Below are 60,948 nucleotides of genomic sequence, written 5' to 3' on the forward strand. Positions count from 1 at the left end.
CTCTAGAAGCTGTGACCAAGCAGTGCAGTACTCTAGTATCTGGGTCCAGGGGCTGTTTACTGGCTAGGGCTGGGTATGTCCATGTGCAGCTCCAGAGGTTGGGGCCACGGCTGCAGATTGCATGGGTATGTCATGCAGCAGGGTGCACCAGTGGCCACTATGAGGAGCAGGAAGAACTTCCGCAGGGGAAGATGGACCCCAGCCCTGGTGCCAGACAATGGTGCTGGTTACCTCAGCAAGAATAAGGTGAGCGGGAGCAGGAAAAATATAGGGGTTTACCTGAAAGTGCACATGGCTGAGTAGACTCTTCTTATCACAAGGGACATGGAATTCCTCCTGTGCTGATCCCAGCTGTCCTCACCTTCCTCTAGGCCCCTTCTGTGGGGGGATTGTGTGCTGGGCACCTATAGTCTGCCATCTTAAATGGAGCTCTCATCTGAATTTTTTTGTTTGTTTATCCCAAATCTTTCTCTGCCTTTCTCTTCTTAAATATTTTTCTTTGTTATTCACTTTCTCACAATTTTGATTTGCACCCTTTTCCTCCATTGTCTTGCCCATGTCAGTTTTCTGTTGTTCATAGCAATGCCCCTAACTAGGTATTTTACGAAGAAACAAAGTATATTTATTTTGGTTCTGGAGGCTGTGAGAAGGCCACAGTGAAGGGGTTGCATCTTTCAAGGCCTTCTGCCTGGTGGGGAGTCTTGGCAAAGTCCCACAGTGGTTCAGGGTATCACATGATTAGAGCGGCAAAAGCAAGGCAACATGCTTTCTCTTTGCCTTTATAAAACCGTCTGTCTACTTACTGATATCTTATTAAGCCATTAACCCAGAAATCCATGAATGGATTTATTCATTCGTAAGGGAATTGTCTTTGCTATCCACTCACCTCCAAAAATTTCCACTTTTCAAATACCATAGGCAGATTTCCAAGCCTCTTAACACAGTTACGATGGGGTTAAGCATCAATATGAGTTTTATGGGGTCCTTCATACTACAGCATGATGTTTATTCATACATTTATTTATTCTTTCAATGATCTTCACCAAACAGATTTTAAGCACTGGTAATTTTGTAGTTGTATTTATGACAGCAGTAATCTAAATAATGTCTTCCTTTTATGGACTTTACCTTCTGATGAGAGAGAAACAAGAAAATAGTATATGTTAAGTAGTTGAATAAAAATTGCAAGGACTGTTTTACTAGAGAGAGAAAAAATTGGAATGTGAGAATTTAGGAAGGACGTTCAGAGAAGAAAATTTTAGGAAGTTTATTGTTTACATTGGTGCAGCTTCAGTTCAAACTAACTCTTTTTACATTTTGACCTATAATATGTACATGAATGCAAATTCTAAATTTGAGTGTGGGCATTACTATTGGATATGCAAATTTGGAAATTGGTGTCCTAAAGATGTTATTTAAAGTTGTACAGGAGGACACCTCAGAAGTTGATAAAATGAGAAAAGAGGTCCAGGACTCAGCCTGTGTACCACCACATCAGAAATTATGAAGTTGAGGAAGAGCTAAGATTGAATCCTGGAAAGAGGTGGACTTTAGAGGAGAACCTGGAGATTCTGGGTCTCAAGGCAAGTGAACCAAGAGTTTTATGTTTAGGGGCTCAGATTTCCGTTTGGCAGTGGCTTTTGAAGTCAGCATTTCCTTCTTCTCAGGAGATTCCATTTTCTATGAAACTCAAGACAGTTGAAATTTCGATGCACAAAACAAAAGCCTTCAGAAGCAGTGAATTGTCAAGCACAGGGTGTGTGTGCCAAAAATCTGGGGGAGAATACAAGTTTAATTTAGAAGGCGCCAAAAACATTTTGCAAAGTTGGTGGGCACAGCCTGGATTGCAGAACAAAATGTCTTAGACCAGCAAGGAGAGGGTGCACAAGGTTTTGGTCTGGAGCTCCCTAACATAATGGTTTGAGAAGTAAAGAAAGTTAGTTAAATGAAGGTTTTTGAGAAGGCATTCTTTATCTGCTGTTGGGAAAAGGAGATCTTATTTTTTGAAAAACTTCTAGATGCCTGTACCCATTCTTCAGGGAAGAATGAGAACTATGGAAACACAGGTACGAAGTCATTAACCTCAGCCACATTCCTGCATATGTGCTAGAAACTTTGCTTGCTCCTGCACCTGAAAGTAGCTGATCCATGCAAACCTTGCCATCTCAAAGCACAAAAATGAGGAAAAGGGCAGCATAAGACACTTATGGTTCTAGAATAAAATAGAGAAAAATAACAAGGTAAACAAACAGCAGGTGATAAGCACTTGTTGAAAACTAGGACTAGGCAGTAGATAAAACTTTTTACCAAATATACATGAATTAAAGATGAAAGAATATGAATAGAGAAGCTAAGGAAAACATGGTTTAACATTAGAAAATATATTAGTACCATTTATTGCATTAAGTCAATGTGAAGAAAACCTAGTCATAAATCCAATACCCATTATTGATTTTCATAAATTTTGATGCCATTAGTATTAGAAGAAACCTTTACCTCTCCCTTCCTTTCCCCTACATGAGCTTTCAATAAGATGTGCTTACTGTGGATCATGGATATGGTTATTTTTTTTTCTCCCATCAGATGTTCAGATAGTCGATGGCCTAACTGAGAGGTACCAGGAAAGCCACAGTAGACATTTGTGGAAAGTTGTAATCACAAACAGCAATACATTGAGGAGAGAGTTCAGTTAGGAAAACACACTTGATTTGAGCTCTAACTATATTTCAAATCTGACTATATAGAGAGAAAACTATTTAGAAATGAGGCATGGGGAGCTTAATGATTGTTAGATTGCACTTCTTTCTGGAGAGCCTGATGAGATGCATGCTGGAAGAGAAACCTGATGACCACATTGTAACTGGGAAATCTCACAGAAATCATGAGTACCTAAGTCATCATCCCAAGATTCAAACTGGACAGCAGCCTTTTGAATATAGTGGGCAAGAGAAAGCCTCCAACACAAATAGGATGGTTCATATGGAAGAGACCTGTAATTATAATGAATATGGGAAAGCCTGTGATAAATCAGCTGTCATTGCTCAAGTAATAACAGAGGTAGGGAATACTTTTCAATGTGATTTATACGTGAAAACATCCTATAAAAAGTCTAAACCCACTAAACACCAGAAAATACAACCAGGAGAGAATCCCTACAAATCTAGTGAATGGAAGAAATTCTTCATTAAGTAATCATACCTTACTGCATATCAGAACACATATAGGGAGAAGTCCTATGTGTGTAATGAATGTGAGAAGTACTTTTTTTCAGAGCTCAGAACTTACTGTGCATAAGAGAATTCACAGAAGAGAAAAACCCTGTGGATATAATGATTATGGAAAATCCTTTCACTGGAAGTCACTTCTCAACAAAGTGACTTCCAGTGAAAGGTTTTTCCACAGTTCCCACAGGTGAGAAACCATATCAATGTAAAGAATGTAGGAAAATTTTCTAAAGTAGCAAAGTATGCATCAGAGTATTGAGAAACCATATGAATGTAAAGAATATAGAAAAACTTTCCATGGTAAGTCAGACCTCAATGTACGTCAGAGAACTCACACAGGCAAGAAACCCTATGAATGCAATAAGTGTAGGAAATCTTTCTACAAGAATCAGCCTTCGTGGAACATGAGAGAGCTCACATAGGTGAGGAACCTTATGAATTTAACAAATGTGGAAAAACCTTTTAATAGAAGTAATTCTTCAGCAGGACTCAGAGAACTCACACAGGTGAGGAGCCATATGAATGTAAAGAATGTGGAAAAAGCTTTCTTGGGATTCTATCACACCTCAGCTGCTATCAAGGCACTCACACAGGTGAGAAGCCATACGAAAGGAATGAAGATAAACTTTCTACCATAAATCCCATCTCTGTGTACTTCAGAGAACTCACACAGATGAGAAATCATATTAATGTAATAACTGTGGGAAGTTGTTTTGCCAGAATTGAGCTCTCATTACCCATACACAAGGGAAAAAACGCTATGATTGGAATGAGTGTTGAAATACTTTTGCCTGAAGTCACACCTCAAGGTGCATCAGAGAACTCACATAGGATAAACCCTATTAATTTACAGTTGTCCCAAGTTTTCCGCAGGGGATTTTTTCAAGGACTGCACAAGGATACAAAAATTGGTGGATGCTGAAGTCTCTTATGTAAAGTGGTGTAGTATTTGCATAGTACCCATGCCCATTCTGATGTATATTTTACATTGTGTTTTGTTTACTTATACTACTGAATACAATGTAAGTACTATGTAAGTAGTTGCTTTTGTGTGTATTGTTGCATTATTTGCTTTTACTGCTTATCTTTCAAATAATTTCAATTTACAGTTTAATGAACCAGTGGATGTGGAACCCACAGATGTGGAAAGTGGATTGTAATGAATGTCAGAATTTGTATTGCAGGGCCGAGCCCGTGGCGAACTTGGGAGAGTGCAGTGCTGGGAGCGCAGCGATGCTCCCTCCGCGGGTTCGGATCCTATATAGGAATGGCTGGTGCACTCACTGGCTGAGTGCCGGTCACGAAAAAGAGAAAAAAAAAAAAAAAAGAATTTGTATTGCAGCCGTCATCAGAGAACTCATACAGGGGAGAAATTTATTTTTTGACAGATACTGCCTATGTATATTGTAATAAGAATTTCTTTAAATTAAACATGTAGCCTGCATTCTCAGCCTTCTATTGCAGTGTGTGGGACCATGTAACTGAGTTCTGTTCTTGGCAAATGGACACAGGTGCTGACGATTACTTCTAGGCCTGGCAACAAGACAGTGTCCATGCATTGCTCCCTGATTTAACATGTCCTCTGGGACTCAAGTGCAGAAGACCCTCAAGGTGGCCTTTGCAACCTAGAGAGAAGGTGGGAGAAGGCCAGCATGATTTAAGACAGAAGAAATTGATTAGCACAGAGATTTTCCCACCTCTATCCACAAATCTCCATTTTTATTTTATCATGAGAGAGAAATAATACTTGCTTTGTTGAGCCACTGGATGTGTGCTTTCTTTGTTTGCTTTATGACCCATACAGACCATTGTAGCTAATTAAATTTATGAACTCTCTGAGCAAAGTTGCCTGTCCTTATATATCAGAAGATTCACACAGGAAAGAAATTTGTATTATCACTTTCTATTTTCAAGTCTGTTTATGAAAAACTAAAATTATGGGGAAAAACAATGCAATAAATAGGGAAAATTTTATCAAGCATTTTATCAGGCACATGTCCTTTGGTGGTAAAAATAAAGTAAAATTTTATAAAATTTTTAATGTGTCTGAAACATTTTAAGAACATTTTGAATTATGTATTAGCAAATTTAAATTAGAGGAAATTATCATTTATGTAATAGGGATGTAAATTTTTAAATAGAAATGTTAAATATGTTTTTAAAAGTATTTTTAAAAACATTTGAATGTGGTCAGTTCAGTTGGTTAGAGTGTGGTGCTGATAACATCAACGTCCATGGTTCAATTCATATACCAGCTAGCCTCTTAAAAAAAAAAAAAGAAAGAAAAGTAACATACTTAATTGTATAAGAACTAATACTGGCATCTTCTGAGTAGAGGCCAAGTATCCTGCTGAACAGCCTACACTGCACAGAACAGTGCCCTCAAATGTTTAGCATTTATGCATATGAGGATGTTATGTTAAGAGAAATGTTACTTAATGGAACCCAGCAAAGCTGTTGGTAGGGAACATGTACATGTAGCATAATAGAGTGACTTTCAATAGGATTTCTCACACTAAATGACACTCTAGGTTTTTTCATGTCATTAAATATATTAAGTCTAAAGCGTTACATATTACACACTTTTCTTTACTCTCTTAGTGTGTGACCATTATTATTAAACCTTTTAAAGTAAATAAGATGATTAAGTTTGAAGCCAACACAGAACCAGTGAGCTGAATAAAAACGTTGCCATACAAGTGCACAACTCAGGCACATAATTGTTAACGGCTTAAGTCTGAATTAATCTAAAAAGCTGTGTACAGCAGTACTCATTGTATTCTGTTCAGTGGAAAGCAGTGTCTGGAAGAAAGATTTCTCCTCCGTTCCTATTTCTCATGTCTTTAAATGTGACTGCATCATAGATGAGTATGTACCAAGTACTGTGTAACTGAGAAATCTCTTATGTTTCTGTTTGCAGTGATTGAGTGCGTGTCTTGTGACTCATGGGGGCAACAGGATAATTCCTGGCTCCTCTGTGTATGACTTCCGATTTTAGTAGCCACTCTGTGCTTGTTTCTTCTTATTCAAAAAGAGAGTAGGAATAGAACCTGCGTCAAATGGTCATTGTGAAGAGTAAATTAAGTAAGCAAAGTGTTTTTGGTATTACCTGGCACCTGGTAAACAATGTGAGAGTATTTCAGAAAGTTTGTGGAAGAATAAGATTAAAAGATAACATGAATCTCTCCATAAGCTTTTTCTAGTACTGCAGCTGTGGTGGCAGTAGGTATCATCATACTTTATAAAATTACTGCATAATAAATTGGTAGGAGGCTCCAACAGACTGGAGAGCAAAAGGTCATCTTCAACTTGGGACAGAGTTTTGGGTTGGTTTTGTTACCCTCCTCGATACCGAGTTATTCAGGGATTTATTTTTCCTAAGCATTGTATAATTAGCTGAGACTATTCTTTTCTCGAGTGGTCCTTTTGGGCTGAGCATGTGACACAGTTCTGTCCAGTGTCTTACTAGAGGATTTTGTGACATGTCTGGGAAAGTTTCCTCCAAAAACAAGAGACTTGGAAAAGATGGTTTGTTGATGGAAGGACATTGCTATTTGTAGACATGTCCCCTGGTTGCATAATATGGTCCTTGGTTATGGGGCCTGAGGGTGGCAGGATGAACACTATAGAACCAGCATGAATGACAATGTGAAGGGTCACTGAAATAGCCAATCCGGAGCTGCTCTCTTTGGGGAAATTTATGCCTAACATTAGGTTCCTAATATTGCATAAGGAATAGCCACCAACTTAATGATTTGAAACAGTACACACTATCTCAAGTTTCTGTGGGTAAGAGGTCAAGTTTCTATAGGTAAGAGGTGGGTGACCTCCACCTCTGCCCATTGGGAACAACTTTATTGGCCATGGTCATACCCCTTGGACATCCCCCAGATGCTGATCATGAGATGCAGACCACAAATATTAGTATAAATACTGATTTGAAGAGAAATCATTTTGTGTATTGTACATAAAAAAAAAAGTAACCAAAACAAAGCCGACGTATGTATACATATTCCACAGGGAGTTGACTGTAATGCAAAATGTATTTCTAGAGATGGAGCAAAATCTATACTGATAAAACATTCTGTCAGGTTGGTGTAATATTTTTAGTGTCTGTGCACTTTACAACTGAGACTTAACATATATAAATTGAAAACTAGTCAACTTACAGAAGTGGACAAATTCATGATCATAGTTGGAGGTACAGTCAACTCTTCCATGGGTTCATAAAGGTTTAATAAATGGGGATAAGAAGGTGGTGAAACCAGATTAAAGTAACTAATGAACACACAAACCTCAGAGTCAACAGGCTAGTAGCATTCAATGCAGAATGCCCTAAATATTGACTTTCATTGATGTTTTCCATGAAGGCAAGAAAATATTGGCCAACAGCACAGCAAATATCCCACAGCCCTGGAGAACCTGAATTACAAGGTGGAGAACACATGGGAGGTCTTCAGAGCCCCAGGCTCTGCTTGAAGTCCCAGGAGGAGAGTTGCAGGACCCATGCAGCCTGCAGACCTATCAATGTCCCCAGAACCTCTTTCCACTGAAGGAGCCTCCTGTAGTCCTTGGTGATCCCCTTACTACCCCCAGAGCCCCTGTGGAGACCTAGCTCCAAAAACAGATAGGAGCTAGTGGAATGGAATGGGGTTCATGAGAGAGGGGGTCTTGCTGGAGAGGGAGGTCCCTTTCCACCTGCCACTCTTCTGTCCCCAAATCTCTGGTAACAGTGGGCATAGAGCACAGCACTGTCATTTCATTATCATTTTCCACTCTAATCTTTAATCTTTATTTTCTTCTCCTCCTCCTCCTGATGGAGGATTTGGTTTCCTTCTTTTTCTAAGTTTGGTTTTTGTTGTGTTTTTTTTTTTTTTTTTTTTTTTTTTATGGCTGGCTGGTATGGGGATCTGAGCCTTTAACCTTGGTGTTGTAACACCAAATCTCTAACCAACTGAGCTAAGTGGGTTGCCCTTTTTACTAGTTTTTAAGTTGAAAGGTTAACTCATTGATTTCAGATATTTCTTTTTTAAAAAAATCTATGTAGGTACATAAATACAGAGGTTTATGGCTATCAGTGTTCTTCTAAGTCCTTTTTTTAGTTTTGGCATATTGTGTTTTACTTTTCATTCATCTCAGTGTGTTTCTAATTTTTCTTGTGACTTTTGCTATGACTCACTGGCTATTTGGGAGCATGTTGCTTGTTTTTTACATAATTGTGAACTCCTCAAATATCCTTCAGTTACTGATTTTTAACTTAAATGTATTGTGGTCAGAGAAAATATTTTGTATTATTTCAGTCTTTAAATTTGTTGCTCTTTTGTGGCTTAGCAAATGGTCTTTTCTGGAAAATGTTCCATGTGCACTGAACAGAATGTGTATTTTGTTGTTGGGTGGTGTGAGCTTAACAAATATCTGTTAAGTCATGTTGTTTTAAAATGTCATCGAGATGTTGTTCTTGTCAGTCTTCTGCCTAGCTGTTCTATCCGTTCTTGAAGGTTGCAGTTGATGTCTCCAAATATTTATGTAGAACAGTCGACTTCTTTTTTAATTTTTCCTGTTTTCATTTAATGTTGGGCTTCTTTGTTATGTGCATGTATGTCTGTAATTGATATCTTCATGGCTTGTCCCTTTTCATTATAAAATGTCCCTTTTTATCCTCAGTAGCATTTTTTTCTTAACATTTATTTTGTCTCATGTTAGTATGGCCAGCCAGTGTAGCTGTCTTATGCTTGTTTTCATTGAATATCTTTTTCCATCTCTTAACTTTCAACCTTTTTGTATCTTTGAATTAAAAGTGTTTCTAGATAAGTATTCAAGAGATGGAGAGATGGGTAGACAAGCAGTTGGGTGGATGGAGAGATAATGGATGAATAGAGAGGATAGAGAGGTGGTTGGCTGGATGCCTAAATGAGCAGGCAGATGAGTGAATAGACAGTGATGAGCTGGGTGGCAATGAATAAAATCACAGAATTAACACTGACTGACGAAACTTAATTGATAATGCAGTAAATGAACTTTTATCACATGAGCAAGATAGTGACCCTCAACACTACTGCCAGCTGTTGGGCCAAATGGGGAAGACACCCTTTGGCTTCTCATACTCTACCAGAATGAAGGGGCAGGGCAGAGTCAGGCTGGGCTGCAAGCTCATACCTCTGTACCTCACCCTCCACCTCCTGGCAGTTCTGCAGCAGGGTCCTCAGGGTCTCTGCAGGGACAGCAAGAGGGCCCTGTGAGAACTCATCAAGCCTCAGCTTCAGGCAGGTGAGATAGGGCCACATCATGTTTGGTCTGTGGACACCTGATTGGACTTTGACACTTACTGTGATTCTAGTGGAACCACAGGAGAGATCATGTAAGGCAAGTGTATTAGTCTGTTTTTGTGTTGCTATAACAGCACATCTGAGACTGGGTAGTTTATATTTTTAAAAAGTTTATTTTGCTAATGATTCTAGGTCAGCTGCATCTGGTATGAACCTCAGGCTGCTTCTACTCATGGTGGGAAGTGGCAGAGCATGCAGCAGGTGTAAACAGATCACCTGGTGAGAAGCAAGAGAGAGGGGGAGGAGAGGTGCCAGGGTCCTTTAAATAACCATCTCTTGCAGGAACTAATAGAGCAAGAACTCACTCACCCTGAGGGCATGGATCTATTTATGAGGGATCTCCTCCCCATGACCCAAACAGCTTCCAACACTGCCACACTGGAGATCAGATTTCAACATAGACTTTAGAGGGGAAACATATCCAAACTCTATTGTTCCACCCCTTGTCCCCCAGAACTCATGTTCCTCTCAAATACATAACACAGTCATTCCATTCTTATAGTCTCAAAAGTCTTAGGTTGTTCCAGCACCAACTTCAAAGTGCAGTCTCATCTGAGACTGAAGGCAAAACTTCCAGTTGTGAACTTGTAAAAATCAAAAACAAATTTATCTACTTCCAAGATACAATGGTGGAACAGACATTGAGTATAAATTCCCATTCCAAAAGGGAGGAATAGGCCAGAAGAAAGAATAAACAGCCTTAACAACTCTGAAACCCAGCAGGGCAGACATTAAACCTTAAAGCTCCAAAATAATCTCCTTTGAGTCCAAGTTCAGTGTCCTGGGCAAAGTGGGGGATTCAGGTCTCCAAAGCATTGGGCAGACCTGCCCTTGTGGCTTTGCCAGGAGCAGCCCACTGGGCAACACTGGTGCCTGTGGCTTTTCCAGGCTGGCATTGCACATTCCTAGTGACCCTACAGTTGTTGGGTCCTGGAAGTGGTCCTGCTCCCTTGGCTCTACTAGACATTGCTCTAATGGGGGCTCTCTGTGGGGGCTCTGACCCCACATTTCTGCTCTGCATTGCCCTAGTAGATGCTCTGTGTGGTAGCTCCACCCCTGCAGCAAGTCTCTGCCTAAACTCCCAGCCCTTTCCATACAACCTCTGATATCTGATTGGAGGCTGCTGTACCTCCAGGGCTGTTGCATTCCGCATACCTTCAGCCTTAAAACAATGTGGGCATCACCAAGGTTTCCAATGTGCATTCTCCAGAGCTGCAGCATGAACCACACATGGGGCCACTTTAAGCAAGGCTGCTCCAGCCAGAGTGATTGGGTTGCCGGGAGCAGCTTCCCAAGGCTGAGCAGGGCAGCAGAACCGAGGCCTCAACCTGTGATTGTAGGGGTGTCACTGGGAGACTTCTGAAATGCCTTTAGGGCCTTTCTCTCATTGTCTTCTCTATTAGCACCTGGTTGCCTAATAGCCATGCTAATGTCTTTAGCAGTCAGTCCTTCTGCACCCTTGGATTCTTCTGAAAATGCTCTCTTGTTCTCTGCCAGATGGCCAGGCTGCAAATTTTCCAAATCCTTATGTTCTGCTTCTCTTTTAATTACAAATTCCAGCTTTATATCATGTCTTTCCTGCCATAACTGAGCATAGTTAATTTCAAATAGCCATGCAGTTGTCTGAATACTTTGCTCCTTAGTAATTTTTTCCACCAAATATGCTGGGTCCTAACTTTTAAGTCCCACCTTCCACAAAACCCTAGGGCATGGAAAGAATGCAGCCAAGTTTCTTGCTATGATGTAGAAAGGGTAGTCTCTTGTCCAGTTCCAAATAAGTTCCTCGTTTCTGTCTGAGATCTCATCATCGTGGCCTTTATTGTCCACATTTTTATCAGCATTCTGGTCACAACCATTAAAGGATCTCTAAGAAGTTCCAACCTTTCCCTTCTCTTTTTGCCTTCTTCTGAGTTCTCCAAACTCCTCCAACCATTGCCCAGTTCCAAAGCTGCTTCCATATTTTCCAGTGTCTGACTCCTTGGTACCAACTTTCTGTAATAGTTCATATCTGTGTTGCTATAAAAGAACACCTGAGACTGTGTAATTTTTTTTTTAAAAGAGGCCTATTTGACTCATAGTTCTGGGACAGCTGCCATCTGCATCTGGCACAGGTCTCAGGTTTCCTCTACTCGTGGTGGAAAGTGGAAGGAGATCACATGGTGAGAGAAAGCAAGAGAGAGGGGGGAGGTTCCAGGCTCTTAACAACCAGCTGTAATGGGAACTAATAGAGCAAGAACTCAATAACACCCCCCCAAGGGAGGGCATTAATCTATTCATGAAGGATCCACCCCTCATAACCTAAACAGTTCCCAACACTGCCACATTGGAGATCAGATTTCCACATGAGCTTTGTGGGGACAAAGGTTTGGGGGACAAACCTCCAAACTGTATAATGTTTGATCAGAATGTCTCCTGTTGCTATGGAGGTTACATGGGGGACATGTGGGGAAGGTGGGTCACACCGGAAGTTTGGGTCATGTGGGCACACCCAGATTGCAAGACAGGCCTCATTTTTCTGTTTTCTCCTCTTCAAATCCAGGTGAGCCTTCTTGGGGTCCTCTTTCTCTATTTAGCCGAATCTCATCCAAGGGACATTTTAAAATTTTTATTAATGTTTTAAAAAATTATTTCAGGGAAAGATGTGGGTCATAGTGTTGTCTTCACATATCCTTGGGACCTCCTTCAGTTCTCTCTTATTTTACCAGCTTTGAAATTTTCTTTGGATTGACACCCTCACAAACACATTATGAAAATATTTACTACATTAGGTGAAATTATCTAAATGGACTTCTAATGCCATATATAATCACATTTCTCAAATTACTAGTGTGTTTGAGAACTTTTACTTTTAGGCAACATTTGTTTCTGTTTCAAACAGTTTGTCCATTTTTGTCAATTTTGCTTTGTTGGATTATTGTTTAAAATACATTATTCTCTCATTGAATTAGTTGTAATTCATTATCTAGTCTCCAATTTATTTTGACTTTTTTCTGTTTAATGTTTTTGAACACATAACACATTCAAGTGTATTATTATTATTCTAAATGACTCTAAGTTTCTAACCTAAGTAACTTTGGAAAACAGTCTTTTGACTGGATATTGTGTGACTTGATAACTGTACACAGACACTGTGCTCTCGATGGTGACTTTTTATCTCACAAGGATATGGGTTAGGAATTGCAAAACTATATGGAAGTGAATAAATGTCAGATAATTAGTGCATAGTTTCTCACAGTAGGTTAAAAAAAAAGTTAGAAATAATCTAAGGAAAGTGCTAGAGTGAACCCTCTGGTGGTAGATTGGAGTTAGAAAGTATAATCTAGTGTGTATTTTCATCTGCCTGTCTAGATAGATAAATAAATAGATAGATATAGATATGTGTTTGTACCTGAATTTATATTCACATGTGCATTTTCAAACTTTGCTGAGAGGACCAAGAGGCAGTCACAGCCCAGTATAATTGAGAACATCTAGCACCCAGATCTTGGTTTCTAAATGCCATCTTTTAATAAAAAGAACCATGGCTTTCTGGAGAAATGGCTAACACTAGAGCTGGAAATGGAAAATACAAGATGTGCCTAGAGCATCTTGCAGAGCCGAAAAGTAGGAAAGTGCTTTAAAATTACACACACACAGAAACCAAGAATAGGGACATGTCAAAAGGAACCAACCTAATAAACCTCCCAATGTCCCAAGCTAGAATAACATGAGGAAAAAATAAATAATGATAGGATTAGATTCTAACTCAGAAATTAAAATAAATATCCATTTGTCGATACTCATACCAAAAATGGTTAAATAAGAAAGGAAGAGAGAAAGAAAGGAAGAAACAAATTAAGAGAGGGAGAGAGACAGACAAATTTTCCTTACAGAAGAATTCCAAGTAGTAAATGTAGATGGATAATGCAAAAGATAAAATCACTACTAGACATCCAGAGTAATAGGCAAGATTCACTGGTGAATGGAAAACTTGTGGGTGAAACTTTAAGGAAGAACAGTGTATTTGCAAAGTTTCAAAATATCTAGCTCCAAATATTTATTAATGCTTTTTATTCTCTTAATTTCTTTAAAAGCCTATGGCTGTTTAACTCAAACTTTATAAACACTGTATTTGGGGATTCAGAATGTGTAAATATGTAATTTATAACAGTAGCTGAAATGACAGGAGGTAAATGGAACTGTTGTGCAACAAGGCTTTTATATTTTACATTTATTAAAACAGTACAATATTGACTCTTAAGTAGATTGTGATATGTTAAAGATACATATTTTAATCCCTGGACCAACAACTATAAGTATGAAGAGATGTCATTTAATGCTAATAAAAATTAAATACAAAATGTGTTTAAAAACTTCCATAGTTTCTTTAGACATAATAGCTAAAAGCAGGAAATAATATCAAGTGCCCATCAGTAGAGAAATGGATGTACAAGTTTTGGAGCATTCATACAACAGAACACTGCTCAGCAATACAAAGGCACACACCTCGAGTGACTCTCAGACATGCTGAATGAGACAGCACTCGTACATGTTGTATGATTGCAGGGAAAATGAACCAGTGGTGAAATGTACCACGGCAGCAAATTGCCCCTGGGGAAGGAAAACATTGCCTGGTGAGGAGAGCAAGAAAATTTTCTGATGATTAAAATATTATCGGTTTAAAAAGATGAAGTTTATATGGGTGTATTTATTTGTCAAAACTGTACATTTAAGATTTGTGCCTTGCCATTGATGTACATCTGAGCCCACAGGAGGAAAAAATAAATAAAACAAAACTAAAAAACGATAATGAAGGGGGGGGGGAATTTGTTTCAGTATAGATGGAGTGAAAATGGCACATGATTGGTAGTTAAAATGAAAGAGAGAGAGAAAGAAAAAGAAAGAATGAATCACGTTGAACTTTCAGAAGGAGAGGACAAATCCAAGTTTACTAGAGGTGGGAGGGATGAGGGATACGGGGATGTTGGGGGGAGATTGGGTAAGTGGCATAAAGAATAATTACAAATATCTAATATTTACTTGATCATCACATGTTGTACACAGGAGACTGTTGTTAACACTGTACCCCCAAATATGTATAATCAATTATGCTTCAATAAAAAAAGAAAACAAAAAGAAAATTAAAATTTCAAAAAAAAAAAAATGCTGGGTGGCAATTCCATAGTACTATTTCGTTTCTTTTGTATATGATTAAAATGCTGTGTAAAAAGCACTTCTATAAAATGAGTTTGATCTACATTGTTAGCTCTTAAGATCCTGGTTCCCTTTGGAGAGAAGCGTGGGAGAAAGTGATTGTCAAGAGGCATGAGTGAGGCTGGTTCTACTTCTTGCTTACACAAGTGTATTTGCTTTGTAATAATTCATTGAGCTTTACATGAAAGTGCATATATTTTTATATGCATGTTATACATCAATACGAATTTTAATATTACATATTTGCACAAAAATTCTAACTCAGTGTCTCAAAATAACAGCAGTTTTGTTTTGTTTTAAAGTGTAACAAGTTCACTCATGGCATCATCAGATAAATATTAATGTTCTGAGGTATTTATTCTTCTACTAACACTTCGGTGATCCCGTAAGGTCAAGGCCAAATTGCGAGATAAGAAGTTTGCCTTTAATCTTTTCCCTCCAAATCCAAACTGTAGGACAAGGCAGTGGACAGTTGTTAGGACATGGTGTTCCTTCCTTCTGGGACCCTTCTTTTTCCATGGCTGTCTGATCTTTAGCAAGGGGAAATGGGCCCACACCAAGCAGCACGTGGGAATCAGTGGTCTATCTTTGGTCACTGTCCGTCTGCAGCTTCCTGCTGCCTCTCCAGGCACCAACTTGTTGCTTTGCCTCCCACAAATTTGTCGCCCCTTTTCCCCTGGGTGATGGAGCCACTGAAGATTACTCAAAGCCCATCTCTTCTGAGCAGTGAGAAGCCCCAGAAAGGGGTTAATCTCCCAGAACCCTCAAGATAGAGGCATTCCTTCCATTTGGGAAATTAACCATGAATTGGGGTTCTCTTTCTGCATTTATTTTCCACCCCAGGAAGTTACAGGAAGAGAACACAGGTGGGGTTTTTGCTAAGTACAGTTTAAGAGAACACAGGTGGGGTTTTTGCTAAGTACAGTTTAACAAGTTTAACAATAGAAGCTGGTAACATGCAGTTAAGTTGATCCACTAACAAAAGCTTGATTTTAGCAAGCATTCTCTTCTTACAGCAATTTCCCAGCATCTTTACATATCAATCAGTAGCCTGTCTTTCTTTGAGCCATCAACATTGCTGCTGTGTTACAATTCTTTATCTTACAACAGAGACTATATATCCTTGGGAAAATTTGCTGTCCTTTGCAAGGTCAATATTTGAAATTGTAAGGCTTTGGAAAACCAGGCCCTGTGAAGTACTTTTGCTTTATGCATACTCTACACCAACTCTCCCACCCTTGGGCCTGAGGAGAGTTGTTGGTGTGGAGGGGTGTTCCCTTGCTTATGACAGAGAAGGGGGATTCGGGCCCTTCACCTTCCTTATGTCAAGGACATCAGAACCCTCAGCTGCATTTGCAATGTGGCAGCCAAGGTCCATGTGTGGCCACTGAACACCTGGAATGTGGCTGGTCTGAATTAAGATGTGCTGGATGCACAAAACAGAGAATTTTGAAGATTTAGTACCAAAAAAAGGAAATACTTCTTTAATAATTTTATATTGCTCATATTAAGATGAAAATTTTTTGGATATATTGAGTTAAGTAAATTATCACCATCAATTTTACCTGTTTCTTTTTATTTTTTGTGTGTGGCTACTAGAAAATTTAAAATTATACACGTGGCTCACATTTTATTTCTACTGGACGTCACTGCTTTAGAGGACTGTCTCCCTTTTCAAAGCCTAGGCTGCCCCCACCCCTCATAACACCAGAGACCAGGAAGATTATAAAACCTTAAAATGTTAAAATAATTGTGCTTATATTGTTGTCACTTGTGAATAACATATGCACATATATATACTGATGTACATACAGTTCATAAGTGAATATAACCCTATATACAAGGTTAAACACAAATGTCTCCTGTGGCAGGGTCAGTTCCCAGAGCAAGGAAGATACCCTGCCTGAAAAGAGCTGCAGCCTAGAACTTGTCATCCTGGCCTCATTCAGCAGTGTATCTGCTCCCATCTCCTGTCACTCAACTTGAGGGGACGGGACCTGGAGCTCTGTCCAATCACAGGCACTGGGGTGGGAACTACAATCAGGCACGCAGATGGGGAGGTGGGGCCGTCCTTCCACAATCTGGCGTGATTTTTGTCTCTTGTTCCCACCAAGCTTGGTGGGCCTTCACAGCTCCGTGTCGTCTGCTATGGGAGGCCGGGGTGGCTCCACTGCAGCCTCTGTAGCCCTGTCACCCACACACACTGGGAGATCTGCAGGGAGGTCCCAGGACACCCCGGAAGCTGGGAAATGGTGAGTGTGCAGGGCCGGGGTCCCAAGATGGGGTAGGTGGCTGTGTGGAACCGGCGGGAACCCGGTTGGTGTGGGACACGGGCCTCCATGCAGTCAGCTCGGGTATCTGCATCCCCGAGCCTGCCGCTGATGCATCTCAGCCCTTTGTCCCCTCCAGATGCAGGGTGGATGCTGGGCAGTAGCTGGGACCCAAAGCGTGCTGTCCTTTCCAGTTTGGTGACTTCAGCATGGCGACTTCAGCAACCTGGAGCCCTCAATGTGCAGCTTCCCACCTGTAGCCTTGCGCCTCCCCAGATCAAGTGTGGATGGTGAGGGATCATTGGAAGAATCCTTACCCGGTGTGTGAGGTTCGTGTGTGGAAGTAGTTTCTTCTGGGGTTCTCAGTCACTTTTTTCTCCTGTTAAAAATTAAGCTGAGGCACCCTTAAAATGTTAAAAGGGTTTCTTTGAGCAAGAAGCAAATCACGCGAGAAGTCCCCAGTCATGATTTGTGGTTTGGGGTCCACTGGAAGGGCTTGAAGGAAAGACCTTTTATAAGGTACATGATGAAGCAAAGCAAATTAAATAATTGATTGGTTGCAGTTATGTAGTCACCTTATTTGGACTATCCTGGTGGTAATTTCCTGGTTGTGTAATGAGAGGTTGACGGTTTGTGCTTGCTTAAGCCTAAATTTTATTGCAGGAAATGCCTTTGAAGTAGATTTCATTTTTGTCAGGTAGGAACTCAGCACCCTGCAGCTACTTCAGCCAAATTTCCCCCTATTCCATTATTGTAACACTCCAAAGGGGACTGGTTTTCCCTTGACTTTTCCAAATATCTGTGAAGCTGGATCTCAAATCCACAACCCTGTCCCCCCAGCCCTAGTCTTCTAAGGCTTGCAGTAAAATCCTATTTTTCCAGTTCCTTCTCCACATTCCTGAGTGCCAGCTTCCCCTCTCAACAATATTGTCAACTGTTTTTCATTTATTCTACATTTCAAACACAGTATTTTAATTGTTTATCATTTTTTCACAGAGAAATTGATGGCTCTTTAAAAAATAGCTTTTGAACATTTCCCATGGGAGGAAAGCAGAGAATAATTGCCTGACACTCCTCTGTAAAGAGAATATTTGTGTCTCCCCTCCTTTTCTTTTCTCTAGGCACGACATCTTATCAAAATATTCTTGGGTTAAGCTTTCCTCTTTGGAAGCTTTACAGAGTGATGTATTCTCAACCTCCCTGCCCTCCTATCTTTTGCTAGTCCTGGGTTTCAGAACTGTCTGGGCCTGATGCAAGGTGCGCACAGCAGCCATTTTTCTTGGAGTGTCTAGTGAATGTCAGCCCCTGGGTCATCTCCCAGAGGACAGCCTGAGGGATGGGGGTGGATGGAGCCTCTCAGGGGAGCAGCTGGATGCCGTGGGCCAGGTGGAAAGTGTCATGGTAGGACCTTCATCTAAAGAGCTAACCTCTTGGGACATTAACACTTTTTCCTCCAACCCCAGTTTTCATTCCCTGGAGTCACATGGGTGCTCAGCCAATCACATGCTGGTATCTCAATGAAGGTGATCATTGAGCACTTCAGTGAGCAGGATGGGGCAGGAGGATGTCCCAAGTGATAGGATGACCTTACTTGACACTGCAGTCAGATATATACGTTGTAGTCAGCACCTGCCTTTCCCTGTGTTTGTGACCTTTAAAACATGTTCACTTAATGGAGCCTCAGATTTTCATTAATTTTAAAATACATCTCATCAGTAGAGCTTGAAAGATAAGAAAATATTTCCAAGGACTCAAGAAATGTGGGTTTAAGAAAAAACAAACAAAAAAACTAGTCTTATAGTCTCTTACTTAAAAATTCTTATTTACCTTTTTTCCCCCCTCAGAATGAGTGTAGTAAGTTTCTCAGGTCTGTTCCTTTTTGAGGGCAATTTCAAATAGAATTTGAGGGCTTAGCTTTGACAATGCTACTGGGGAAAAGAAATAGAGAAATTTTCTTTTTTATTGTGGCTGCAGAAAATGGATGTCTTTCCACAAAAATAGTGAGATAGATAAATTGTTGAATTGTAAAGATTCACCAAAACAGTTTTTTTCTTTTGCGGGCTGGCTATTTGTGATAGTGGATAACTCTGTTCTGTATCCTTTTATCTGGATTTGGCAGATTAATGCTCAATCGCATGGGACAAGCATGGCAACACCAAGAAGTAGTAAATATGAGCATTTGTATAGTGAAGGATTTATTATCATGTAAATAATTAAATTACATCTTTTCTTTTCTGAAACGGATAAATACCTGTCTCTTTTCATAAGGGTTCTAATTACATTTATAGGACTTCTTCATAATGTCATCTAACCTTATTACCTGTTATAGATGCCAGTTTCTAATACCATCACTTTGGGGCTTAGGATTTCAACACATGAATTATCAGGGGTACATAAACATTCAGTACATAGCACTCCCTAACAGTGCTCTGTACAACATCCCAGCCATTCTTAATCATTTGTCTTCATCTTCAGTTTTTAGAGGTAGTTTTGTTTGTTTGTTAAGTTCACTAATAAACAAAACAAAACTGTTTGTGAATTTTATGGAATCTAGTAAAACAAACTGTTTGGGAGAGCTTAGATCATGGTAAGGTCCAGTCTCTTTCCTAAGGACATATGCTGTCTTTCAACTAATTTTATTATGCTTTGAAGTATTTTAATGTATAATTTTCTATTATAATCATTTTATATCGTTGATTAGACATTTTAGGACCTCAAGAAAATTAATTTTAGTAGGCTATGATATTTTCTAATAATTCATTTCAACAGACTTTTGATAGCAATTCAAAATGCAATAAGATGTGTGTATATTGAGTTTGCATTCTGGAAACTTACAATAAATTTTACATATGTAGAAAAAAAAATATTGCACTGTCACCTGAAATATTGTAAAAGGTAAGTCTGTGAAATGACAACCAGGTATAGACTTGAAAGAACCCTTCACACCTCTCACCCCACTTGATATGATTTCTGAAGTCTGAGTCATCTCATATCTTTTCTGATGGAGGCAGTATTGTGAATTATATGATAATTTTCCTGCTTTCCTTTATAGTATTATAACCTGTGGATGCACCCCTCTCAGCATAATCTATTATTACATTTTTAATTAGCATAAGTGGTATTGTTTGTGTGTAATATTATTCCTTGTTTATGCAGTTGTAAATCTTTGGCAGAATGGTAGTTTATTCACTTTTTTATTTAATAGACTTTATTTTTCAGAGTAGTCTTATGTTTACAGAAAAATCAAACAGATATTACAGAGAATTTCTTCTCTCAATTCTTAGTTTCCCCTATGTTTTAATGTGTTGTGTTTGTGTAGTGCATTTGTTTCAATTGATAAACCAATATATTATATTTGGTGATGATGAGAACTCATGAAGCAATACATTAAATAAAGTCCATACTTTACATCAGGGTTCAGTCTTTGTGTTGGACAGTTGTATGGTTTTTGACAAATGCATGTATCATATATCTACCATCTCAGTATCATATTGGGAGTGTTTTATTGCCATGAAAAATCTCATACTGGAGAAAAACACTTTGAATGTAAAAATATCGTAAATTATTTGGTTTTCTCAGTTTCTTTCAAAGACATGCAATAACTATTATTGACAAAAAACTCTATGAATGTTAAAGTTGTTGTAAAAACGTTAAGTCTTTCCAGTTGCCTTTGAAAACATAAAAGAACTCATACTGACAAAAATATGTCCTCTGCATATAAAAAATGTGGTAAAAGCTTTCAGTGTTTCCATTTCCCTTTGATTACATCAAAGCACTCATGTTAGAGAAAACCCCTATGAATATAAAGGATGTAGTAAAGGCTATAGATGTTTTAGTTACGTTTGAATACATGAGAGAGCTCATACTGGAGAAAAATACTCTGTAAGAAATGTGGTAATGCCTTCATATATTTTAGTTCCTTTCAAAAACCTAATATATATATATATACACACACACACTCACATATATACACATACATATATATGTATGTGTGTGTGTATATATACATGTATATGCATATGCGTATATACATGTACACATATGTATATATGTATATATATACATATATGTATATATAAAATGTGTGAAGCCTTCAGTTTTTCCACTAATGTTTAAAAACATAAAAGCACTCATACTGAAGGTAAACTTTTTTATTTTTATACATTTGTTTAATTGCTCTTTGATTAATGTGCCATTGCAAAGTGAGTCTTTGTTAATTGTTGAAAATTTGTTGCTGGCCTTATATTGAAAGTTCTGGATATCCCTCATTATATATATTCAATCTTTTTTCTAATGGGAAAATTTATTCTTTATTGCATAAAGCAGTATCTTTTGCTTTCTTTGCTAAGAAATAATTGGTATCAATTCTTAAGTATGTAAATTTTAGTATAGATTATAGTTGCATGTGAATTATTATTTTCATTTGTTGCTCTTTACTTTATTTTAGGCTGTTTTTTTGGATAGTTCACTTTGAAATGAGAGATCCTGTGATAGGACCATTTGTTGTGTCTAATCTGAGGGAGAAAACATTCATTCACACCATCAAGCATGTTAGCTGTGGGTTTTGCATAAATGCCTTAAGGCAAGTTGAGGAAGTTCTTGTCTGTTCATTATTTACCATTCATCCTGAAGAGGTGCTAAACATTTTCTAGTATTTTTTTCTGCATGTATTGTAATGATCCTGTTGTTTTTGACATTTTTTCCTTTAATATGGTGTATTATGTCAATTGACTTTCAGATGTGAAACAGCATTGCGTTTCTAGATGAAATTTATCTTCATCATGGAGTATAAGTCTTTTTATATACAGGTTGTGCATCTCTAATCTGAAAATTTGAAATCCCAAAACTTCCAATATCTGAAACTTTTTGAACACTGACATGATATTCAAAGGAAATGCTTACTGGATCATTAAAGATTTTAGATTTTTCAGATTAGCAATATGCAACTGGTAAGTATTCTGCAAATATTCCAAAATTTGAAAAAAAAAAATCCAAAGCACTTCTGCTTGCAAGCATTTTGGATAAGGTGTACTCAACCTGTACTGGTAAGTTAAATTTTGCAGTATTTTATTAGGCTTTTTGCATCTATATTTAGATATTTGTGTAGCCTCATATAGTATGCCATTATTTTGTATATGTAGGATGTGTATTTGTGTATATGTATTTATAAATATAATATGTAATTTATAACATATTGCAACACTATGGTATAGTCGTCTTATCAGTCTGTAGTATATGTTTCTGTTCCCTGACAGCCCACAGATTTATTCAAACAAACCAGTCAAAACTTCCCGTGGGAACCAAGGAAGATCTCACCTTCTTGACACCACAAAGCTTTCCTCCCACATTACCTGTTTCTTGTTTCTGCTCCAAATGTGATCGCTGTCAGCCTTCATACCTTGCAGTATCCTCCTCCTCCCCTTTCTGTGAGCATTTGTAACTAATAACTGCTGCCAATCTTATCTGTCTAGTAGAAGGTGTTGAGTTCTGTACTTTGCCAGTAGCCCTAGAGTGCTAATTTCCCCCTCACCAATGCAGTTCATGGCAGGCTATTGAAACAGTTGGAAATGCAAACAGGATGGACCAACCATGACCCAGGACATCTGCTCAACTTTAACTGTTCTTGGCTAACTGGTTCCATGATGCATCAAAAGTCACCTGTGTCAGAAACACTAATTGTTTGATGGGCTTTCACTTTGTTCTACACAGCATTTTGTGGTCTTTATCCAGTGTTTTCATCTCTTCACACACTAAAACACTCTCATTCCCTAGACATAAATGGTTCATTGACTATGCCTCAGCCTGATCTGTCATTCGGTTCAGACTGTGTTTAGCAAGTAGTTTCCCAGGCACCCACCTCAGAAGGCAGGAAAAACAACACACTGTAACCAATTGGCACTTTAGTTCTGAGTACCAAGAGTCAGGTTATAGCTTTGTGGTCACTGCAACTAGTCTGATCACCATCACTGAATGTTTTGTGTAGGCATTTGAACATTGTTCATTATTGTAACCCCCTGAGACAGGCTCAGGGATTGTCCTTTGTGAAGTTGCAGAAAGGAAGGGGACCCCCACCCTGAGGAGAGTTAAGTCCATTATCCAGTTGCCTAATAAGTGTTATTTTTGTACAGGCAAGAGTAGTGGCCTTGTCATTTCCTGCTGCTTTTCTTGCTGCTGTCATGTGTACTGTCCTGATGAAATGCACATCTATGATTTCTCATAGTCCAGGCACTAATGAGGAAGGAAAAGGGAGAGAACAATTTGGCTTTAGCCTCTCCACAAGTGTGGAATGAAGTAACTAAACTGTTCTGCCAATGCAGTCCTCCTAGCCAGTGTGTGGGCTTTCATTAGCGCTGCTGCTTACCAATGTGCCAAAGGCCTAATCTTGCAATCACAATGCTAGATAATCTTGACAAAATGATCTTATGGCATGTGGACACTAATTGCAGAATTGGTGTTTAGCACTCCTTGGAAGCTGAGGTAGTCTCCTCCAATATTGGTTGTTGGGCTTCTGAACTCATCTCCTTAACCACACAGGTGATCCACACTATCAGTGATCAAACTTGCAACTTCACGTGAGTAGAAATGCAAAATATTGTTACATAATTTTCATAGAAAGAAAAGAAAATAGCAGCCATTTGGTATGTGTAAATCTAGAAACCTAATAGCAAATGGCTCACAGGGATACTTAAATACCTGTACTAACACTGCTGCTACTGCCAATGCCTCTGTCTCAACAGATATTGATGTGTCAATGTTAAGGATGCAGGGCAGTTCACTCGGTAGTCTTGCCCTAACCCAATTCTCCACTTTTTCTTTTTTGTAATTATTAAGGAAATTGTAGAATACTCTGGGAATGCAACATCCTGGGATTACGAGAGAGTGGTCAGAAAAGCCCAGACTCTGTTACAATTCCCCCACAGCAAGATGTTCTTCAACACTTTGTCCAGTGACTCAGATTATTTCAGGATATAAAATTCAGGGTGGGCTGCTTTTCTGTGGTCCTTGCTGTGGTGCAAGAGGGGCACATGCAGTCAAGTCTCCTGGGTAGTCTCCTCTCCTGGGTAGTCTCCTTTCCTGGGTAGCTTTCCTGAGCCTTGCAGGAGCAGCTCACATTGCATCCTCGACTTCTGTTCTCCTTTGCATTGTATCTGTAAGTAATAAGTCCACTTCATGTAACTTTTATGTGAATGTGTTCTGTCTCATACTCAGAGAAGTTGTTAACCAGTGCACAGTGAACCTGCTTCACAATGGGGAATGTTATCCATGATACCCCTGTGCCACCACAAAGGAGTTAATTCAACCAGACACAAACTTAAGGTCTTTAAACCCTATAATGCAACTATTGCCATGTGGGAGGTCTGTAACAATGATGACACTGGAGGATCTCCAGAGGAAGAAACTTATAAATATGAGTAGGGTGCACAGGTACATTTTTACCCCTCCTCATCTCAACATCAAAGCAACCCCTACCCCATAAAAAGAATACAAACTGAAACAAAGGTTTACAATGTGACCTAATTGGAAACCCAAAGCTTACTAAAGTAATAGACAAGATAAAAAGTTACATGGGTGCTGATTGGATTTTATGCTTCTACAAAATAGGCTGTGAATTAACTTCAACATTGTTGAATTACATCAAGAAAATACTCAACTTCAATGCCGTCAGCTCTTTCTGCTTCGACTTAGGGTTGTTGAGGAGGTAACTGAAAAGCAGTTGTGAAAGTCACAGCCCAGGAGCACAGGCTCACAAAATCAAATCATATGCCTCTAGAATACTTTCCCTTCTAACACTTTACCAGGACATCAATAGCGATCCTGGATAATAGGACTGCATCTAAAAAGAACTGCATGTCTTAGAACTTCTTCAAAAAATCTCTAGGGATATGTCAAAAATATACAATCTACTGAGACTGAATCATGAAGAAATAGAAAATTTGAACAGAGCTATAACTACGAAGGTTATTGGTGCAGTAATCAAAAATCTTCCAACATAGAAAAACCCAGGACCAGATGGCTTCACAGGTTAATCCTACCAAACACTTAAAGAATTAATCCCATTTCTCAAAATCTTCCAAAAAAATTGGCAAGGAAATTTTATTCTAAACACATTTTATAAGGCCAGCATTACCCCGAAACCAAAGCCAGATAAAGGCATTACAAGGAAAGAAAAGACAAATACGCTTTGTGGATTTTGATGTTAATATCCTCAAACAGTACTAGCATGCAGTATTCAGAAGCATATCAAAAGGGTTATACACCATGATCAAGTGGGATTTATTCTGGGAATGCAAGAATGGTTCAACATATGGAAGTCAAACAATGTAACACACTATAGTAGTAGAATGAGAAAAAAAAAATCATGGTCATCTCAATTGATGCAGAAGAAGCGTTTGACACATTTAATACCCTTTGATGATAAAAAGCACTCAGAAATCTATGAAAAGAAGGAAACTACAATGTATGAATGAAAAACCATACACGTGCCATGCCATGCATGGACAACAGAAGTCATCACATTTAATGGTAAAAGACTGAAGGTTTTTTCACTAAGATCAGGGTCAGAACAGGATACCAGCCTTCTCCACTTCTACTTTACTTTGTTCTTGGAGATCTATTCGTGGCAATTAGGAAAGAAAAAAAGACATTTATATTGTCAAGGAAGCAGTTAAATTATCTCTTCACAGATGACATGATCCATGTAGAAAACACTGAAGATTCCAAATATAGAGAAAAATGCTAGAATCCATAAACAAATTCTACAGAGTTGCAGTATCCAAAATTAACATGCCAAATTAAATTGCATTTCTATACACCAGAAATAAACATTTTTTCATTTACAGTAGCATCAAAATGGATAAAACGCTTTGGAATAAGTTTAACCACAGAGACAAAAGACTTTTACTTTGAAAACTACAAAACTTTGCTGAAAGAAGTTAATAACACTAACAAATGGAAAGACAGCTTATGTTTCCTGGCTTGGTCCACCCAGCCCCACAGAAACACAGATTAAACACACCTGCCTGACTGAGAATACTCTTGTAAGAATCCTGGAACCCAGAGAAAATGTTATGCTTCACTAGCAGAGAAAAAACAAACAAAAATAACCACAAAAACAATTTCACTTTATCTGCATCAGCCCCTTCCCCAAAGCCACTGTAGTGGAGTGTACATGCTGTACAGTTCTTGGCATGTGATTCTCCCAGGAGGAAAGAGACCAATGAAGATGTCTAACTTTCCTGGTTTTTCAGGACACTACCCTACAGGCTCACTTCTTTCTGGATTCATCTGTAATACTAAAGTAACTGACATGGGTGGATCACTTGAGGAAAGCTAGGAAGGAAGAATAGAGGCAGGGACTTCAGTGCCAGGCCACATGAATTTGGAACTCCTTGGCTCCATGAGTGACCTTGCACCCCTGGTGAAACAAAGAAGCCCATCAGGAGACTCTGCTGTGGAGCTGTGCTCCTTGATTCTGCCCAAGCATGGAGACTTTCAGGAGCCTTGCTGGAAAGTAGAGACAGAGCTTGGTCAGGAGCCTCACTCCAACACATTGCCTCATCCCACCATGGAGCCCTGCAGACATTCTTATTTGTTACTGATCTTAGGGGAAATGCATCCAGCCTTTTAGCATTACATATATTATTTGCAGGTTTTTCATAGATGCTCAATATTAGGTTCAGCAATTTTTCTTCTATTTCTAGTGTGTTGGGGTGGGTGTTATTTATTTATTTATTTTATCATGATAGGAGGTTGAATTTTGCCAGATCTCTTTGGAGTCTTTTGAGGTACTCATGTGATTTTTGTTTTTTACTGTATTACTATGATATATTACATTAATTGATTTGGGGATATTAAACCAACCTTACATCTTTGGAACAAACCCCACATGGTCATGTTGAATACTTATTTTTCTATGTTTCTAGGTTAAGTTTGCTAGTATTTGATCAGTATTATGTGTTTACTTGAAAAAGAGATATTGATTTATTTTTTTGTGATATTTTTATGTTGTTTTGATATACTGGTATAAAATAAGTTGAAGTGTATTCCTATTCTATTTCATAGAAAAAGTTTATTTAAAAATTGGTGTTAAATCTTCTCTGAATATTTGGAAGAACATTCTGTAGTCAAGCTATTTAGGCCTGGGCTTCTCTTTGTGTGTAGTGCTTTGATTAGTAGTACAAAATGCTCATTTATTTGTAGGCTTATTTGCATTTTCAATTTCTCCCTGAATCAGTTTTGGCCACTTCCTTATAGAAATTTGTCCATTTCATCTAAGTTATATAATTTATTCAGCATACAATTACTTATAATATTGTGTATAGCATTTTTTTCTTTAAATCCTTCTGTAAGGTCTGTACTAATGTCCCTCTATCTTCCTGGTTCGAGCAATTCTAGGTTTCTCTTTATATCTTGGTCAATCTAGCTAAATGTTTGCCAATTTTCTTTGTATTTTAAGACCCCACTTTTGTGTCATTGACTTTCTCTCTTTTTGTTATGCTTCATTTTTTAAAAATTTTCTACACTAATCTTCATTTTTAAAAGGTAGTTTTCCTGGTTAAAGGACTGTTGTTTTTTTGTTTGTTTGTTTTTGTTTTTTTAATTTTATTTTGTCGATATACATTGTGATTGATTATTGTTTCCCCATCCCCAAAACATCCCTCCCTCCCCCGCCAACAATGTCCTTTCTGTTTGCTTGTCATATCAACTTCAAGTAATTGTGGTTGTTTTATCTTCGCTCCTGCCCCAGTCTGTGTGTGTGTGTGTGTGTGTGTGTGTGTGTGTGTGTGTGTGTGTGTGTGTGTGAATTTATATATTAATTTTTAGCTCCCACCAATAAGTGAGAACATGTGGTATTTCTCTTTCTGTGCCTGACTTGTTTCACTTAATATAATTCTCTCAAAGTCCATCCACGTTGTTGCCAATGGCAGTATTTCATTCGTTTTTATAGCTGAGTAGTATTCCATTGTGTAGATGTACCACATTTTCCGTATCCACTCATCTGATGATGGGCATTTGGGCTGGTTCCAACTCTTGGCTATTGTAAATAGTGCTGTGATGACCATTGGGGAACAGGTATACCTTCGACTTGATGATTTCCATTCCTCTGGGTATATTCCCAACAGTGGGATAGCTGGGTCGTATGGTAGATCGATCTGCAATTGTTTGAGGAACCTCCATACCATTTTCCATAGAGGCTGCACCATTTCGCAGTCCCACCAACAGTGTATGAGAGATCCTTTTTCTCCGCAACCACGCCATCATTTATCGTTCAGAGTCTTTTGGATTTTAGCCATCCTAACTGGGGTTAGATGGTATCTCAGTTTGTTTTTGATTTGCATTTCCCAGATGCTGAGTGATGTTGAGCATTTTTTCATATGTCTGTAGGCCATTTGTATATCTTCCTTAGAGAAATGCCTACTTAGCTCTTTTGCCCATTTTTTAATTGGGTTGCTTGTTTTCTTCTTGTACAGTTGTTTGAGTTACTTATATATTCTGGATATTAATCCTTTGTCAGATGTATATTTTGCAGATATTTTCTCCCACTCTGTTGGTTGTCTTTTAACTCTGTTAATTGTTTCTTTTGCAGTGCAGAAGCTTTTTAGTTTAATATAATCCCATTTATTTATTTTTCCTTTGGTTGCTCGTGCTATTGGGGTTGTATTCATGAAGTCTGTGCCCAGTCCTATTTCCTGAAGTGTTTCTCCTGTGTTTTCTTTAAGAAGTTTTATTGTTTCAGGGTGTATATTTAAATCCTTAATCCATTTTGAGTTGATTTTAGTACATGGTGAGAGGTATGGATCTAGTTTCATTCTCCTGCATATGGATATCCAGTTATCCCAGCACCATTTGCTGAAGAGGCAGTCCCTTCCCCAGTGAATAGGCTTGGTGACTTTGTCAAAGATCAGATGGCAGTAAGTGTGTGGGTTGATTTCTGGATTCTCTATTTTATTCTATTGGTCAGTGTGTCTGTTTTTATGCCAGTACCTTACTGTTTTGGTTATTATAGCTTTGTAGTATAGCTTAAAGTCAGGTAGTGTTATGCCTCCAGCTTTATTTTTTTTGCTCAGCATTGCTTTGGCTCTGTGTGATCTTTTATTATTCCATGTAAATGACTGGATAGTTCTTTCCATTTCTGAGAAAAATGTCTTTGGAATTTTGATGGGGATTGCATTGAATTTGTATATCACTTTGGGTAGTATGGACATTTTCACTATGTTGATTCTTCCAATCCAAGAGCATGGGATATCTTTCCATCTTCTTGTATCCTCTCTAATTTCTCTCAGCAGTGGTTTATAGTTCTCATTGTAGATATTTTTCACCTCCTTGGTTTACTCAATTCCTAAGTATTTTATTCTTTTGGTGGCTATTGTAAATGGGCAGGCTTTCTTGATTTCTCGTTCTGCATGTTCACTATTGGAGAATAGAAATGCTACTGATTTTTGTGTGTTGATTTTGTATCCTGCTACTGTGCTGAAATCATTTATCAATTCCAGCAGTTTTTTTGTAGAGGTTTTAGGCTGTTCGATGTATAGGATCATGTCATCTGCAAACAGGGACAGTTTGACTTCATCTTTTCCAATCTGGATGCCCTTTATTTCCTTCTCTTCTCTGATTGCTCTGGCTAGTACTTCCAACACTATGTTGAACAGGAGTGGTGAGAGTGGGCATCCTTGTCTAGTTCCTGTTCTTAAAGGAAAAGCTTTCAGCTTTTCCCCATTCAGGATGATATTGGCTGTGGGTTTGGCATATATGGCTTTAATTATGTTGAGATACTTTCCCTCTATACCTAACTTATAGAGGGTCTTTGTCATGAATGAGTGCTGAACTTTATCAAATGCTTTTTCAGCATCTATAGAGATGATCATATGGTTCTTGTGTTTGAGTTTATTAATATGGTGTATCACATTTATTGATTTGCGTATGTTGAACCAACCTTGCATCCCTGGGATGAATCCCACTTGATCGTGATCAATAATTTTTCGTATGTGTTGCTGTATTCTGTTTGCTAGTATTTTAGTGAGGATTTTTGCATCTATATTCATCAAGGATATCATCCTGTAGTTTTCTTTTTTGGTTATATCTTTACCTGGTTTTGGTATCAGGATGTTTTTTGCTTCATAGAATGAGTTTGGGAGATTTGCGTCCATTTCAGTCTTTTGGAATAGTTTGTAAAGAATCGGTGTCCATTCCTCTCTGAATGTTTGGTAAAATTCTGCTGTGAATCCATCTGGTCCTGGGCTTTTCTTTGTTGGGAGCCTTCTGATAACAGCTTCAATCTCCTTTATTGTTATTGGTCTTTTCAAATTTTCTACGTCTTCACGGTTCAGTTTTGGGAGCTTGTGTGTGTCCAGAAATTTATCCATTTCCTCCAGATTTTCAAATTTGTTGGCGTATAGTTGTTTATAGTAGTCTCGAATGATTCCTTGTATTTCAGATGAATCAGTTGTAATATCGCCTTTTTCATTTCTAATTTTTGTTATTTGAGTCTTCTCTCTTCTTTTTTTTGTTAGCCATGCTAATGGTTTGTCAATTTTATTTATCTTTTCAAAAAAACAACTTTTTGATTCGTTGATCTTTTGAATTGTTTTTTGGTTTTCAATTTCATTCAGTTCTGCTCTGATCTTAATGATTTCTTTCCGTCTGCTAACTTTAGGTTTGGATTGTTCTTGTTTTTCTAGTTCTTTAAGGTGAAGTGTTAGGTTGTTCACTTGCCATCTTTCTATTCTTCTGAAGTGAGCGTTTAATGCAATAAATTTTCCCCTCAATACTGCTTTTGCAGTATCCCACAGGTTTTGGTATGATGTATCATTGTTTTCATTAGTTTCAATAAATTTTTTGATTTCCTGCTTGATTTCTTCTTGGACCCATATGTCATTAAGTAGAATGCTGTTTAATTTCCATGTGTTTGTATAGTTTCCAGAGTTTCGTTTGTTATTAATTTCTAGTTTTAATCCATTGTGGTCTGAGAAGATACATGGGATAATTCCAATTTTTTTGAATTTATTGAGACTTGATTTGTGACCTAATATGTGATCTATCCTGGAGAGTGATCCATGCGCTGCTGAGAAGAATGAATATTCTGAGTTTGTTGGGTGGAATGTTCTGTAGATATCTGCCAATTCCAATTGGTCTAGAGTCTTGTTTAGATCTTGTGTTTCTCTACTGATTCTTTGCCTAGATGATCTGTCTAATATTGACAGTGGGGTGTTCAGGTCCCCTGCTATTATGGTATTAGTGTCTATTTCCTTCTTTAGGTCTAATAGAGTTTGTTTTATAAATCTGGCTGCTCTAACATTGGGTGCATACATATTTATGATTGTTATGTCTTCTTGATGGATCAGTCCTTTTATCATTAAGTAGTGTCCCTCATTGTCTCTTTTTATGGTTTTTAGTTTAAAGTCTGTTTTGTCAGATATAAGAATAGCTACTCCAGCTCGTTTTTCTTTTCTGTTTGCATGGTAAATCTTTTTCCATCCTTTCACTCTTAGTCGGTGTGAATCTTTATGGGTGAGGTGGGTCTCTTGTAGGCAGCATATAGTTGGGTCCTGCTTTTTGATCCAGTCAGCCAGTCTGTGTCTTTTCATTGGGGAATTTAAGCCTTTTACATTAAGAGTTGTTATTGAAAGGTGTTGATTTATTCCTAGCATTTTATTGGTTGTTTGGTTGTCTTAGGTGTCTTTGTTCCTTGCTTTCTGATTTACTGTTTGTTTTCTGTGTTTGTTGGTTCCTTAGGTTGTAGAAAGTGTTTTTGTTAGCTTGTTTTCTCTTCATGAATGCCATTTTTATTATACTAGCGGGTTTAGATTTTTCTTGGGTCTTTATGGCAGTGGTAGTTATTTTTCAGGAACCAAACCCAGTACTCCCTTGAGGATTTCTTGTAAGGGTGGTCTTGTGGTAGTGAACTCCCGCAGTTTTTGTTTGTCTGGGAAATATACTATTTGCCCCTCATTTCGGAAGGATAGCCTTGCAAGGTAGAGTATTCTTGGCTGGCAATCTTTGTCTTTTAGTATTTGGAAAATATCATCCCATTCCTTTCTAGCTTTTAGGGTTTGTGATGAAAAGTCTGATGTTAACCTGATTGGGGCTCCCTTATAGGTGATTTGACGCTTCTCTCTTGCAGCTTTTAAGATTCTCTCTTTATCTCTGAGTTTTGCCAATTTGACTATGACTTTTCTTGGAGAAACTATTCCGCGCCAGCCACCGCAGCCACCGCCATCTTGAAAAGCCTTTCTTGAAATTCTTTATCTAGCATGTGATAACATATGCTGTTATATATATATGTATATATGTGTATATGCTTATTATATATCTATGATATACATAGATACATAAGTCATATGTGTGGAACAATGTTCTGCTTCAGCTATAATTTTCTGAGGATGACCCAAGAGCACTTTCTGCTATCTGCATTGCTTTCCATATTTATATTTATGAGCCTGTATAATCTTAAAATCTAATTGAACAGTCTTCCATCTAAAAAGAAATAGAGTGAATGTGTGGATTTTTGGTGTGTGTCATACAGTTGAATTGTTTTAAGCCATAGATTGGTTTAATCTGATAAAATAATAATGCCTGAATTCAGGGAAATATCATGATAAAGTGATTTCAGGATCATTCTGTGAACATTTACAAAGGGTTCTGATACAGATATCTCTTGGTTAAGACAAGAGTGGAATTGTCTGCATTGGTCTTACACAGGGAGGGATCATTGCTAGGTCTACAAAGTGGAGTGGCGGGGGGAAGGGGAGGAAGGTTGGGGGATAACTGGGTAGGGACACAGGGTACAAAAGTAATTTCTGGTAATGGGTATGCCCCCAGTATGAATCTGGCTCTCACATTATGGGCAAAAGAGGTGACAATTGGGTTTGTATCTTATGAATATCTAAAATAAAGGAAGGGAGGGAGGGAGAGAGGGAGGGAGTGAGGAAGGAAGGAAGGAGTGGAATTGTCTTTACTATTGGAGACCTAAGTATTTTTAAAGGCATAGGAGGTTATCCTCATAACTGAAGTCTGAAGAAAAGAAACACCATATAAATATTTTGATGCAATCTCATGAATGTTACAAAGTAGATAAAAGTACTGCCCTCTTGAAATTGAGAGCAGGGCTTAAGCAATTTCCTTCATTAGCTGAATGCTGTACATGGGAGGTCTATGGTATAGAAAGTAAACTGGGAGAGAGCTGGGATTATTTTGAGGAGATACAGTTGGCATAAAGATGTCACACCCTAATCCCCTGATCTTGTGAATATATTAGGGAATGTGGCAAAGGGAAATTTAGGTGCAGATAGAATCAAGGTTAATAATCAGCTGACTTTATGATAAGAAGATTAGGCTCCATCATCACGATGCTCATCATGTAAAGACAAGGGTAGTTAAATGTAGAGTGTTGATGAAGAAGAGAGAAGTGTCAAAGGATTTGATGTAAGGTAAACCACACCCAACTTTTATTAAAAAATCGTTTTGGGGTGATTCTTTTCTAATTAGCATGAAATTTACTTCAGTTCATTTTCACAGACAACCATGGTTTATTTTTCACTGCTCTGGTGGCAAGAATTAAATAAAGATAGTAAAGCAATGCTCTCTAAACAGTGAATCGCAGGTGCTACAGAAGTATAGATAATGTGCACCCTGCACATGTGTGATTGTGGATGTGTTGGTGATTAATGTATATTGAGTATTTGATAGATAAAAGAATATTCAGACTGTACTTTTAAGAATTCATGTAAAAGAAGGTAAATCAGCATAAATGGGTAAAGTTCAAATGATGTTGGTGATAATTTTGACTATGGGGTAAATAACATTAGTGATAAGAGGTCTATTTCTTTTTTTCAGATGTTTCTTCTTTGCCAGTAAAATGATCAATTTCAATTTATATTATTAAAAATGCCTTTCTTTTCCAAGTTGGCATTGGACTCATAGCCAGCACCTTCATTCTTCTCGTCTGTATCTTCACGCTCTTTCTGGATCACAGGCCTAGGCCACTGGTCTGATCACCTGCCACTTGGCCCTCATCCACATAGCAGTGCTAACTACTGCTCACTTTCACCCATGAACTGTATTACATACATGTTTTTACTCTGACAGGATCCAGCAATGTCTCCTTTGAAGGGATCATTCTTCAAGTGCATACATGGTGATTCTCTTGGTCTTACAGTCTAGGCATTAGAGGTGATCCCAGCATTTCCGTAGTACCAGCCTCTCCCTGAGAATCTTTCCAGAGAAAAGGGCCTCCCAGACCATCCTGCTGCTAGTGAGTTTGTTTGTGGTCATGTACTAGTGGACTTTCTTCCACATTTCATTCTTCTCAACCCTGTTATTGGCCTGTGGCCCTGTCCTCCTGGGTGCCAGAGGCTTGTGATCAATATCTGTCACTGTTGGTACTTTGGTGCTGCTCAGTTTTTTTAAGAGGATAATCAATGTTCTGCAAAATATGCAACAGAAGTTGTATCAATTTTTAACAGCTTAGATATAGAAAATATTTGCTGAAAAATAGATTCTTATACTCTCAGTTAAATGTTTACACAGCAAAGAATTTGCTGTTTTATTTAATTAAAATGTGTGAATTACTTCTTTTTATATCTAATTACTTTCTGAAGCTGATGCTGCCAAGGAGTATGTGATTCCTTTAGTTCAGTATCCGCCATAAGTGGATATTCCTATATTGTGGCTCTCAGTCTTTCATTGTGATTCTCAAACTTTCATACAAGAAAACATTTTTGTTTGTTTTTGGTGGCTGGCCATTACAGAGATCAAAACGTGGACCTTGGTGTTATCAGCATCACACTCTAACCAAGTGAAGTAACCCGCCAGCCTTTGAAGGATAATCTTAAGAAGCCTCTATTGGTATCAAATATCACAGTGTTTTTCCTTGTGAAAGTGTTTAAATTTATCTCACTTTGTAGATTTTCTCTCTCTCACTTCTTATAAGATTTTTTTCCTTTTACTGTGAAAAATCTTGACTATGATTTCTGTTAAGGTTTTTAAAACTCTCCTTTGAAATGCTGCACTTAAAAATTCAAAGATCTATGTCTGGTTATCTTTTAAAAATTTGTAAATCACCATGTTTTTGATTATTTTTATTATTATTATTTTCATTCTATCCAAACAATTAGGTGTGTTTTACTTTTAGTCTTCATCTATGTATAATTATATTTGTATTTTATGAAGTGTCACTTTACTGTTTTAGCTATATTAATTCTGCTCAATATTCTAGTTCACTAAACCTCTCATCATCCTAGTTTAATTTAATAGCTAACCTGTACATTGTTTATTAACTGGATATGTTTGTATACTGTGTATTTTCTATTTTGCTTTTTTTCAAATATTCTTTTAAATTTTATAGTTTCCAATTTTCACAAAAATTAACATTGATTTTCTTTTTTTTAAATTGTATTTGCTTAAAATTTCAAAACATAATCCCAATATGCATAGCTTTTGTGTATATTTTTTTCCAATACTTTGTCCTTATTTTCTTGGGTTCATTATAGTTTTTAATCTGGTTCACAATTTTTTGAAATGTCACATTTAGGATGGCTGCAATCACATTATTTTTTCGTTTATTCAATTTTCCTGGGGACAAGTTAGAAATCCACATGGATTTGACAGCTTTGTGATCAGTCAGTATCTGAAGGAAGATCTTCTTAGTGTGATTATTCTAGATTGTTCTCTGGATTTACTTCTGCTCCTGTGACGTTCTCATAATTTCCTTTAACTCTGTTTAGCATTTTAAGAATTCTTGAAGCTTCTTGAGGACTTTTAATTGTATACATGAAAAATTTTGGGAATACATAACATTTTCCCTAAAAGCACAAATATCCACAGGGTACACATGAGTAAAATATTTCATGTAGATATTGTGCAGCACCCAACAGCATCTGATGAGACATCCCAAGTTCCTTAATTTGGAACATCCCCTCTCCCAAATATACCATGTGGTGATAACAATTTGTGAGAGGTAATTTATTTTTCAATAACGAAAAGTTAATTTTAGGTTTTACACAAATTTATAACAGTACCAACGTGGATACAGCCAATTTTACTGTTTTTCTGTTACGTTAGCTCATATTCATCCAACTATTTACCTGAATTCAGGGCTTCTGGCTTCAATCAACATCCTTCCTTATTATCATGTCCCCAACTCTAAAAATAATGTGTTTGGATTTTTCATTTGATTTATAAATTAATAATATTAGTCAAATAAAATTTGCGTGTGGCTCGATATTACTTATTGGTTCCAACTTAATTTAAAGTATCTGTTTTTATTTTATACTGCCTAAAAATGTAACCTGTTAGATTTCTGCTTTCATAAAATTAATAATATTTTAGACCTAAAACTTGGCTATTTAAATTTTTTCTTCTAATATTGGAATATAATATGTAACCTCTGCTTACTAGTAAAAAATGCTGTCAATTTTTCTCCATGCCTAATTAGTCAAACTTTGTAATAAAATTATTTGTCATTTTTAATGTTAATTTAGTTGTATACCAAAACTTTTTATTTCTGTAATGGTAGTAATGTCACTTAATATGATTATAAATGTGTCAGTTTTGTCATTTTCCATGAATCTTTTTGTTATATATTTTAAACTCTTAGCTCTAACATTGGGAGGGCTAAGTAAATACTCTGATTTGTCAAATTTTATTTGTTTATTTTTCATTTACCAAATTATTTTGTATCTGTTTTTATTAAAATTTGCTTCTCTGATGTGTGTAAATACTGATTTAAAAACAGAGGTAGGCTAATGTGCTATCTTGATGAAATTCGAAGTCGAATGGAATGCTTCACTGTTTTCCTTTAGATTTAATAACTGTTTGACTCACAAAATAAATATGAGTATTCAGTACAGTAATTATAGTCATATTCTCCATCCTATATCAGAAGAAACTTTTGGTCATTCATTATTCACACCAAAGCTTCATTCTTTTATGTTGCACTTCCTGAACCTTCTATGACAACAGTATAGAAAATTTAGAAACATGGAATATGACACATGAGACATAACTACTTGATAAGCACAAATTATTGAAGTAAACTTAAGGAATACATATAGTTAGGCCTACAACAAGTAAAGAAATTGAAATAATTTTTAAAATCTTTCTACAAAGAAAAACATAGAATTAGATGTCTTGCATGATCAATTCTACAAAATATGAAGAAGAATCAATATTTATTATTCACAACCCCTTTTTTCACAAAAAAAAAAAAATTAGGAGAGGACCCTCCTCGGTTCATTCCATGAGGTCTATGTTGATATCAGAGCCAGACAAAAGCATCACATGTAAGGTATGATATGAATGAGCATCCCTAATGAATGCAGACACAGATGTCCTTTAAAAACTTTACCAAACTGTGTCCTGGAATATATAAAAATGACCAACAGCATGACCAAATTAGAGTATTTCACAAACGCAATGTTGACTTAACATTCAAAAGTCAATTAATACAATACACAGTATAATAGACTAAAGAACAACAAAAACATTACTTCAATTGACACAAAAATATTTCACATATCCAACATCCATTTATAATAAAATTCCTAGCACATTAGGAATAGGAAGGAATTTTCTAGACCTGTAAAAGGGTGCCTATATAAAAGTATTGCTAATATCATGCTTAATGGTGAAAGACTAGATGCTTTACCTTAAAGCCTGAGAACAAATCAATAATGTCCACTTTTATCACTTTATTTAATATAGCCTTAGGGTTCAAAACAATAAAAAAATGGACATTTACAAGAGGTGACACTTTTAACTTTACTTTATCATACATTGGTAACCTCTTTACATCTAGAGGCCTCAATGTAGCAAACATTTTATATTAAAAGGCTGGAAGTTAGTGGAGAGCAGCATGTATACACAGGCCTCTGTCATTGGCCAGAACATCTTTGCAATCGGCAGAGGGTGTTTCCTATTGGCCAGATGCAGTGTGTTCCTCCACATTTCCCACTTCTGGTATAGAGGTCTACCAGAAGGAAGTCAGGGTAGGGCTGGAATATTCAAATGCCAAGGTGGTTCAGGCTGGGAGGTGGAGTGGGGAGAGGTTCCCAGTGCTTCAAGTCCTGGGCCTGGACAATAGACTCCATTGTGGCAGTCCAGGTTTCTGCATGCATGTGTGCGTGCGCACGCATGCACGCACAAATGTATGCATACATAATATTTAACCTTAGATTCCATAGCATCATCCCAACTTCTAGTTAGTAGGAAGTAGAGCAGTTTTCAGCTGAGAAGAAATTTGTGCTTAGAAATGTAGAAAGATAATTTTAAATTCAGTACATTCAGTGTTACCCTACAGTTTGTTTACTTTCCCAGTTTCAGAGAATCCCACCTTTCTCTTCCTATTGAGAAAAAAAATGTTAATATGGTGTGATTGACCATGTTCCCCATGTAATGTGCTGGGTAGTGGGTAGAGTGATACACTAATTCTAAGTTGTGCTAGCAATTTAACAATTTTTTGTTTTACTTTGCCTTGGTATACATATGTTTTTATTTCACAAGCTAACTGAAATTTTATATTAGATTCCCAGTGTTGAAGAAATTATAAAAAGATATCAATTTTGCATATGTGGAATGATCCCATCTGTTCTGAATATGTCCTTTATCTCATTCTACTTAACAGAAATAACTATATTTTTTCTGATTATTCAGAACTTAAATCCATAAACATGTTTTCAGATTAATACAGAATTTGATTTTTTAAAACTGGTTTTTCATTCCTGAGAACATTGCTTTTATAAATGTTCAGTCTTGTGAAATATAAAAATGTATTTCCAGGTAGTTTCTGAATTCTTGAAGCAGGCATTTTGAGGGTAGGTTTACTACATTGAAGAGATTATGTGACCATGATGATGTCATTGGGCTAATCAATGAACACTAAATGGTCACCGTCTCTTTAAAAGGATGAGGCAGAATGTTTTCCTCTCTGTTCCGAGGTCACCAGGGAGACCACAGTTAGAGGTGGCAGCTGGAGCAGGTGAGAAGGTATGAGGTGGTAAGCACTGCTCAGGAGGGTGGGCTCTGGGGCAGATGTGCTAGAAAAAGGTAGATATTCAGGTCCTACCTAGAAAGAAAAGCATCTCAAGTGAGTGTTTAGGTGTGACTATTGAAAGAGCATCTAGAAGGAGAAATGTTATCTAAGTACACATAGATTAACTGTGCCACATTGATGTTTAGTAATTGTAAACATTAATCTTCTAAAGATTTTCTTAGTTTTTTGATTAAAATGATGACATAGCTACAATATTATGAGTTTTTGAATAGTTACATTCATATACAATTTTGTTCAGCCTTTTCACCTTTTGTTCGTGTTTCTCTGCTCTGTGCTGGGTTTTGTTGAGCTGAGTTCACCTCTGAAGCAGGCTTATACTTGGAAAGAAGGAGATGTCTGATGGCTGACCTCTGAGCCTTCATCTTCTGTGCCTCTGCCAGCCCCCCTGGGCAAACCCAAGATTGTCCGCTCCTTCCCGGCCTCTCTAAGTCCCTTCTCTCTGAGTGTACTGGTAATATCTGCCTTTCTGTGATAAAGTCCTTAAAGAGGGTGTTATGTGCTTTTTTCCAACTCCCCAGATGTATTTGTGGGTAACATAATGTACATTCAAATATAAGATCACTTGGAAAGTGTAGTGCCTTTTTATTTTAAAACTACTGATATGTGGCTTTAGTTACAGTTATTTAAGAGTTATAAAAAATTATTTTTTAATTTTCTTTTAGTATCTCTAGATAAAGTGAGATGTTGAAAATATGAATCCTGTTACTTGTGAACAGTGACCAACAACAACGGTGTTGTGAGGCCTGGCTGTCTACTTGAACCAAGAGATTTTGTCAGCTAGGTTTTTGGGGGTTTTTTTGTTTGCTTTTTGTTTTTTGTTTTGTATTTAGGATTCCTGCAGAAAAAGTATCCAAGCTTTCATTATTAGGTTTGTAAAGTATCAGTACTGTTAAATGGTAATAACTAAATTTTAACTTAATAAGTTTGTGTCTTCTGTTAATAAAGTGGGATTCATTTGTAAGGAGATTGACATAATAGAACATTCATATTTATTTGAAATATTCTAAACTTTTGCCCAAAGTTTTCATTTGAAAATCATCTGTTAAGAATTAGGTTTACATGCTAACACCAAGGTCAGTGGTTTGGATCCCCTTACCGGCCAGCCACCCAAGAAACAAACAAAAAGAATTTGATTCACAGCGTCCCTTTATTCCTCCTACAGAAAGCTTTCCCCACAGAGGCAGGTCCCAGCGGTAGAGGTACTGCATCCACATGCCCTTCTTGGTGCAGGCTCCTCAGACTGCATCTTTAGTAGAAATTCAAAGTGTTATAAGAAAATTGGGACTTGACTTTCTTTTAAAATGTCTATCAAATTTACTGAAAGTTTGCTGATTTGTGTAAGCAAAGAAAGTGTTTCCCAAAAAGTAAAATATTTAGCAAGAATGAATAAACAATTGTAATTTAGCGTTGTATTATAATTATCTATTACAAGTATAATGTAGTATACTGTAGTATAGTAACAGCTCTGCTGTATGTACTGATAAGGAGCATGTCTTTGCTTTTTGTGTTATTTCTCACATTTCAAACCTATGACCTTTTCAGGTCAGCATTGCCTCCTAGATGAGAGCAGCTCAGTGTGATTTGCCCAGTGTCCCCAGCTGGCATGGTAAGCCCCCCTTTGTGTTGCCACCATCACAGAGGATCCTCTGCACACTACTGGGGGCCTGGGGTTTCCATGCTGATGCAGGGTCAGTGTTGGTGCCTGGTTTAGTTTAGCCATGTTGGGGCGTAAAGGAAGGGGTGTGGTCCATGCCTCAGCAGTTTCTGGGTGACTGAGGAGTGTGTGGGTCAGGTTTGCAGTCAGGCAGCACCTACAGCTGGATAGGAAACTGGGAAGTGACAACATTTAGATGGAAGCAAAAAGAAAAATTTAGGTTGCAAGTGATCTTAAGTTGTGTGTTGTATGTTTTTAAGGTTTTCATTTAATACCTGTCTGTTCCCTGAGGTGGAACATCGCAGAAACCAGAATCATTAGCATTTAAATGTGATTAAAGCTGGACAGCTTGGAAAAGAATTCTCATGGTATGTACTGTTTTTCAGGTTTTGTTGTTTTAAACAAGAGCAAAAGTTTCACAAACATGATCCTCTAGAACCTATTAGAAAGTGAAAAAAATAGAGAAAAGTGTTATACTTTAAAGCTATTGCCTAGGTTCATATTTTCTAAGTGTCTCAGTTATCTGTTGCTGCTGACAATATCCCAGAAACTCAGTGTACTAAAACAATGCCTGTTTCTTATCTCTCAACGTTGTGGAATCTAAGCAGTGCTTCTCCCACATGGCACCCAAGAGGATCACTCAGAGTTCAGCCAGCAGGAAGGCTGGTATGGAAGGTCCAAGAGCAGCATCCCTCCTGGTCCTGGGTCAGGGCAGCTAAAGGCCAGGGCTCAGCTGGTCCTCTCCCCTACATGTAATCTCCAGCAGGGTGGTCTGCAGCCTAGGACTCCAGAGCCAATTAGATATGGCCAGTCCCCTTGCTGGCTGTCTGTCAACCTCACTCTGTGATCCTGTCTTTACCAAACTTGTGCTGGAGCTTATTTCCTTTGTTCCCTGATCCCTGTTTTGTAAAGCCCTGTCCTTAGCAGGTAAATGGCAGCAGGACACATTTGAGTTGCTGACTGTTTTTTCCTACCAAACATTACATATGTAACTATTAAAGTTTCCTTAATGAGTCTCCTGAAATCATCTTATGTGCCACACTTCACGTGCCACACTTCATGAAACACTGGTCAACAGGGCTTACTTCATGCACAGTCCCACATCTTGTAGTAGAGGATTGTTCCATTTCATCCTGTTCTTATTTACAGTTAGACAGGTTGTGCTCCCTCTTGTGTGTGGTTGAGGTTGTGTCATCTTTTTGCTCAGTGGCTTGCTGGTCATGATGTGATTACATTTTCTCATTAGGTATGGAAGGTAAAGGTGACCTGCGCAGTGAGGACGCACCTGAGATGATCAAACCCACAAGGAAAGCCTTCATCAAAACCCAGGGATTCGGAAGAACAACTGTTGCTAAGCGAGAGAGTGTGGGAGATGTGGAGGCAGGCTCACAGGGGCAGCAGCCCCCACGGCAGCACAGCCTGGCCTTGGGACGCAGTGGGACGTGGCCACAGTGCATCGAGCCAGTGGAGGAATCCCTCACAATAGTTCAGCGCCGAGGAAGGAAGAACGCTCATGTCTCCTTTGAAGATTCCAGTGAGCCAGTGTCTTGTCCAGTCCCAGATGTTGAAACTGCCTTGGAAGGGAGGATAGGAAGTACCTCTGAGATGAAAAGTGGCCCCCACTCTGGTTCCTTGAGTGTACAGGAGCGACCTGCCTCTTCTGGAAAGGCCAGAGGAAGCAAGGAAAAGGAGGACACTTCCGACAATGACAATGATGGCCTGACTTTGATGGAGCTTCAGAATCGCCTTTGGGGAAAGCGAGAGCAAGAGCCACCTGACAGGCCCCTGAAAGGCATCCAGAATCAGCTAAGAAAGAAGCATTGGGAGGAGAATCCCACAGACACTGTGCATGTCAAGGCAGGAAATACTGTCGAGAATGCTCTGCCCAGCAAGCAAGAGCCAGAGACTGTCCAGAGGGTTGTGTCCCCGGCAGTGACCGATGACCAAGAGAGTCAGTGGGAGAGGACAGCAGCTCAGCAAGTGAAAGGTGAAGAGAGCAGGGACTCGGGCAAGCCTAAGCCTGAATGTGAGCTGCACAACCCCAACACCCTGGACCGCATGTGTCTCCAGCCTCGTAACAACAGGTGGGTCATGGGAGGACAGGGATGGGCTGCCCCAGCTTTAAAAGAAATCCGGGTGGTGAAAATAGTGTTTATATTTGTTTTGATTTTAAATGTTACAAAGCTAGGCTGGATGAATAATTTGTTTATTCAAAAAAGACGAACTCATCATTATCAAAAAAGGAATGAAAGGCCAGCCTAGAGCCACCCCTCCCCTGTGGTAGCCACCCAACATGTGGCTGTTTATAGTCAAAGTGATGAGCATGGGAGGAGGTGAGAAGCTCCCTGCCCCCACCCAGCCATGTGCAGCCAGTGGCTGCCGAGTACCCCACACGTGGTCTCAGTAATCTGTCAGAGAGTGCTCCCATAGACTGTTCCTTGGGAGACAGCAGAGGGCCAGGTGCAGACTGGTGGAACCCCAGTGTGGACATGGGGGCAGCTCAGAGTCTTCGCTAGACTTTGGTGTTAAGGAATCTCTATTGGCTTGTTGGTGGGACAAAGGCATCACTGCTGTTTTGAGGAGACATATACTGAAGTAGTTAGGGTACAATGCCTGGAAAGCCTATAGTTCACTCCAGCCAAAAAAGGATACACAAATTTAGTTGAATGTTAGTAAAATCAGTAGAGGGACATATGTGTTCTTTGTTCCGTTCTCTGTACTTTTATGTACATTTGCATTTTCTAAGCAATAGAATGTTAAAACCTATTGGACTTCTTAATTTGTCGAAAGTAAGTGTTTGTCCATCACGTCCCATTCCTAATATCATTATTTTATGATTTCAGGTTTATGAGTTGCTGTGACCGATGTGAAGAACGGTTTTGTGGCAATTCTGGGGGCGCTTCTCAGGCTCGAGGAAGGCTTTTGGAAAGGAACAGGGAAGATTATATCTGCCCAAACTGCACCGTTCTGCAAGTGCAGGATGAGACTAAGGCAGAAACCACAGACCATCAGGAAACTAAATTTAGACCTGGAGATGCTGATGACACAGAGTTTACAAGTACAGGAACAGTGGAGCAAAAATCTAGTGAAGACCAAAAGATAAAGAGGAGAGTTGAGAAAGCTGCAAATCCAAGTGGCAAGAAGAAACTCAAGCTTTGCCAGCCTGTGAGTATTTTGCCTACTGAGGTAAACATTAAGGGGATGAACTTATGGGTTCCAGACTTGCTATTGGCAGAAATATCAAGGTTGGGAAAGTTTCTGTCTTGAAATAAGCTAATTTCTACCAAGACAGGTGCTGCATCTGGGTGGGGCTTCCTGAGCTCTGCCCCCATCTCCTGCCCACACCATCTGGACAAGCATCTGTACCTACCTCATCAGCTGTTGTGCACTTAATTCTTAACAATCTCTTTTATTTCCATGTTCTTGATGTTACTTATGTATTTTATGTGTATCAGCAGCATTGTTTTTGAATGGCTGAAATGCGTGTGCCCTCCTGTCCACCCACACACACCATCTCGAGCTGCCTTGTGGTTCTTTTGCCATCTTGGTGTGGGAAGCCCTGAGTGGTCTTGGTAACTGCATCAGTCTGACCCTCACTATTCTTGGCTCAGTGTGTCATTTCTCTGCCTTGTGGCTATTTCCTTGACACTCCTTCCTACCTGGTTTTTATGTCCCTCTGGGACTGTGATTCTTCATTTTTTCCACATATGTCAGCTTCTGCTGTTGAGGAGAGATGTCACATGCTCATAATCTCCATTCCAGTGCCCATGAGGGGACATGACTCAGAGCATGTTTCACTCTGGGCCTTCCTGAGTCCCTGGCCCACCCCTACCCTGGCAGCTTGTCCTCTAACTGGGGCCAACCAAACAGGAGGCTTTGAGGTTGCTGTGTCTCAAAGCATCTCTGCCTTATGAACACTCTTGCACTGTTAGCTGCAAGGTGGAAGTGCAAGGACTGAGCCATTTAAATAAATGTGCCATGAAAGTATTAAGACTGACTAAATGGAAATATGACACTACTGTTAATATCACAGTCATTAAGAAAAATTAATAGGAAAATTTCTCCATTTCATCTTTATCGTCAATGTGTTTTACTTAAGCTTATATAAAACTTTATTCTAAGTAAAACAGATTCTGTGGAAGAAAAATAACTATGTTAATTATTTAATTTGAGAAATAAGTTTTCACTTAAGTACATTTGAGGGATGCCTTCATGTGTATTTTAGTCTTGACCATCAACACAGAAGCAACCAAGTGTACATCTTGTGCTGTATTAGGTTTTTGTTACTGTATACCACACTACCACAAACTTAGCTTAGAACATCACACATTTATGGTTTCAGTTTCTGTTGTTCTTAAGCCTGGGCATGACTTCACTGGGCCCTCTGATTGGGATCTTAACAGGACTGCAGTCAGGCTGTGACTCTTGTCTCATCAGAGGCTCAGCAGGGGACAGATCCCCTTCCAGAATCCCTCATGCTGTTCAGTATATAAGTATGTCCCATGCAATTTTTGTGGCATACTTATATAATATTTTTTGTTTGTTTATCTGAAATCCAGATTTAGTTTTGTGTCCCGTATTTTATCTAGCAGCTGTACTCAGATCCTAAACTTGGTTGGCCTTCCCAAAGCAGGGTAGCTTATTTCACAATCAGCAATGGAGTCTCCTCTCTTTAGGAAAGGCCAGTTTCTCTCTTAAGGGTCCTTTCTGGTCATCTCATTTGGGACCTTGCTTACCTGTGCAATTACTGCACGTTTGCCCTATAGCAGAACCTGATTGTAGGTATGAAGTCTCATCGTGTGCATGGACCTTGCTCATGCTCAAGATGGAGGGAATTATACAGAGCATATGTACCAGCGGCAGGTGTCCTAAGGGTCACCTTAGAGTTCTGCCCACCACAGATGGTTTGAAGGACAGTTAAAATGTGAATACCTTGCCTCGGGGAAATACACTCATGTAGTTTGAATAAGTAAAGATAAGATTTTATTCATATTAAAAATATTATTGACATCTCTTAATTAAAAACAGTGAGCTTGGTACTACACATAGTGATTTTACACAGCATTTTAACTGCAGAAATTGGCAAGCACACTGTCTGAAGCTCCCTGTTTTGCTCTGCAGGTGGTAGAGGCTCCAGGCACCTCCCAGTGTACCAGAGCTGGGCGCTCCACTGTGGTGCAGCCCAACCTGGCCTACTGCAGCAAGGACCGCATTCTTAAACATGCTGCAGCTACTATGAAATGCTTAAGTTCAGGCAAAGAACAGAAGCCAAAACCTAAGGAGAAGATCAAGATGAAGCCAGAGAAGCTCCGTCTTGCACAGTATAGTGTTCAGGTAAGCTGACTCAGACCACCCTTTGAACAATTGGAGCAAAATTTGTGTAACAGTGTTTCCCCCTGAGACTTGTTTTTTTATTTATTTGTAGAATGTAAGGGAAAGCAGATACAGATGTACTGCAGATAGTATCACCTTTACCTTTGTCTTCCACCTTTTCCACCTATTTTTTTTTCATAACCCATTAGCTGAAATTCAGTCATATAAATGCAGTAAAGCAAAAGCAGCTAACTCACTGCTGCATGGAGAACATAAGACTTCAGGACACTGGCAGCAGTCTTGAATAAAATAGTTGGTAGTCACCCGATGGAGTTTGTATAGAGAGTAGACAAACAGGGCAGTTGGGAGGGAGGTGAGCTCTGGACAAGTCTGTGTTCTTCATTTGAGACCTCACTCACAAGATTGTTTGTTTATTATTTTTATTCATTTATTTTTAATAGACTTTACTTTTTAGAGCAGTTTTAGGTTCACAGCAATATTGAGCAGGAAGTACAGAGATTTCCCATGTATATCCCTGACCCACACATGTGTAGCCTGTCCCATTAGCAACATTGCCCAACAAAGTGGTACATTCGTTACAGTTAATGAAAAGGATTTATACATCATCGTCATCCAAAGACCACAGTTTCCATTAGAGTTCACACTTTTTTGTGTATTCTGTGGGTTTGGACAGATGTTTAATGATGTGTGTCTACCATGATACTGTCACAGAATTTCATTGCCTTGAAATCCTCTCTACCTATTCATCCATTCCTCCTCCATAACCTCTGGTCTTTTTACTGTCTCCATAGCTTACCTGTTTTTATTTATTTACTTATGTTTTATTTTTTGCTAAAAGAGAAGTTTATTTAATATAAATACATATATTAGTAAAAAAGAAAGATCTCAAATCAGCAATCACCTTTGCACCTCAGGAAACTAGAAAATGAAGAGCAAACTAAGCCCAGACCAAGCAAAGAATGTAAATAATAAAAATTAGAGTATAGAAAATGAAACAAAATAGAAAAAAATGTAGGGAAAATCAATGAAAGTAAATGTTGGTACTTTGATGAGATCCATAAAATTGGCAAACCTTTGTCTAGGTAGACTAAGAAAAAAGAAAACTCAAATAACTAAAATCAGAAATGAAAGAGGGGTCGTTACAATGAAATTTACAGAAATCAAAAGGGTTATAGGAGAATACTATGCATAATTGTTGGTCAACAAATTAGATCATCTAGATGAAATGAATAAATTTCTTGAAACACATCACCTACCACGACTGAATTTTGTAAGAAGCAGTTTCAACAGAACTATGGCTAGTAAGATGGGTGATTACTATTTTTTGAATTGCTGGTGTAGGACTCCCTTGAGGATTTCTTACAGGGCTGGTGACATGGTGGTAAACTCCCACAATTTTTGTCTGGAAAATACACTATTTCTCTCTCATTTCTGAGGGATAGCCTTACAGGATATGGTGTGCTTCTCTGGCAGTTTATTTCTTTTAGTATTTTCAGTATGTCATCCCATTTCCTTCTGTCCTGCAGAGTTACTGTTGAAAAGTTTGCTGTTAGTCTGATAAGGGCTCCCTTATAGGTGACTTGACTTGATGCTTTTCTCTTGCTTCTTTTAAAATATTCTCTTTGTCTTTGAGCTTTGCCAGTTTGACTACTTACTGTGTGTCTTGGAGAGGATTATTGGGGTGAATCTGTTTGGGGATCTTTGAGCTTCCTGGGTCTGGAGGTCCATGTCTCTCCCTGTTCCTGGGGAGTTTACCATTATTATTTCATTGGATAGGTTTTCCATGCCTTTTCATTTCTCCTCCTCTTCTGGAACACCCATGAGTTGAATTTTTGTGTGCCTAAGGTTGCCTTGTAGCTCTCTTAGATTTTCTTCCTTTTTTAAAGGTTTTTTTTCTTTTCTTTCTTTCTTTTTTCTTTTTTTCCTGCCTGGGTAATTTTTAAAAAGCTCATCTTCAAGATAAGAAATCATTTCTTCTGCTTGTTCTATCCTGCTGCTTAAGGCTATTCATTGGGTTATTTCGTTGAGTGAATCTTTCAGTTCCATGAGTTCTGATCATTCTTTTATAAGGTATTAATCTCTTTGTAAATTTCCTCCCTTATATCATAGATTTTTTTTCTCATTTTTTTATGTTGCCTGAGTCTTCTCTTATGTCAGTGAGTTCCTTTAAGATTGTTGCTCATAATACCCCTTATGTCCTTGCAAGGGTTTCTTGCTATATACAGTCTGGTATTGGTGAGTTACTGTATTCTTTTGGTGGTGTCATATTTTCTTGGATTTTCATATTTCTAGTATCTCTATATTTATGTCTGGTCATCTGTTAGAGAATAGTTGCTGCTTCTTCTGTTACTCTGGAGTGGGCTTTGAAGAGAAGGCTGTACTCTTCTTTTTCCACACTCCACTGGTGTCAATGCCATTAGGTATCTGGTAGGCTGTCTGCGTGACAGCTGTGATACTGTGGTGGTCTTGAGCTGCTTTTGCAGCAGCCATGGCTGTGGTAGTGGCTGTGGTGGCCCACCCATGTGGAAGGGGTTTTTTAGTGTGCTCCGTGTCTGCTTCCAGGCAGGAGATGCTGCCCTCAGGTCCTGCCTTGGACTCCAGGCATGCTCTGCTTCTTGCCTGCTTCCAGGTGGATGAGGCTGCCTTTGGTACTCTGTGGAATTTGGGGAGAATTCAGGGATTGCTGGAAATCACAGGTTCTTCTCTCAGGCCTGTCCTGGGGCTCAGGTTGATGTTACATTTATGACAAGCAAAGTGTAACTAACACTGTTTGGAGAGTTTTCTTGATTATTCTCAAATGCTTATTTTACTTTTAGGTGACTTAATTTTTAAAGTTGGTAGTTTTAAAGCATAGAACTGACAAAGAAGTGGTTGCTGCTGCACCCAGGAGGAAAATGGCTGCACCAAGCATGCCCTGGGCCTGGCAGAGGATAAAGAAACATCATTTGTGCTCTTCGTGCATCCTGTGTCACTGCTTTCATACCTCAGCAAGGTTACAGGGGGTCCTGTGTCAGGGATCTTCTTGTCACTCAAAAAGTTGGAATCCTGAATAAGAGGTGGGAGTGCTAAGTGTTAGCTCAATGTGCAAAGGTAGCCAGACTGCTGCTAGGCAAATGTGGTGTGCAGACTCAGGGTAGATGACCCAAAGAAGGTATAGGATTATGACCTTTCTTGCTCAGTGAAATGAAGTGGAGGTGTACTTTCTGGCCTTCTTAATAATTGGGGTTTTACTTATTATCCAGGGAGGCATTAAAAGCTCTTCTCTGCACGAGAGACCAGCTCCAGAAAAAAAAGAAGGCACAGTGAAGAAGGCGGTGGTGGCTTTTTCTAGGAGCAAATCCCTCGGGAAGGAGACAACTTGTGAAAGCAGCATGCCGTCCTGGGCAAGCAACCAGAATTACAGTGCAGTAAAGCTGGAAAAGACTTCCACTGTCTCATCATCACTGTTGTGCAAACGTATGTATCACCTGGGGGCTGGCCTCCTAGACCCCTCCCACTCTTTCCAGACAGCCATTTCCTGAGCCTGTGCAGGACTGGGGGTTGCAGTTGTGTTTTAATGCTGATCATAAACACTGGCTGCACCATCAGTGCTGGAAGGGAATGCCCATGTGCAAGATGCCTCCTGACACTGAGGATCTATCTCTAATCTCTTGGGACTTCCAGTCCGTGTTTTCCAAAAAGGTGTACAAACCTCATTAGTAAGTGTTTCACCTTGATGATTAAGTTTTTAAATCTGTTTTCCTTATCAGGCTCTGATAAGCGTTTGTATTGTCTTCAGCAAAATATGAATAGATAGACTGCCCAGCATTTAAAATTCCTCATTGTCCAAACATCAGTTAGTCTTCTTACAGCCCATATAAAACTTAAGTTTTCCCACATGATCCAATCTCAGCACATAAAATCAGCACTTTTTTTTATATGTTCTGTGAACCTCTGCAAATTAGTGTTGCATCTCGTATTCAACTTAGGTATGCTTTTCAGGAGTTAAGTTTAACTCTGACTGGACAGGTGGGAGTTTTTTCATGTCCTACTCATATAGTACACACCCAGATAACATGCATTTGAATTTTGAAGGGCATTTACTGCTGCTCTGTAGATCCCACAGTGAGTGAGGGGTGTGCTTGCCCATGTGGAACCGCAGGGTGTCCTCACTAAAGAGAAAGTGCTGAGAATTCTAAGTGTGACTGGTTTCCTGGCTCATTTCTTAAGCTATTATGAAAGATCAGACTATTGAAGGTCATACCCTGGCATACATTTCAAATTAATGTAATGAGGATATTCCAAATAGATCCATTAAACCCGATTAGATCACGCAGCTTGTTGATTCGATCATGCATCTTGTTTCTGAGACTAATGCTGCACCGTTAAATTAAAAATTTAAATTCAATCCATCCGATACATTTTATTCTATCATAAAACTATGGTCAAATCAGTTCTTATTTATGGTGTTCATAGTGCATTTTGTGCCTTATAAAATAAACACCAAAAAGATTAAATAGCCCTAGATTTCAGGATTATAAATGTGTTCTGTGTTTTCCTTTTTATTGTCCTTTGAACACATCACTTGGTGGGGCGGTACTTCTGTAGGTAGGTGCTAGATCTATTGTGGTCTATAGTGGTCTATATATGTATATATAAAAAGTAATTCCTTTTGGTTATGTAAGCAGCCCAAGACGTAAGAAATGGAATCCCAATTGAGGTAACCTGTTACTGTGTTATAATGAATCTCCATACACCTTAGCTTGTTTGACCTGAGAATTTGAAGCCAGCAAATAGCATGTCTCATATGTTCATCCAATTATAGCACCTATGCAAAACAGCACTTTTAGAGCCAATGAACAGATGTTAAAATAAGTATCTCATATCTGGGAAAGGGATTGGAGCAGTCACTTTTTAACATTCTGCTAAAATGCTTTAATTAAATTGATTATATGCACTTAACAGTAAAGGAAAGAAAAACTGGGGGGTATAAATAACCACAGAAGAGATAATTTGGATGATTAATTTCAGTTCAGTTAGTTTTTCTCTGTGTTGACCAGAATTGGAGAGCTGACCCCAATACTCCAAGTGTGGGGGTTGAGGAGACTGTGCACATTGGAGAGAGGAAAAGATGGGGAAGTAATCTCCTACTTCACTCACTTTTTGAGGGGGGACAGGGATGGATGGAAGTCCAGATCAGAGAGGGTAATTTCTGTACTCATAGGTTTTCTCCTTTGGCCTTTCCCACTTCTTCCATCAGCTTTTCACTGACACTGATATGGCTAATTAACCTTCCCAGCACATCTCTACATCTCAAAATTGAAATTGATTGATATCTCAAATTTATAAGGGACATACATTTTAGCTACTTGCTTGTGATCATTTTCTGTTTCCCCAGAAATGTCATTTTTCCAAATGATGATTGGGAGGAGAGTAGGGTCATGGGTAAAATAATTCAAGTTCAGTGTGCCTCTGCCTCTCTCTCCCACCAAACATCTCTGACTTTTTGGTAGCAGGGCACATCCTCTGAGTCCTGACAGGAATAGTGGGAGGGGGCAGCATGCACACAGCCTATCATAACTGCACCCCATGAAGACCCTTGTCTCCCTGACTGGCTGCAGAAATGCTTTCAGGGGGCGGGGGTCCTGAGGCTGATATCGGGTCCATTTCCAGTCTGTGTGACTGTGTACATTGTGAGAAGTCCTGTGGTGTAGAGCTGAGCATTGCTGCTGCTTGTGGAGGTGGCCTTGACAACATCCTCTGCTCCCACATGGCTGGTGCTGCCCTCGGTGTGTGGGCACAGGTATAGCTGCTCAGTGAACTGGGCCTTTCTGTGCAGGAAGCTCTCTGCTGCTGCTTAAGGAGGTGCCCTGCCTGTTAAATTATCCTTCACATTCTCAAGGTGATGCGATTAACATGCAATTTTTGTAAATTTTGGGGGGGTGGATTTCTGTATAATTTCCTTAGTTTACAGACACAGTTTGCTTTTTAGTTCTCCCCAAGAAAATGGTGTTTCTCTTGTGTTATTATATCTGTTTGCTTCCATATTGCCTCTCTTTGTTTCCACTGTTTACCCCCCATTACTCAAGGCATGAAGTGTGCTAAAAATTCTTTTCTAACGTATTTGTGCTTTATTACAATTTTGGAATGGAAGTGCCTGGTCTTTATATTTACAGACACAATTCCCAGTATATTGGACTCCCTAAAGTCTTGTAAAGTAACTTAAAACATTTGGGATGTGAACAGATTTTAAGTAGAAAACAGATTTCTGCAGTTTAATTCTAGCTGTGGAAGTTGAAAAGGAAAACCTTAATAGCCTGCAGATGTAAACCCAGATAATTGCTTGTGTGAGTTCCCCATCTGAAAGCCTTGTCCTCCCGCTCATGTGTGTGTGCCACACAGGTGGCCAGGCACAGTGTGAAATGGATCCAGGAGTACATGTGTCCTCAAGGATAAATTCTGGCATTGGCTCCAGAAGAACATTGCATTGAAATCATGAGTAAATTTCCTTTACTAAAACAAACATATGGTAGAATACCAGATCCCACGATCGTTGTGTAGAAATTTAAAGCTGGTGGTGGAGGGTGTGTCTGTGTTTTTTTTTACAAGTTGCATAAGCCATTTTCTCTGTCTCTCCCAGAGTTGTCAGTGACAAATAAATGAGGCTGGGAGTAACCAGATATTGTATATCTAAACCAGCATTCTCCTCCCAATTTGACGAAATATCAAAATTTGTTCTGATAAAGGATTTAGCTTGATAGCTGGTTTTTAATGTAATCCACATAGCTGGAATTTTCTTGAAAGCCAATAATGACATTCTTTTTGTATTTAAAGTGTCTTACTTTTAAAAATATTGTTATTAGCATATTCATTATTACAAATCGTGATTTTTCTTTATGCCCTTTACCTGATCCATCATGCCCCAAACTCCCTCCCTCCCTCCATCCCCACATCTCTAGTAACCGTTAGTTTCTTCTGTCCTTCTGAAAGTTCAAGGAATTGTAGTCTTTTCTGTTTCTTTGTTACTTTGCTTCTATGTTTCTTTCTTTCTTAGCACCTAGTTATAAGTGAGAGCATGTGGTATTTATCTATCCTTGTCTGGCTTATTTCACACAACATAATTTTCTCCAGACTCATCCAGGTTGTTACAAATGGCAGAATTTCATTCATTTTTCATAGCTGTGTAGTATTCCATTGTGTACATGTATCACATTTCCTTATCCAGTCATCTGTCGATGGGCACGGAGGTTGGTTCTATATTTTGGCTATTGTAAATAGAGCTGCAGTGAACGTGGGAGTGCAGGTAACCCTTTGAAGTGATTTCCATTTCTTTGGATATATATACAGTAGTAGGATTGCTGGATCATATGGTAGTGCTGTCTGTATTTGAGGAAGCTTCTTTGCTGTTTTCCATAGTGGCTGTGCTAATTTACAGCCCCACCAACATTGTAGCAGAGTTCTCCTTTCCCCATATCCTCAGCAGCATTTGTTATTAATGGTCTTTTTAATAATAATGGTCAGTGTAACTGGAGTGAGATGATATCTCGGTGTGGTTTTGATTTGAATTTCTCTGATGACTAGTGATGCTAAGCATTTTTTCATGTACTGTTGCCAAATAAGCATCATCCACTGACATGCCGTCTGCACCAGAGCCCCTGCCTAGCTGAGGGGCTGCAGTTCTGATCTTTGAGTTCTGGTGGACTATATAGGATTATAATGCAATGGGTTCTTTCCTGGCATGTAAAGGTTTTTGTGCAAGTTGGGGGCTTTTGAGGGTTTTTTTTTGAGCTTTTGACTATAATCCTTGTTTTAATTAAAAGCACTAATTTACTGTTTACCACATTAATTGAATAATGACTAGAAGGCTTTAAAGGGGGACATTTAAACAGCAACATTATTATGTTGTTGGTTGCCAATTCTTAGTATGGAAACATGATTGACTTTCCCCATCTTGCAAATTCCTCTCACCTTTCCATATTTCATTAATGGCATCACCTACAAGTGACTCGTCTAGTAGGACAATGTGGCATGTGAACCCCCCCTCCCCCCCGCTCAGATGTGGTTGCCACAGAGGTCCACTCGGGGTTGAATGTGCATGTAAGGAGTACTTGTCTGTTTACCCTTCCTGAAAAGAGTTTTGAAACTCAAGTTTACAAGAAAATTGCACTTGAATTCTGTAGTGCTATCCTAAACCTATGTAGGGTATTTTTATTTGTTTTTTTGGTAAAATGAAGTTTGTCCTTCAGTTTTAAAGCTCAACTGAGGAGTAAATTGAGTCTTTGATTATGGAGTTTGTTGGTCGAAGTAAAAGCTTTAATATAATAAAATAATAAAGCATTTTTCTATCTGAAATAAGCCATAGTCTATAATAAATACTGCTGACAGCCCTTAATTATGCTTCTTTTCTGAATTTTAAGGTTTTAAAAATCCTTTTTTCTAGATGTATCCTATTCAGTAATGCCTAGTAAGCTCTTGCTAGTTAAGGGTGGGCGTGCTTTGAAGCCTGTTCTCCTGTGTCACCCGCACACCTGCGCTTTCTCTTGCAGCCAGGAAGGCAGATGGAAGAGCAGAGGAGAAGGCAGCGGTGGCCTCGGCCTCAAAGAGAAAAGCCTCCCCGGGCTGCTTGGTGGGCAAACGACCATCGCCAAGACATCTCGCTCCAAAGATGTCTCCTCCATTTGCTAATGTGGCAGCAGCCAAACTGGCCATTAAAAAGGCACCCTCTAGCTTCAAGGGCACCATCTCACAAAAGCCGTGGCTCTCGGGCACCCCATCAGGTGGCACTTCTGCTGTCATGCAGACGGTGGCTTCCAGACAGTTCCCTGGATCTGCTGCTTTGGTTGGAGCCATTGGGAAGCCAGTAACAACTTCTCTTCCTGTGGCCTCTCCAGTCCCAGGACACCTTGGGACCTGGAGCCCTGCCCAGTCACAGCCCAGTTCACAAATTCGGCAGAATATAAGATGCTCCTTGAAAGAGATTTTGTGGAAAAGGTGGGCTGTTGTCCTTGGCTTTTATCTGTGGAAGCTCTTCCATGTATGGCGTGATCATTTTGAGATTGCCCCACTGTTTCAAAAATGTAATGTATCCAAATTCAAGGGTTTTATGTAGTTTCTTTTTCATTCCATTCAGAGTCAGTGACAGTGATGACTTAATCATGACAGAGAAAGAAGTAGGAAACATCGCCCTTCATCTGGAGAAGGAAATGTTTAACTTGTTTCAAGTTACAGATATTCGCTACATGAGAAAATACCGCAGCCTCCTGTTCAACCTCAAGGATCCTAAAAATCAGGTGTGTGTGGTCTCTGTGTACTGCAATATTCCTGACGCAGAAGGAAACTTGGTGTGTGTTTTCTATTAGCTGAGTTTCACAGTAATACATCAAAGAGCATTTGCAACATTTATATTCTTTCCATGAAAGTTAGAAAGTATTTTTATCCTCTGTGACACTTCTGTATGCCCCCATGTACTTGGTGTTATTTGAGGATCTTTCTGTTCCCTACCTTAAGTGGACTCTTGTCAGTGATCTCAGTGGCTGAAGTTCATCCTTTATTTCACCAGGTTGGCCTCTTCTAAACATTGCAGTGCCAAATCACATGCCCATCCCTTCATTTGCTCTAAAGTAAAGTACAGATTCTTTAATCTAGAATATGGGTGTGACCATATTCTGGCTACAGACAGCCTTTTCTGCCTTATTTTCTTTTCTCTCATCATCACTTGAGTGAGCCCGACAATTTGGGCTACTTCACAGTAATAATAAGGAGCAGCCCCTCCAGTTCTCATCATTTCGACGGGTGCTGCAGGGCAGCTCAGTCCTCATAGCAGCCGTGGAGTGGGGGTTGTTCTCCTGCAATGAAAATGGAAATGGAATCTGAGAAGGCTGAGCTGCATGTCTGGTACAGTCTCTTGCCTCCTGCCTCCAGGGCTCACAGTCTTCTGGTCCTGTGTGTCACTCTCTGAGCTCTTAGCTGTGCAGTAGAACCAGGGACAGATACTCTGCATCTCAGCGTGGTTAACAGCCCCCCAGCACAAGTCATTTCTTCCTGTCTGTATTCCTAATACTGTATATTTCTGACCTGTATTCCAAATTGTGTACATGATTTTGATTTTCCTGCGGAGGTGACTTTTTATTTTTTAAAGAAGAATCAGTGCAACATGGGCCTTGCTTGACTTTGAAACGCATGTTTTCTGTGCCTCCATTTGCTCTCAGCTGGGCGGCCTGGTGCGTGCTCTCAAGGGACTGCTTTGGGTGGCAGGTGAGGTCGCGCCTCTGCAGGGCTCTGTGCAGTGCAGCCTTCCATTGAAAGCTTTGGTTTTTTGTCCAGTGGTCCTTGAACCTCCAGGCAGAGCTTCTTGTGCTGCTTTGTTGTTTCTGTAGCCTCCACATTAACACACACAGATATTGTTTGAATGAATGGATGAATGAATGAATGATGTTTCTTTATAGGGACTCTTCCGTTGTGTTTTGCGTGGAGAAATCTCTTTGGCAAAACTTGTGAGAATGAAGCCAGAAGAACTTGGATCTAAGGAAATTTCCCGGGGGAAAGAGAAACTGATGACATCTGTGAGTACTGACTCAGAATGGCTGCTTCAGATACCAGAGACTTAACTTTACCAGAAGTCAAATAATACACTGTTTGCAGGAGTGATATGCTTTCCTCCTGGAAAACAAGGTGGAGGACTTGATTTTTGTCTTTTTTATTTTAGGTGATAGAATCCAGAACTAAATTGTGCCATGAAGGCAAAAAGACTGACATTAAAAACAGGAAACCATTCCCAGTATAAAAGATTCTACACCCGTGTCAGACTTAGGTGTGAGCATTTTGGTATTTTCAGGGTTCAGAAAAGATAGAGTAAAATTTCTCCATTCCAAATGTTTTTAGGTGTCTTAAATTATTGGGCAGGACACTGAGCTTATAACAAATATATATAATTTCATTACTTCTCAAGGACTTGTATCCAGTGGTCCTTTTTTTTATTGGGCAGGACACTGAGCTTATAACAAATATATATAATTTCATTACTTCTCAAGGACTTGTATCCAGTGGTCCTTTTTTTTCGTCTAGCGGTTCTTAATCACATCCACCTTTTTTCATGTGCGCTGTTAATTTGGAAATGGCATTGGAAAATAAATGACCTACCTTTTTGTTTTCTTTGAGGAACAGCAAGAATCAGTACAAGCTGTCCCTGAAAAAAGCCCCCAGCCCCTTCTGGACGTCCGTAGCAGTTTGTTGAAAGACACAACAAGCCACCGTGAGGCGCAACTTTTTAATCTAAATTGTAAAATCTGTACAGGTGAGCATAATTTGGGGATAATGTTAAACTGGATTTTGTTTAAAATCACTAATCCTTGTAAAGGTGAGTTTAAACAAACAAACAAAAAGGGTAGAATGGATTTCTGGAGTTCATGAAGTTAGCTCCTCTCTTTGCATTGTTGCTTTTGGGTTCTCGTAAGCAATTATCTGCTCATGAGCACGCTGTGGTCTTGGATGTGCCAGACTTCTCACCATGTCTTTCCTCATTTACCTCAGGTCACATTTCCTCATCAGAAGATGAGCCACCTCTGAAAAAACAGAAATTGCTGGCTTCTGCTAAGAAAGAAGACTTAAAATCCAAGTGTGTCAGCTCTCCATCTGATCCAGTTCCTAACTCAGCTGATGAAGGAACACCAGGAACTCTGCCCAGAAATGCTTCTGAGCCAGACCTGGAAAGTGCTTCTCATCCAAACCTGAAGAGAAAGTATTTCTCTGGGCCCCCAGGAGATGTCATTCCTGAGCTCTCCCCAGTGGAAGGCCGTGGGAATGCAGTGATCACCTCGGTCATTATGTCAAGCTGGGACTCCAGGACTGGTCCAAGTGGATTGTGCACAGTCACAGCCTCCATAGCAGCCCAGCCAGACAGTGCCCACGTGGTAGAAACCAAACAAGACACACCAATGCCTGCTTTGACTTCTGTGACGGTGCCCAGGTTCATACTGGCTAAGCCGTCCTCATCCCCTGACCCAGGACACTTGTCAGTTCCATCACAGTATATCAGGTGTGTATTTCAGATATAGTCTGAAAGAGCCAATGAAGTTTTCTTTTGAACTAATGAATGGAGGCAATTGGTGATTTCAACTCTTAATTTTACTCAGAAATACAATTCAGTTTATTTGTTCTTTGACCAAAATGTCTTATTTATATCCTTATGATTAAAACATTTAATTGGCAAAAGTAAGCTACCAAAACTTGCAGGAATTTTTACTTTTAAACACATGGTCTTCATTCTTTTGAAATTCTCATTGTACACAGATTTCCTTATTTTTCATGGTTTTGTTTTACAGTGTCTCTGAGTCACATTCCTCTGAAGAAGGAGATACGACCCACTTTTTATCTCAACTGAACACTGTTTGGAAAGGATTTATTAACATGAAAAGTGTAGCAGAATTTGTCACTAAAGCATATCCTGTCTCTGGGTGTTTTGATTATCTCAGTGAGGTTAGTACGAAGAGTATATGTGTGTGTGCTTGTGTGTATGTGTCTTTCACAGGATTTCCTCTACTACAGGCAGACATGTGACACTCTTACGCTGGCTGCCTGGTTACTTAAGTACATCTGAAAGCAAGATAACGGTTGCCGCAGTGGGCCAGCAGGTTTGCACAGAGCAGAAATTTGAGCAGTGGGGCAGAACAGTGATCTGTTTAGCAGTGATCTGTTTAGCAAGGGCATTTACCACACGTGTGTGCCCAGCCACCAGCATGGCCAGGCGTCTGTAACCTGCATAGTGTGGGTGGCAGGTGTAACCTCCTGATAGGTCTTTCATTTTTCAAAGTTAACAAAGATGGCACTAGAATTTATGACCTTAGAAAGGAGTGGCAAGTCAGTTATCCTGGTAATAACTGAATCATTACTGTATGTGTGTGTGTGTGTTCACAAAAGATTACATAAAAAGGTTGTGCAGTAGTTTCTAAACAATCCTGTTTGTCAGAAGGTTATTACACCACCTTTGGGTTTGGGAGCTTGTAATCCTGGATGGTAGTTCACCAGTCAGTATTTAATACGGTTATCACCATTTTCCTTGGAATTGTTGTTTTCTTGAATTTTGGGTTGTTTGGTGCCTTCATGTGACTGCATTAGTCTCTTTTTGAACACTAGAGTTTCACAGGTGATTTACTCAAAGTACTTTTTATTTAGGACTTGCCCAACACAATTCACATCGGTGGGAGGATCGCACCGAAGATGGTTTGGGATTATGTTGGTGAACTCAAGTCTTCTGTGTCTAAGGTATCCGCTTATAGTATAGTCTCTGCAACAATGGAACATAGAGCTTATTTAAACATCTTTTTTAACCTTTCATTTTGATGGTTAACAGTTGGAATGTCAGCCTGCAACTTACTAGATACTTTCAGGTGAATGTTAAAGTAAGTTTATATAGTTACATTCCTGTGTGATGGTGTGTTTGAGAAATACACTGATAGAAGGGTTTTTTTTTTCTTTACTGTAGTCATGTCTATATGATTACATTTTAGTAAAAAAAATGTAAAAACTTTATTTCCTCATTTTTATTTTTATTTTTTTATGATTGAAGGAGTACAATGGGAATTTGGAGGTGATCTGGCAAAAGGCACCGAGCCTAGGCTCTTGAATGGGTTTTGATTTTTGGGGAACCCCTGAGATTTAGCTACAGCTGCGTGTGTCTGTGTGTACAGTTTTCCATCAGATCCTGAAAAGGGATTAGACCCTGTGCCTAGTTTAACCCTCCCAGGTGGAGACACACAGGGAATGGCTGCAGATCGTGCAGCTGCTCACTCTGCCCACAGCCGCTGTGCGTGCGGGAAAGCTTACTTTGCTGCAGACGTGGCTAAGCCTACACCTTACATGGCCTGTCCCTCTCACAGGAGAGCTCTCTGAAATTGAGGCTGTGAGTAGAAGTCATTTTAAAGGGTGTCCTGCTGAAACCAAGACTGGAGTCAAGCATTCGGATGCTTGATTGTGAATTTCTTTTACTACTTCATTATTTCATTATTTCAAATGTTGGACAATAAGGCTATGAAAGTCAAAATCAGAATTGCTAAAATCTCCCATTTCAGGCTGTACTTTTGAGGTTTGGGTACAAATTTTAAAGCAGATGCTTTCCTCTCATGGCCACAGGTAAAGTCTTTCCCCTGTCCTCTGTTTGCATTGTAGGAGCTCTGTCTGATCCGCTTTCATCCCCTGACAGAGGAAGAAAAGGTTGCCTATGTTTCTCTCTACTCCTACTTGAGCAGTCGTGGCCGTTTTGGTGTTGTACCTAATAAGACCAGGCACATCAAGAACCTCTACCTCATTCCACTGGGTGCTAAGGACCCTATTCCATCCGCACTCTTGCCCTTTGAGGGACCAGGTAAGCACCAACTTTCTGGGTGGTAATTAGGAACATGTGATACCCACACATATTCTCCTGTGACATGGAGTCCTGCTGAGTTGGGATCCTGTACGGGCCCCTCCACTTCCTGGACTTGTGTCGGGGGCTGGAATCCATCACTCCCAGCATGGCCCCAGCACCAACTGGAGCCCACTCTTAACACCTGGCATGGGCTTGACTCATGCCAACTTTTTGGAATTAAAGGCCCACAGAGGAATTGATTAGTATCAGTATGTAACCCTTGTCCTTGGTTTCTTTTACCATATATGTGGCTTAATTCTAACCACTGAGTCTGAGGCTAGACCTTCCACCATGAACTCAACGGATACAGACATGGATCTAAAAAGTCTTCATATACACTGTACACACTGGTGTTTTGGAGGGCATCAGGTGGGGGTGTCGCCTCTGTGGAAGATGGCACATTTTAACTGAAGCTGGTCTTTCAATATCTCACCTACTTACTTGCCTATTTTCACACACTTTATGAATTGTAAACCTCACAGCAGCCCTCACATGGGAGGTGGGGAAGTACTATCCTGT

The 60,948-nt window shown here is 39.1% G+C and overlaps 1 protein-coding gene across 1 annotated transcript; it reads left to right on the forward strand.

Annotated features, from left to right (window-relative positions):
* Positions 1–41,963: 41,963 nt before the first annotated feature.
* On the forward strand, positions 41,964–60,413 carry LOC134375384 (death-inducer obliterator 1-like). The gene is given in 14 exon segments (XM_063093779.1): positions 41,964–42,799; positions 43,559–43,880; positions 45,837–46,049; positions 49,292–49,505; positions 54,575–55,019; positions 55,159–55,318; positions 56,474–56,590; positions 56,734–56,784; positions 56,787–56,840; positions 57,186–57,321; positions 57,558–58,062; positions 58,349–58,502; positions 59,199–59,288; positions 60,192–60,413. Coding segments are annotated over 14 exon segments (3,519 nt in total).
* The last annotated feature ends 535 nt before the right edge of the window (positions 60,414–60,948 follow it).

The sequence above is a fragment of the Cynocephalus volans genome, chromosome 4 (assembly GCF_027409185.1).
Source record: "Cynocephalus volans isolate mCynVol1 chromosome 4, mCynVol1.pri, whole genome shotgun sequence".
Taxonomy (NCBI): Eukaryota; Metazoa; Chordata; class Mammalia; order Dermoptera; family Cynocephalidae; genus Cynocephalus; species Cynocephalus volans.